The sequence below is a fragment of the Aotus nancymaae genome, unplaced genomic scaffold (assembly GCF_030222135.1).
Source record: "Aotus nancymaae isolate 86718 unplaced genomic scaffold, 86718_ANA_hifiasm-v0.15.2.pri h1tg000039l, whole genome shotgun sequence".
NCBI lineage: Eukaryota > Metazoa > Chordata > Mammalia > Primates > Aotidae > Aotus > Aotus nancymaae.
Genome location: NW_026988453.1, coordinates 6,639,507 through 6,709,386, shown reverse-complemented (window position 1 = coordinate 6,709,386; position 69,880 = coordinate 6,639,507). Strand labels below are relative to the sequence as shown.

Below are 69,880 nucleotides of genomic sequence, written 5' to 3'. Positions count from 1 at the left end.
TCTGAGTCACCTTAGGGACTAACGCAATGGTGGACAATGATGTCATCTCTGAGATCACTTTGGCAGACTGGCTCCAGGGCCTCTGATCGAATTGCCTACTTCCCCCGTCACTCCTTTTGGCTGGCCAGACACAGTCTTGGTCCAGTCTTCCCTGCTGGGTCCCACCTTGAGGCTGGGTCTCTTTGGCATTAGAGCCAGCCCTTTACAAAACAAAACAAAACTGGTTTGTGCCTTTTTCTCTGCCCCCCTCTCCACAATGCACCAGCTCCTCTGGGATCTTTCAGAGGACAGCAGATGCACCCTGGGCCCAGCTTCCCACCCAAAGGGCCTCTGGTGTTGAATGGCCCCAGCCCAGGCTTTCTGACCCCACTCCCCACCCTGTGTGTTGCTCCCAGCCTCTGCGGTTCAGGCCCAGCCACCCCTGGCCTGACTGGCTCGGCCAAGTCTCATCCTTTGTTTGTCTCCTGAGCACCATCATTCTCAGGCCTGCACCCCCCAGATGCAGACACCCAACCCTGCTCACGGTGAGGATGCATTCCTTTCCAGGAGGAAGTGCCTTGGGGAGGTAGGGCTGGCAGCCCCCTGAAGAACGCTCTGTGCGTCACGTGGCAAAGAATATCACGGTCCTGAGCCTTAGAGACTTTTCTTAACTGTAAAATGCAAATGGGACCTGATTGAATGTGTGGATCAAATGAGACCGTGGGCGTACAGTGCTTAATCCCTGTCTGTCACACAGTGGGTGTCCCGTAGGCCCTACTCCCTGTCTTCCTTTCCTCTTTCTGGCTAAGTTGTGTCCTCGCTGTAGCATATGGTTGGGGCAGGGAACGTGATAGACCTGGGAAACGTTCAGCACCTGGGAGGCCTCTTCTTGGCTGAGGCTGCAGTATTGCTGCTGGGTCACCTTGGCCTCACCTGTGTCACCTGCTTTCCACTCCAAGGAGTGAGGTATCTGGATCCACACAACTCCAGTGACTCCTAATCAGCCCTGACACTTGATGAATGAGTCACAGCAAGTGATACACAGAGATGAAAGGAGCCAGTGTTGTGATCTCGGTTATGATAATGAGCATGACGAGCTTCTCCCAGGGAAACTTGGAGATGTATCAGAGAGGCAGGCTGCCTCAGACCCTGCCCTGACAAATAGATGCTACACAAAGGGTCTCTGTTAACTCCCCCGCCTCCCTCCACAAACACACACCTGCTCCTGGACTGTTCTGAGGGGACTGAAGGGAGGGTGGAGGTATCCTGGGAAGGTAAGCTTTCCAGGGAGAATCAGCAGCTCCAGTGCGGAGGGACTGAGATACGTGCTCCAGGAACTGTCCAGTGGTTTCTCACAGGTGCAAAGCAGCCCCGTACCTCGGTCACCAGGACTGCTGGCTGGTCCTAAAAGGGGCTCAAAGCCTGGGAGCTTCGAGCACAGCATACTTCTCTTACAGCAGGACGTTAGCTTCTGTTTGCTGAGCTCTATGTATCAAATAGCGGTAAGCACGATGCGTGTGCATATTATTTTATTATTTTTGAGACAGAGTTTCGCTCTTGTTGCCAAGGCTGTAGTGCAATGGCATGATCTTGGCTCACTGCAACCTCTGCCTCCTGGGTTCAAGCGATTCTCCTGCCTCAGTGTCCCAAGTAGCTGGGATAACAGACATGCACCACCACACCTGGCTAATTTTATATTTTTAATAGAGATGGGTTTTCTCCATGTTGGTCAGGCTGGTCTTGAACTCCCAACCTCAGGTGATCCGCCTGCCTTGGCCTCCCAAAGTGCTGGGATTACAGGCATGAGCCACTGCACTTGGCCAATGTGTGCACATTATTTAATTCAATCCTCATGACAGCCCTGAGTGGGGTAGCATTCCCATTTTGCAGATTAATAAAGTAAAACATGAGGAAAATAACTTACCTAGTGGCAGAACTAAGATTCAAACCCAGGTCCATCTGCATGCATTAATCAGACCAGGCCTTATTTGGGGAGGAAGTGCAGTCTAAAGCATCTTTTCTCTCTATTTTCTCCTCCTGGTCAGGAGAGCAGGTGCAAGGTATATATTAGTGGAAGTCCAGCAGAAGAGATGGCAAATGTAACCAGGCTGGGCTAAGGGGAGCCGGCGAGGGAGTGCGGAGCACCCCAAAGGCAGCAGAACAGAGCCATTTGGGACATAGAGAGCCCCATGGCTGCAAGAGGGGCTGCCCCACAGGAGTGTGGTCTTCATAGGGGACCGCCACGGTCACACCAGGCCCAGCAGGGAGTGTAAGTGAGTGGAGAGCAATCCACAGCCTTTCATCCTCAGTCAGGTCTCCATGGCTGACCCTACCAAAGGCCTGGTTGGCACAGCCTTAGAGTTCAATCCTCCAGGTACAGGGTAAAGAGTAGGGTCGGGGCAGGGTGGAGGGTGGGGGATGGGGTACAGGTAGCCTCCGGAGCTTTCCTTTTGTTATTATTTTGTGTGAGCTTTGAGACAAGGTCTCACTGTGTTGCCCAGGCTAGAGTGCAGTGGCATGATCACAGCTCACTACGGCCTCGACCTCCTGGCCTCAAGTGACCCTCCTACTTCAGCCTCCTCAGTAGCTGGGACTACAGGTCCACATCACCATGCCTGGATGATTTTTTAATTTTTTGGGTAGATATGAGGTTTCACTATATTGCCCAGGTTGGCCTCAAACTCCTGGGCTCAAGCCATCCTCCAGCCTTGGCCTCCCAAAGTGCTGGGATTACAGGTGTGAGCCACCATGCCCAGCCTCTCTGGAGCTTTCTGAAGGACAGGCTAGCAGTGATGCTGTGTCCTCGAGGGGGTGGGCTGGGAGGTCGAATGCGCTATTCTGCCTGAGTCCAGGGCGGCTTCATCCTTCTGGCTTCTCTGACCAGCACCAGCCATGCTGGGTGCAAGAGCCTGAGAGGAGGGCCCCTGTTCTTTCCCTGGGGGACCCAGAGGATTTCCCAGACTTGCATAGGAGCTTACCTGGGAGTCAGGAGGGGGAGGAGTCAGGAAGAAGCAGCCATCTCTGAGAGGAGAGTGGGAGGGAGCCAGTAGCAGAGCTGCCTTCCAGCTTCTCACTTTCAGAAAGGCACTGACCGCCACAGTCTTACTCTTTCTAAAATCTGTACTGCACCCTGACTGTGGGCAGGGCCAGTTCCTGCCAAGTGCAAGCTTGTGCTTATGTAGCTGTCAGTGTGGCCACGCCCTCCATGGGCCACCTGGCTGGAGAGCCGGCTCTCTAAGCGAATGAGGAGGGGCAGTGTAGGTTCACCAGCTGCCTCCTCCGAGGAAGCTTCCAGCCTACGGCTCCCTCCCTGTCCCAAGCCCCATGTCTGTCACCGTTAGCATTATTGCCTACAGTTATTGCCCCCAAAGTCTAACCTCCCCAGGATCCATACCTGGGAGGGAGGGAGCTACAGGAGATCCAGCAGGGGCGGCCTCTGCTCAGAGATGCTCTGTAATCCCGACTGCCCCGTGCTCACCTCCAGAAAGAGAGGCAGTTCAATTACCTGACCAATAATGCAGTCATTTCCTGTCTGTTGGGCAGGTGAAACCAATAACACCAGCTTCCCCAGCCCCAGACCCCCTCCCCAGGCCCAGCCCTCTTAGCACAGGAGCTGCTTAGCAAGGGAGGGTGGTTCCCATGACTTTCTGTTTCTTAGCTCCCCGCTCACCTGGCAGCTGATGGGGAGTGGGAGGACAGTGGTCGCCTTCAGGTTCCCTGTCTTGTGTGCACATGGCAGGGGTGCTGTGCAGCCTGGAGGCCTGGACAAATGGAATTCAAGGGCTGGCGGAAGAGTGGGCTGAGGCCTCACCCGTCACACCCACAGGCTGCCAAGCCTGCCAGGCAGCTGAAATTGCAGGGTTCAGCTCCCGGAGAGAACACGACTGCTGCTCTATTCCACCTCGGTCCCTGGGATGGAATCTTGATTGGATTGAATCCTAGGCTATGTCATTTTTCCTCTGCTAGCTGCTGGCCCCAGCATCTCCCATGCCTGATGGCGTGAGGTTGGACGGGAACCTGTATCTATGCCTGGAGAGTCTGGGGCTTGTTTCCGGGGCACTGGGGCACGGGGGCAGGGACCAGGTCTTGGCTGCTAGGTGAGCTACTCCTCAATGCACCCAGGAGCTTTCCAAGTCCATAGCCCTGAAGAAAGATGATCCCACAGACCCCTGATCTTTCACCTTGCCCTCTCTGCTGGCCCCAACCTGTCATTTGTGCCACAGAACTGAGGACCTAGTTGGAGAGACAGATGGGTGAGATAGATGGCTGAGAGAGGGATCCAGTTGCCCCGCCCCCTGGCTAGCTGGTTAGCTGGCTAGCCCCTGAGAGTCTCCTTATGAAATTGCTTTGCATCATATTTCTCCTCTCAGCCCCACTGGCCCCAGCAGCTCTGGCCTCCTCATCCATCATGCTGGCTGCAGGGCAGCAGAGTACGTCTCACAGAGAAGCCTTTCTGCCCCAGGCCTCCGAGGAGAAGGGCTCGGCTGTCAGAGAAGAGGGCCGTTTCCAAAGGGGTCAGAGCGCCGCACCCTCCAGGATTGATGAGCTATGAATTATGGATGTCGCATCCAGCAGTCCTGGTGCTCCACAGCTAGAGAGGGTGTCCCCGCCTTCCTTCCACGTTGGCCTCTTCTCTCAGGCGTCCCTTCAGCATGCGCTCGTTTCATATTCGGTGCATTCCTGTGTTGATGTCACTTGTTGGTTGCTTTGTTTAATGGGCAGGGGTTTTGTGCACACCCTCCCTAACCAACCAGTTCTTTTCTCCTTTACCCCATGCCTTCCTTCCTTCCTTTAGGGTGGCTGGCCTCTCCTTCTGCTGCCTCCGCCCTCTGGTTTCTCCTCTTCTCCTCTGCCAGTATCCCCAGGCCTGTCCCTGGCAGGTGCTCTCCCAAGCAGTGTTCCGTCTGCCCAGCCCCACCTCTACCTTTCTCCCCTGCCACGTGCCCACATGCTCGGGTAACCCCCTCGTGCCCTCCCCTGGATTCAGCTGAGCAGGAGGGCTGCTCCTCTTCCATGGCTAGAGCCTGGCTAGAGGGCCGAGCCGCCAGCCACACTGAGGCGCTCAGTCACCTAGCCTTACGAGGGATGAGGGGTGGCCAGCAGGGTGGCTCACCCCTGTAATCCCAGCACTTTGAGAGGCCAAGGTGGATGGATCATGAGGTCAGGAGGTCGAGACAAGCCTGGCCAACATGGTGGGTGAAACCCCATTTCTACTAAAAATACAAAAAATTACCTGGGCGTGGTGGCGGGCGCCTGTAAACCCAGCTAACTCAGGAGGCTGAGGCAGGAAAATCGCCTGGGAGACGGAGGTTGCAGTAAGCCGAGATCACGCCATTGCACTCCAGCCTGGGCAACAAGAGTGAAAATCTGTATAAAAAGAAAACAAAGAATGAAGGGTGGTTCCAGGAGACTGTGAGTGGTTCCAGGAGTCTATGAAGTCAGCAGTGAGGCCAGACGGTGCACGAAGTGGCCACTGGGACTAATGTCCTCCCGGAGCAAACAGCATTTCACTGTGCTCTGAGTGAGGGTTGCCCCAATTTTTTCCTCCTTTACCCCCACCCCTTCCTTCCTTCCTTTAGGGTGGCTGGCCTCTCCTTCTGCTGCCCCTGCCCTCTGGTTTCTCCTCTTCTCCTCTGCCTGCATCCTCAGGCCTGTCCCTGGCAGGTGCTCTCCCAAGCAGTGTTCCCTCTGCTCAGCCCCACCTCCACCCTTCTCCCCTGCCACATGCTCAGGTGCTCGGGTAACCCCCTCGTGCCCTCCCCTGGATTCAGCTGTCCCCTCTGTTGCAGAGTCCCACCTCTGTGGAATGATTTCAGGCTTTTACCATTAATGGCTCCTTGGACACCTCCCACTCCTTCTCCCGTCCAGCTCTGCTTTCTCTGTTCTCACCCAGAACTCTGATCTTTCTTCTAATCTACATGGCATCAGCCTCCTCACCAATTCCTCAGACTCCGGGCTTGTCCACGTCACAGCCACCTTTCACAGAACTTCCCAAACACCCACCTGAGCCTTCTGACCAGCCACCCCTCCACGAAACCCCAGCAGGAGCTCCTTCATGCTCTGCACCGTCAGGCTGCCTCTCCTGCCCTCTCCACCCCCACCTCTACTCACACCCCACGCGCCAGCTGCCCCCTGCATAGTGCTCCCTCTGTTGAGGGTCCCCAAGTGCCTTCCTTCCCCAGCCTATGCCCCAGGAGCTTCCAGCAGTGCTAGGCGTCCTGGTCTGGCGTCCCTGTCTTCAGGAGCCTTCTCATGACTGGCTGCTCCACGTGGCGCTGCCATTGGCCATACGTGTGCCTCTGTGAAGCGGTAAGCGCTTTTAAAATAAAATTATTTTTTTTAATTTTATTTTTGAGACAGAGTCTTGCTCTGTCACCCAGGCTGGGGTGCAGTGGTATGTTCTCGGCTCACTGCAACCTCCACCTGCCAGGTTCAAGCGATTCTCCTGCCTCAGCCTCCTGAGTAGCTGATATTACAGGTCTCTGCCACCATGCCCAGCTAATTTTTGTATTTTTAGTAGAGATGGGGTTTGGATATGTTGGCCGGACTGGTCTCGAACTCCTGACCACAGGCAATCAACCTGCCTCGGCGTCCCAAAGTGCTGGGATTACAGGCGTGAGCTTCCATGCCCGGCCACTGCTTTGTATTTTAATGTTCTGTTCCTGTATCTGCAACTCCCGCCCCACCTCCCACCCTGCTGTGTGTCTCTCATCTCCAGCACCTGGAGTCCCTGGCACCTAAGAAAGGCCTCTAAATCCTGAATGAGGGAAATACAGTGAATGAAGGAATGACTAGGAGTGAGCGGGTCCAGTGGGCAAAGGCTCAAAGGTAGAGGCTGAAAGCGTGGGTGACTGTAGAGGCAGGTCGGAGGAGCAGCATTTGAGGTAAATTAGAAAACAGTGGCAGATTCAGCGGCAGGGGAGAAAGGCTTTGAATATACAAAACACCCCTTCCCTCGCTGCTCCCGTCAGCACCTTCTCAAAGCGAGGAAAATAAATCTGTTCTCCTTATGACAAAGCCTGATTTGATGATAAACCCTCTCGGTTTCCCGGGAGGTGCCAGAGACTCCGATAGGTGGGGAGAAGGCAGGAGTAAGTAAAGCAGTGGGGGCTGGGGGAAAGAAACAGGAGAGGGGAGAGAGACAGAGGCGGGGGAGGAGAAGGCGAGAAGGCGCCCGTTCTGTGCGCTGATTACTAATGCGGCGGAAAGCTGGGCAGGTTCTGGAGGGAGGCATTTATCCTGCGTGAGAAAGCAGGCAGTGTGTTTCAGAAGCTATCCGCGGGCTCCCACCGCCCAGCTAGAGGGAAGGAGAGGGGGAAGGGGAGGGCCGGGCAGGGCCTGGGGCTTGGCTCTGCCCTGAGCCACAGCGTGAGGAGGGACAGAGGCGCGGAACTCTCGGCTCCCAGGGCCACAGTCACCTGGGGTCTCTCCAGAAGAGCAAGGAGCTCTTCTCTTTCCAGAGGGCTGCTTTATCCTCCGAGGTCGCAGCCTCCTGCCTTGGGGACGTGTTTACAGGGTCACTTGGCTTCTTTCTCCACCTTCCTGGGGGGTGGGGGGAACCCAGCTCCATTCCTGGCACTTGGAGATGAAACCTCAGGGAGGCTTCTGGGAGTCCCTGTCTCCGAGGGAGGGGTGGCGTCTTTGGGGCGGCTGGGTGTGAGCCATGCGGGATGTCGGGGAGCCAGGAGGTATACCCCTGTAACTTTCCTCCCTTACCGTGGGGAGGAGCAGGGTTAGGCAGCTCACCCCTCATCCCTGGGGGAACCCCTCTCTGAGTAGCCTTCCTGCCAAGAAAACAAAAGAGCACGTGGGACCACGGAGCTGCAGACTGTGCACCTTGGAAATCACTGAATCTTCTCTTGGCCAGAGGAGGGAACAGAAGAAAACAGCAAGGCCTGAGGCCACACAGCTGGTTAGTGTCCAAGCGGGAGCAGTCGCCGCTTCTACCCGAATTCCACTCTCCACACTGCAGCCCCAAACAGGGGCCTCTGCTTCTCCTGTAACCCAAATCAAACAAGGCCTTCCTGCCTCTACCGTGCGGCACACTTCCAGCTGGAGCTATCCCGTAAAGGACCCGACATCTGACTCCAAAAGCTGTAAGACACAGTGAAGCACCTAGCTGAGTCTTCTGGAGACAGTGACCTGCGTGACACCCAAGCTTGCTTCAAACGCTCTCTGTCCTCTTTCCTCAAAGCCCACACCTGGATGCTGCTCCCATTCTCCCTCCCTTGCAGGCCCCCAGCCCAGGAGGGGTTCCTGCCCTTTCCCTCCCTGCTCCTAGGATCTTTCTTCTTTCTCCACTTCCGTTCCCCATTTCCACACATTACCCTACACAGACCTGGTAGCCAAGCAACAGATCCTTCCTCTTTAAAAGGTTAAACTTGCTCTGGTCACTGTCACCCTCCAGTCTGTGAATCATGCTGCCTTTCCCTCCTGCCTCGTGTTTTTAGCATGACTAACAGGCAGAGAAGGCGGCGAGGGGTGTGCGTTTCTCAGAGAATGATCCCGTGCACTCACAATAGAATCCTCCGAGGCTTTCCTGTCCAGGGCCCTGCTGCCTCCGACTGCACCCCAGGCCCTCTCTGCTGCTCACAGGGGCCTCCTCTCTCCTCTGTGCTTGTGCTTTTCTATTTTTTTTTTTTTTTTTTTTTTGAGATGGAGTCTCATTCTGTAACCCAGGCTGGAGTGCAGTGGCACGATCTCGGCTCATTGCAAACTCTGCCTCCCAGGTTCAAGGGATTCTCCTGCCTCAGCCTCCCGAGTAGCTGGGACTACAGGCACCTGCCACCACGCCCAGCTAAGGTTGTATTTTTAGTAAAGACGGGGTTTCACCATGTTGGCCAGGCTGGTCTTGGACTCCTGACTTCAGGTGATCCGCCTGCCTTGGCCTCCCAAAGTGCTGGGATTACACGCGTGAGCCACCGCGCCCGGCCGCCTTTGTGCTTTTCTCCTCTGTTCCCACTGTCTGGAAAACGCTCCCCTCACATTTTGCATGGCTGCTGCCTTCTCCTCATGGAGGTCTCAGGTCAACCATCACCACCCCCAGGAGGCCTTCCGTGATTGCCCTGTCTCAAGTCACTGGCCTCCCTACCAGTCACTGCCACGGTCCCTTCCTTTTGTTGTCATCTAGCACCTGTCCCTGTCTGAATTGTATCGTTCGTCTGTTATTATTTGTTTATTCTGTTCCTGCCTGTCTCCCTGAGGCCAGGGACCTTGTCTGTCTTCATTATTATGCTGACCCTGGTGCTCAGCACTTAATAAAGAATCGTTACATAAAATGAATGAAGGACACTAAAGGTGGGTGAGATTGAGGCAGGGCCCGAATCTGTGTAAATCTCTTCGTCGATGGGGCCTTGTACACTCAAGGGTTCCTTCTCCAGCCTGCTCAGAAAACTCAGACTCAGTATTCACAGGAGACCGGGACCTCCTGGGTTAAGGGTTAGGACATCCTCATCAGCCTTTGAGATGCAGGAGCTGTGGCTGCCCGCTCTGTTCTGTGTGTGCTCTTGCTTCTAGGGTGTTGATGCCCCCACCTTGTCTATTTCTGCATCTTTGCAGGCTGTCATAGAAGTTCCTTGGACACCACCACCCATCGCTGGGGAGTGGGGTCGTGGTGATGGCAGCAAACAAACACTTTCCCCTTCCCACTTCTCTTCCGGTGTTCAGGCGGGAGGTAAGCGGGCAGTTCCAGGACTTCATGGAAGGAAAGAGGCAGTAAGTTTGCTGCTGTACCCACTTGCCCCCCAAACTGTAATGCTCTAGAGTGGACAGGAGCAGCGGAGAGGCAGGGGAGTGCCAGGCCTCTAGGAGTTCATATCCCCATTAGAAAAAAAAAAAACTGGAACAAGAAGGCTGAGAGAGAGTCTCGATCAAGAGCTCAAACCTGGCCTAGAACACACTGGGACTTGTGATTCTGTTTACCAATAAGCAGGAAGGAGCCTATTGTACTCAGAGTTAGAGAAGCGGAAAGAAATCCCGTGAACAGGAGCACAGGAGCCAAGAAATTGGGCTCAGAGACAATAGATAGGAAGGGAGGGGTGTGGGAAGGGAGATGGAGACTGGTGAGGCTTGGAGGAGAAATCCAGGCGTGCAGGGGCCCCACTTAGGAACGTCAGGAGAGGGAGGGGTAGAAAAGGAGCCAATTACACGTCAGATTTCTGCAGCAGGTCTGCCTCCCGCTGTGCTGCGGAGCTAGCCTGCAAAGTTTATTGGGTATGTTTTATGAGCAAGGAAGTGTGAGGTGAGGTGGGATTCAGCAGGTGTGTCAGACACGCAGCTTGAAGGCCAGAGGCCAGCAGGTTTTGCAGTCAGGTCAAATTTGAATATCTAGTCTGCCTCTTACTCCTCACTGTGTGACCTTTGACCAAAACTTAACCTCTCTGCCATTTTTTTTGAGACAGAGTCTCACTCTGTCTCCTAGGCTGGCGTGCAGTGGTGTGATCTCAGCTCACTGCAAGCTCTGCCTTCCGGGTTCAAGCGATTCTCCTGCCTCAGCCTCCCAAGTAGCTGGGACTACAGGTGTGCACCACCACACCCAGCTAATTTTTGTGTTTTTAGTAGAGACATCAGCAGATGATCATGCTGATCTCGAACTCCTGACCTCAGGTGATCTGCCCGCCTCGGCCTCCCTAAGTCTGCCTTCTATAAAATTGGGGCAGTGCCTACCTCGTTAGGCTACGATGGGGATGAAACGCAGTGATGCGTGTAATGTGCAGGGCTATGTGATGTCCTACAGATGGTGGCAGGTGCTTTCTGCAGCCCACACCTCTGGCCCTGGCGTAAACCAGAGAAGATACCCATCTGCACTAGGTAAAGCCCTGCCTGCACACAGGTGCGTGCACGAAGGACCCTGAGGACTCTTTGGTCCTTTGAAATCTTGACTTTCTGACAGCTTCCTGTCTTTATTTCCCATCATCTCTGCAGGGATGATGTACTGATCTGCTGACTTTAAGAAGGACCCTGTTTTCAGACTGACTTCTTCAAAGGGGCAGCATCTACACTGGCAAGGCAATCACAACCCAAGCACACAGCTGATGTGGAAGACTTGAGTCCCGAAAGATGACTTTGCCCCGCTTCTCTGCAGGATGCTTTAGCTGGAAACATCTGGGTAACTGCTTATCACCTTCCTATTTTGCAGTATAGTCCCAGCATGGGGGCTGTTTTCATCTTTCTGGGCTAGTATTTTTCAGGATTATTCTGAGCCAAGGACCTCATGCACTGTGGGAGGTATCACTCTTCTCCACCCACCCCCACTCCCACCCCCAACACTCCCCCAAGGGCAGAGGTTCATCCTCCACTGCAGGTCCCCAAGGTTAAAACCTGCCATCTTGCCTGTCTCCCAGGACGTGGCTCCTTCAGGGATTTCTTAGATCTCCAAGAGAGGTGCTGCAGCTCTCACAGGTGCTGGGCTCGGGAGTCTGTCCTGAGAAGCAGGGGCCTCTCTGTGGGAGGAAGCACCTCTCCGGAGACTGCCCAGTGATTTTTTTGTGGGACACTGATTATGGACAATGTGTAATTCAAGGGTTGTTACCTTTGGTTTCAGGATGGGTCAGGAAGGGCATGAAGAGCTTGGGTTATTCTCTCTTCTGCGTGGACCAGAGAAGAGTCAGGAAGGCCTGCAGCTAAGCCAGCTTTTTTTTTTTTTTTTCCGGATGGAGTCTTGTTCTGTTGCCCAGGCTCAAGTGCAGTGGTGCGATCTCGGCTCACTGCAACCTCTGTCTCCCAGGTTTGAGCAATTCTCCTGCCTCAGCCTCCCGAGTAGCTGGGACTACAGGCGCGCGCCACTATGCCCAGCTAATTTTTGTATTTTTAGTAGAGACGGGGTTTCAGCATGTTGGCCAGGCTGGTCTTGATCTCTTGACCTCGTGACTGCCTGCCTTGGCCTCCCAAAGTGCTGGGATTACAGGTGTGAGCCACCCCACCGCTCAGTGAAGCCAGCTTTAAAGCCACCGTATCGTTGATCTGGGCTCAGAAAGCTCAGCTTGTGAGACTGGACTGATCATGTGTCTGTATTTTCTGTGCTTCCTCCCTTTTCTCCTTTACCATTTGATACCTCTTTATCAATGATGATCTGTGCTACAGGAGAGGGCTGGGTCTTTGTCCTTAGACTAGAAACGCAGGCAGATAGGGATAGGCACCACACCCCTTGGGCTTGGATATGCTTTGAGCAACAGATTTGGAGTGAGGGAGCTTCAAGGGGGCCAGGACAGAGTGAGGTGCTGGTGTGATGTGCTGTAGGATACACAGGATATCAGGGTGTGGGGCGGTCACACTCAGGTTTTCCGACTCTCATTCCAGTGCTCACTCTCTTGCATCATCGTCCCTTTACGGGTGCCCCAGCAAGAAACACTTCCACTCCACACTGCATCTGAACTGCGTGTCAGACACGAGAGGAAAGAATTCTGGGGTCGGCGCACTGCTGCACATCTGTAATCCCAGCTACTCGGGAGGCTGAGGCAGGTGGATCGCTTGAACCCAAGAGTTCAAAACCAGCCTAGGCAACACAGTGAAACCCAGTCTTAAGAGAGAGTGGCTGGCCGCGGTGGCTCACGCCTGTACTCCCAGCACTTTGGGAGGCCAAGGTGGGCGGATCACCTGAGGTCAGGAATTCAAGACCAGTCTGGCCAACATGGTGAAACCCCATCTCTACTAAAAATACAAAAATTAGCCAGATGTGGTGGCGCATGCCTGCAGTCCCAGCTACTCAGGAGGCTGAGGCACGAGAATCACTTGAACCTGGGAGGCGGAGGCTGCAGCAAGCTGAGATAGTGCCACTGCACTCCAGCCTCAGCGACAGAGCGAGTCTCCATCTCAAAAAAAAAAAAAGAGAGAGAGAAAATAATTCCTGAACTCAGGGCTGGGACTGGTAATGCCAGGAGAAAGCAAAAAGCAATTTGCTCTGGTGCCTGGGCACAGAAGGAGAACAGAGAAAAGGGAGGCAGAGGAAGTGCAGAGGGAAGGAAGGGACGAGCGGGTGCTCTATGTGGGCTCGCTTGAAAGGAAATACACAAGCACATCCAGGCCCTGGGTTTGGCCATGTCTGGAAGGGCTGGACAGCCTGAAGACAAGAAGGCCTCAGTACGGGGAATTTTATGACGAGGCAGGAAGGAGGTAGTCCTTGGGTTTCTTTGTCACCCGTGGGGAGAAGAGAGATGTAATAGCTGTGGGGAAAGAAGCAGGCATCCTCCCTCTACACGGAGACCTTTGTCCACGCTGCTGCCGTGCGAGATGGCAGCTGCTGGAGAATGTGTTGCCGGCTGGTCCAAGAGATGACCTTGAGAGAGAGGAGAGACAAAATTGAGCTGGTGTCTAGTGTGGGGGAGAGGGGAGGGGCAGGTGAAGTGGGAGGAGAAAGCGGAGAGGGAGCGAGACAAGGAGGGGGCGGGGCGGACTGGGGCCACCTCCCCGTCTGGTTTGTCTGCCTCCCTCCTGGCCAGAAGCAAGGAGGACACAGACACGGGCCTGTGGGGGTGCAGCAGAGATGGGGGGCCGTGTGTCCTTGAGCCCCAAGGTTCTCCTGAGCTGAGATCTTCATTACCTCATGTGCGTCCTAAGGATACAGGCCTTGATCCTGCTGGGGGCAGGCCCTGGACTCAAGCTCCGCAGGTGGCCCCCCTTTTTCTAGCCTGGGCGATGCCCTCCCGAGTCCTTGCTTTTCAAAGCATTTCAGGGGGACATGGTGGGGGTCACCCATCTTCTGCTGCAGGAGTTGGGGATGAGATTTGCCACTTCTCCCACAAGAATCCCCAAGAAGTGATGCCTGTCACTGCAGCCCCACCGCCGTGCCCATCTTTTTTTTCTGTTATAGATTGTTTATGTCAAGTCATTTTTCTCTGGGACAAAGTACTTAGCCTCTCATTTTCTGTCAGTAAAAGGCAGCATAATAATTCCTTCCTCACAGAGTTGCGGGGACTATCAGATCCCATAAGTAAAAGAGCTTGCTGAAGTGCAAACTCACAGCACAAATGTAAGAGATCACTGTTCCCAGGGAAGAGGCAAAAGGGAAAAGGAAGCAGGAAGGGAGTCCAGGCAAGGTCAGGGTGGGGAAACGACCCTGGCTCCTAAAACAGACTTAGCTCCAGCCCTTCCAGCAGCCCCTCCCACCCTCCCTTCTCCATGAGCCTCCTCTGGCCCTGGGTCTTGCTGGGTAGCCTTCAGAAAAACAGGACCCTGGAGCCCAGAATGGGACAGGCAGAGGGGGAGGTGATTGCAAACTCATCCTTTCTCTCACAGAGAGGAGGGGCCCTGGCCTCTTTCCCTCGACCTCCTCCCGATGATACTCACAGGACAGGTTAGGGCAGGACCCTTCTGAAGGCCACAGGGTGCCCCAGAGGAGGGAGGCAATCCCCTTCGCACAGGGCTGGGGAATAGTCACCAGGCTGCCTCACAGAGCAAGTGCCCTTGCCAAGGTCAAATATGGGTGCTGCTGGGCCACGAAGGACCTGGATTACTGAGGTTAGGAAAGTCTGGTGTTGGAGGAGGTGGATTTGAAGCAAACGTAGCTGCCAGCTGGCATGAGGCCCTCAAGCTGGCTGCCATGCCTGGCTGGACCCCACGGCCCCTCCTCTCCCTCCCTTCCTTTGCGTTCTCTCAGGGCTGGCTTGCATCTGCCCTGGGTCATTCTCCCCATCTTTCCCATGCTGCAGGCTAGGAGGGCTCTGGCTGAAAAGGTGCTCTCTGCCTTCCCTGCCAGTTGCCCAACCCTAACCCCTTTAGGTCCCTGAGAAACAGGAGGCCTAGCTGTTCACATCAAGATGGAGAAGCAACAGCTGTGGGATTTCTCTCTCTCTCTCCCCCAACCTCCTCCTCCCTCCCTCCCTGGGGCTGAGGGACAGATGCTCTGTTTAGAATTTCTTCAGGGAGACAGCCAACAAGGGCATTCTTTCTATTCCTTGGGCTTCCCTAGCCAAAAATGGGGGATTAGTCAAGAGACAGCTGCAGAGGCAGCAGCCCTTGGGGAACTCCTACCCGGAGTAGCAGCCATGGCCTCGGGAAAGAAACTGTCTGGAGTCGGCCTCCTTTAATTGGAACTTGAAAGTGATGTCTGCACTGGAGTGTGGCAGAGAGCAGGACTTCAGGCTCTGGCTGGATGCACCTGGGATTGAATCCTAGCTCTGCCACTCTCTCGATGTTTGGGTTGGGGCATTTCAGAAGCTCGTTTCTTCATCTGCAGTATGGAGACGAGCATCCCTACTCTCTAGGGTCATTGCTGGAATTAAATGAGTTGAGGCACAGAAAAGCTTCTGTGATAGGTCTGGCAAACTCCAGGAGTCCAGGGATTGTTAGATCCCCTGTCACACAATAGAGCAGGAGCCAGACTACTTCCTGGACTCAGCAAAGAGTAACCAAGAGGCATGTGGCAATGATGTGGCTTCCAGTTCCCGAAAGCCCCAGTTCTGGAAAACCTTATTTTTTTTAATTGGATTTTTAAAAAAATTGAGTTCCTGAATCCAGGGTCTCTTGCAATTGGGGAACTTGAGGCTTTCAGCTGTTGCATGCCTAGGCCTTGTCATAATCCAATAAATCAGGACATAGAATGGGATACTGGTTATGGAAGGGGATAGGATTGGTGGATGAAACAGAGAAAGGGAGAGAGGGAGAATACACACACACACTCACACACACACTCACATACACAAACACTCACATACACACACACTCACACACACACACTCACATACACACACACTCACACACACACAAAGATTCTGCTGTAATAAACAGATATGGGAAGAGGAGGCAAAGGAGAAGGGCCAGTGACAGCCCTGCTGCTCTGAAAGGCAAGGGGCCCTTGGCTCACTACCTTCCTGTCCTCCCCTGGGTCCAGGTGCACTGGGATCCTAGATTCCCTAGGAGTGAGGACGGGCACCGCAAAGGCATGAAGACACCTCCCACCACCTTCAAGGCTTCCCACTGCCAGGCTGTAGCCTGTTGTGGAGTCCTGGTCCAACCCTGAGTCACCCGTGTGAGCTGGGGTCCATGATTGGTCTCTAGTTCTCCGTCTCGTCATCTGAAGAATGTGAAGAGTAACTTCTGCCTCTGCCGCCTACAGGACTGTCATGAGGATCCAAGGGCACAGTGAGGTGCTAGACAGAGGTGGGGGAGACAGGCACATGGATTCCTTCCCATGTGGCTCTCAAGAAACACCTGTCCCTCCAGACTCGGGGACTGCCTGGGACCTTGAATAATTGCCTTGGCAACTCATCGCCTGGCTAACTCCCACTCCCTTGGGTTTCGGCTTAAACGTCAGTTCTGCAAGATCTTCTGGACCCCTAAGCTGGGTTCTCCTCTTATAAGCATTCACAGCATTCTGTCCCTTCCCATTACAGCACTTTTATAAGCTGAATAGCGTGGTTATCGGTGTGATTATTTAACACCTGCCTTTTGCACTAAACTCTGAGCTCTGTGAGGGAAAGGACTGTGTTTCGTTGTGCGCCATCGTGTCACCATGTGGCAGTGGGTGCTCCGTAAGACCCTGCTGTGTGAGTAAGTGAATTCCCTGCCTCATACCTCTCTCATGCCTTAGCATGAGGCCTGAGGCCAAGTGCCCATCCATCACATCCCCCTTGCCCAAAACCTCCTTATAAGGGGCAGGGGAAGGGTGGCACCTCCTCTCCCTTCTAACTCAAGGAACAAATCATTGGCTACATGACAGTTGCCCTTCTTCCCACCCTCCCAGCATAGCAGCCCCTGCCCTGGATCCAAAGGCAGAGGTGAGTAATTGCTATTTTTATTTATCTTTGCACAAGGCTGCCCTCTGGTGTTGGAACATGCAGGAGCAGATGGGAAGGATGGACGCCCCGGTGGCCAGGAACCAGCGGGCTGAGCCTTGCTCAGAGACTGCCAGTGAGCCAGGGAGTAGGTAAGTGCTACAAGATGTGCATCTTTCAGTTCTCCATCCTCATGGTTCCCTCCAAATCCAACAGGAGGCCCTGGCTTCAGAAGAGCTGGAAGTGAAGGAATGCCCCTTAGAAATCCTACCCACCTCAGCCCCAGTAGGATGGCGTGTGGGTAGGGGAGCTGGTTTAGGTAGCCATTCTTTCTCCTCAGTGGTAGGCAGGCAAACATTTTATAGTCAGCTCTCAAAAAAGGAAATTCCAACTGGTAGCATTAACCAATTTCTGTAGTGTAAATGCCCCTGCCATGGCCAATTTGAAAGCACCAATGTGTTGTCACTGAAGGAGGAGCTGGAAGAGCTGCCCCATAGCACACCATGGTCCAGCGTCTCCCCCATACAGACACCACGGACAGAAATAACTTCAGGGCCAGAGTTAATAGTAGAATATAGTAAGCTGATTGAAAAGTGATGGTTTTTGAATAATTATTACATTTGTTTTCAATATAATGTATTTAATTGTGAGTTTATATAATTTAATTTTTCATAATGGCTATGTTTAACAACTGACTTGCAAAATTCTGGAAAATTTAATAATCTGTTCCTGCAAGTCGTAAGAGCAGGCTCCAGCACATCACTGCTTCTCCTCCTCTTCCCCCATTCTTCCTCCTCTTCCCCTCCTCCTCGTCCTCTCCCACGGCTTTCTTGGCATTCTGTGTGGGTACAAGAGATGGGGCATATGGAAAGGAGCGCCACTGCAGACATTGCTGTTCTCTGAGCCGGGAGCCATAGGTGTCAAGGAAAGAAGATGGAGAAATGCAAATTTGGTTACTGAAAGACATTTCCGTGCTCATTTCATTGAGTGTGTGCGCGCCCACACATGCACATGCGTGGGCGTGATTTTTGCAAGGGATCAAGAGGTTGACTGATGCCTGGGCTAAGATCAGTGTTTAAAGATAAGGAATTGGGCTTCACGGCTGGAGGCCCATGCCTGCATGGTCTTGGAGGGCTCTTACTTGGGATGAGTGGAAGGGGTCCGAGCTAGGTGAAGCAGCCGATGGGGAGCCGAGGCAGGCAGAAATAGGCACTGGGGAAGAGGCTAAGGTTGATGGGGTTGCCATCCAGGCGGATGTCTTCCAGCTGCCTGCGGGTGTATTTGTGTTCCTCGGGGTCACAGAAGACGTCTCTCTGCACAGTCTCTATCAGGTTATTCTGGGAAGAACACACACCAGCTGAGCCCCACCAAGAGGGTCGGCCCCTTAAGCAGCACCGAAGGCTCACATCAGCTGTCCCCACCAGCTCTGCCTGCGCCGGTGCAACTGGAGAAACGGAAGCTCCTAGGGCCAAAGCCACACAACAGGGGTGAGAGGAGCCCCGGGGGTGGGTGGAGAGACAGGGCACAGGTGAAGAGGGAGGCAGCCAAGGGGAGAGGACGGAGGGAAGGACTGAAGGGAAGGAAGGAGACAGAGGGTAGAAAAAAGGGAGAAGGAAAAGCAACTGGGTGAGATAAAATAAAGCGGTGGAGAGAGAGAAAGTGCTTTAAAAAGAAAAAATGGAGAAAGTCGAACTGGGGCCATGAACAATTATACAGACAAGACCTCCCAATCCATGTCTCCAATAAACCCTCAGATAAAGGAGACCCCACAGCTGCCTAAGCCTCATGCCTCTCACTGCCATGACCCTGGTATCTAACTCCCATCGGCCATGTTCTGTGTGTCGCCCTTGCTCTGGGTGAGGCTCCTTACCTGCAGGTGTAGAGAGCGCAGGCTCAGGGGAAAAGGCCCCGGGATGGAATCCAGCAGGTTGTCTGAGAGGTAGAGGAACCGCAGTTTCTCCAGCGCCTGTGGCGAAAGCAAAGAGTGTAGGAGGTCGATGGGTCCTGTTGGGTCCTGGCAGTGAGAGGGCGATGAGGCCAGAGACAGATGGCCCCATTTGTTCATCGGTACTCAGCCTCAGCCACGTGCCAGGCTCTGTGCTGGGTGCTACAGAGGGTGCCCAGGTCTTTAAGATGCTTACAGACACTAACTCCAGCTGGATGCAGGAGGAAAGCTGCTGCCCTTGACGTGCCGTCCACTGAGTAGGAAAGAGCTAGTCAGCTGGTAATGACACTGGGTGGGGCAGGGCAGGGGCAAGACCAAGGGACATTTCAGCTTTGTCTCAACTCCTCTGCTCTCAGAAGGGACTTGCCCCAATGACAAGTCTCCAAATGCTAAACCCGGAGCAGGTACGGAGCAGACACTCGGGAGACAGCCAGACCAGCAGAAGGAGAACCACAGGCAGAAAGAGGCACACAGTATGAGCATGGGACCGAGCTCTCAGAATCACAGTGTTCATCAGAGAAGGGTTTGGGAAGAGACGAGCCTTCAGCAGGGCTCAGGGAGCAAAGAAAAATGATAGCTACCATTTATGGAGTATCTACTCTGCACATCTAACCCTCCTGTGCTCTTTGTAAATGCTGTCTTATTTAACCCACCAGCAGCTATGTCAAGCAGGTATTATTACCCTCATTCTGCAGATGAGAAAACAAGATCAGAGAGGTTAGGTGACTCTCCCACAAACCCAGGTCTCTGTGGCTCCAAAGTCCAGGCCTTATCCTGGGCAGGCAAAGCAACGCCTCCTAATATGGAGACAGCTGGGATGTCACTGAGGCTGAGTAGCGGGGAACCTCAGTGGTCACGCGATTCTGTCCTTTACTTAGAGACTGCAAAACTGAGGCCCGAGGTCACGTGGCCGGCTTCGGATTCCCAGGCTAGTGCTCTTCCACCTCAACAGTGGTAGTGATGCTGTGTTCTGGAAAATTCCCTCAAGGACCACTGCAGACAGAAGGCTGAGAGTGTGGAAGGCACCGGGGAGGCAGGTGAGAGAGCAAGCCAGCGTGCCTCTGTTACCTCGTCCTTTCAAAAAGGCAAGTCTAATTTGGTTTATTTGATGCTTCTAAATATGAATTAGATGCAAAAAAGATTCTACTACTTGAGAGAGAGAGTGAGAAAGAGAGAGAGCACGTGAGCGAGCACACCTGGGGCTCTTCCTAACTCTATTGAATGGGCCACCCCAGGAGGCATATTTGTGTCATATAACTTAGCCCTTTCCATCAAAACTGGCCAGCCAATGACCAAATAGTCTCTCTTGGACGGGCACAGTGGTTCACACCTGCAATCCGAGCACTTTGGGAGACCGAAGTGGCAGATCACCTGAGGTCAGGAGTTCAAGACCAGCCCAGACAACATGGTGAAACCCCATCTCTACTAAAAATACAAAACCTAGGTGGGTGTGGTAGCATGCACCTGTAATCTTAGCTACTTGAGAGGCTGAGGCAGGGGAATTGCTTGAACCTGGGAGGCAGGGGTTGCAGTGACCTGAGATTGTGCCACTGTGTTCCAGCCTGGGGTCAGAGCAAGCTCTGTCTCAAAACAAAACAAAAAAAGTCTCTTTTGAGCATTTGATCATAGGAAGACAATGATCAATCAGTCACTTAGTGGCGGGTTTTGGAAATAAAAGGATATGTTGAGTTAGGGCCAGAATCGGCACTATTCCAAGCCAAATCTATGTGTAAGTTTTCAGGGAGCGGAACCCGTGAGTGTGAGAAGACAGGTGAGTGGAGCAGATGCACAGAAAGAAGTCAAGACAAGAGGTCGTGTGCCCCAAAGAGGCGAGAGAGTTGTCCACCTTGGCTTCTGAACCCCCATTCCTAGTACAGGTTGAGCATCCCAAATTCAAGTATCTGAAATACTACAAAATCCAGAACTTTTTGAACATCAACAAGGTGTTGCAGTGAAATGCTTATTGGAGCATTTTGGATTCTGGATTTCAGGTTAGGGATGCTCAGCCAGTAACAGGCTTGACAGTAGTGTTTCCACATATGGAGGTTCTTGGGATGGCCTTCTCTTGGGTCAGAATCAGTTTCTTGTAACTGAAAGAATCAATAAATGGCAAATTTAAAAGGATGAAAACAGTGGCTGGTGGTGGTGGTTGGTAGGCGGTGGTGGAGGTTGGTGATAGTGAAGAGTGGTGGGGGTGAGGTTTGGGTAGTGGTGGTGATGGTGGAGGTGGTGGTAGAGGTGGGTGGTGGTGGTGATGGTGGAGGTGGTGGTAGAGGTGGGTGGTGGTGGTGATGGTGGTGGTGGGTGGTGGTGGTGATGGTGGAGGTGTAGGTAGAGGTGGGTGGTGGTGGTGATGGTGGAGGTGGTGGTAGAGGTGGGTGGTGGTGGTGATGGTGGAGGTGGTGGTAGAGGTGGGTGGTGGTGGTGATGGTGGAGGTGGAGGTAGAGGTGGGTGGTGGTGGTGATGGTGGAGGTGGAGGTAGAGGTGGGTGGTGATGGTGGTGACGGTGATGGTGGACCTACCACCTCAACTCACCCTGAAGGCTGCAGGCTGTATTCCCGAGCTCTGCAGCCGATTTAGGCGGACATCCAGGATCTCAATGCCAGTGGGAAGCACGGGCAGAGCTTCCAGCAGGTTCTCTGGAAGGATGAGCTCCCGGAGGGCATGCAGCAGGCCGAAGGCATTGTTATCGATGTAGGAGATGAGGTTGCTGGAGAGATCAATCCTCTTTAACTTTGCTGAGAGAGGTTGAGGGAGAACAAAGAGAGAAACCAGAAGACTGTCTTTCCTTGCCCAGGTTCGAGCTGTATCCACATCTTGCTCTCTCCCTCTCAGGAGAAAGGGACTCTAACCAGCTCTCCACCTGCACTAGGCCCAAACCAGAGGAAATAACGTAATCCAGGACTCCTTGGAAAGCCCTCGGATGCCTCCGTGCCCTTCCCTGGAGTTCCGTCCTGTGTGATGGCCACCCGCCTTGGATCTTTTGGAGGAAACCTCTTGAGAGAAGAACCAACAGGCCCAGGAATCCCTGGATCCACTTCGCCTCCACTTGCGGGTCTGTGCAAAAGGGCACCGAGGCCTAGAAAGGCTGTGGGTAATTAGTGTAGAATCTGGATCAGAGCCCAGGTCTCCTGTCTCAAGCAGGGCATAGGCATAAAGAAGCAAAAAGCACACAAACAGCCATGTCAACAGCATCAGTGCCATGGAGGACACGTTTACGACAGTCCTGTCCAGAGGCCAGCTGATCACACAGCTGTCACTGCTGGGACATCCCGAAGATGTTGGCAGATCATACCTTCCCTTCCCAGCTTCCCAGACCTTTTTGGAAAACAAATAAAAACAGGTCACTTCCACCATCTAAACACTTCAGGGAAGGGACTTATAGAGACTTGGGACTATTTACTTTTGACAGCTGGAGGGACAGAGAGCCGACAGGAAAGAGCTAACACAGGCAGGGGCTAACACAGTGTTGGTGACTGTTCTAGTGGTGACTCTTCTCCCTCTGCCTGTCCCCAACGCCTCTTTTCCCAGAGCATTACATACTCAGCCCTTTGAAGTCTTCGGTCCTGATATGGCTGATACGGTTGTAGCGGGCATACAGGTAGGCAGTCCTCCGGGGAAGAGGAGGAAGGTCCTCTAGGTCAATGTCGTCACAATACACAGAGGAACCGAGGCACACGCAGACTAGGCAGGTGGGCAGGCCTGGCCCAGGTGGAAGATAGAACAAAGGGAGATTCCTTCAGCCTCTGCGGCCAGCGGTCCTCACCCCAGGGAGTGGCTGAACCATGGCTATCTGTGCCTTTTTGATAGCCTACGAGCTGCTGCCCAGAACTGATGGGCACCATGTACTCAGTGCTGTTGCGTGCTCCCAGCCTGTCACTCTGCCATCGATCCCAGAGAAGCAGGTCCACCCTCAGTTACTACACAGTCTAAGCCCATTTGCATTTTTAGCAGACCCTGGTTCTGTGTACATTTTTCTGGGCCTATGTGGCTGTTTTTAGGACATCCATTCATCTCTTTTCCATAGGATTCCTCTCTGGTCCCAAAAAGTAAAGCTGGAATTAAGTGGGATGGCCAGTGGTTGCTAACTCTGCCATCTGCCTTGGGGAAGAGAAATTAGATATGTTCTACGGGGCTCCAAGAAGCACAAGAGAACCAAGGTGGAGAGTACAATGCCCGCCCAGCATCCACTTCCCCTCCTTATGGCATCAGCGTGCCAGTGTTTCTTTGGGAAGCGGCCCTCTCCTGCTCTCCGTCCATGACCGCACCTCTGTACCCAGTGGTCATGAGGTTAGGCCAGATCACTCAACACAGACTGGCCTGAAAAGGCTGGGGAGACTTTATTGGATCATACAACTGAATAGCACAGGTGGTTTCTGTCACTTGCTATCTTAAGGCACAGAGATTACTGAGAGACCAGTGTAGCTCAACTCAAGCAAGAAGTCTGGTAGGAGTTAGGAGTGACATAGCTCCAAGACTGAGGGGTTGTCTGCCAGCAGTGACCAGGAGGAGTGGGTGTAGCAGAGGGGCTCCAGCATCTTTCTTATCCCAAGGCTTTGAATAGTGGGTTCAGCTGAGGTCCTTTACGGTCCCTTTAAGCCTGAGACTGTAGTTCTGAGAGGTTATGGATTCCTAACTGAATGGTTTTCCTGCCGATGCCCCAGTAGCCCAGGTCCAACCAAGGCAAACATCCCAGGAAGAGAACAGGGAAGCTGGGAAGCTGCGGGCAAGCAGGTCCAGAATGAACTTCACCCCTCCTCTGCCCGCTTCTGATTTCCAGCAGAGCGCCAAGGCCTCACTGCCAAGGATGCCAGCCCCAGCCTCCAGGAGGGCATCCGGGAAAGAAAGAGAGCTGCTGAGGAGGGACTTTGAAGCTGAAAAGCAGTGTGACTGCTTCATTTGCTCCCGTGCCAAGTGACAGCCACAAAGTTATTTAGTCTTCTCTACAGGCTTTTAATTGTCTCTAATCTAATTACCACTCAACCTGCTTCCCCCCGTCATGCTGTTAATTAAGGCAGGGTGGCTTTGCTAGGGCATAGGGGAGTTCTGGCATTTCTTTGCTTCCTACTCAACTTGTACGTTCAGGTAAAAGTATTAGGGACAGCTAGTGCCTGTTTGATTTCTGTTTTTCTTTTTGTTCTGTGGCTATTTCCCCTCCTCTCTCTGCTAGTAAAAGTAGCTGTGACCCTCCACGCCCCAACCCCACCATGTTCCTCTTTGGTGCTCCCTGGTGCTGGGTCATAGCTGCTTGGCCTAGGACCTAGGGATATTGGGACCGTGTGACTGCACACTTACCATGGTTGGGCTGGGAACTCGGTATCAGCCCCGCTGCAGTAGGTCTGGACATCGTGGGGTTTGATGAGGGTGTCTCTGGAGCCACAGTGCTCTTGGCGGGACTGATTCTGGTTGCGGGAGCCAGGCTAGTCACCTTAACCTGGAGAGGGAACACAGAGTACACCGTAGCCCAGCTTTTGTCTGAAAGGGACTTAGCTTTGGACTCTGGGAACCTCAGTGATGGATTTCAAACCTGCAAAGACTCACTGTGGAGAAGGAGGGAGGGATGGCAGAAAGACTGTACAAAATGGGGGACCTGAGAGAGCATCAGGTCCAGCCTGTCCATCCTATAGACAAAGAAACTGAAGCCCGGAGAGGAGAGGGATGAGGATCAAGGAGCCAGCAGGTGGTCAAGGCAGAGATGGAAGCTGCTGTCCAGGTTTCCCAGGCTGGCGCTCTTCCCCTGCTCCACGCTGACCAAGCTCGTGCAGCAATCGAGTGGGGGCTGGGCTTGCACCCAAGCTGCTGCAGTGAGGCCAAGTGGGCCTGGGGAAGAACTTCAGACTGGAGGACAGTGTCAGAAAAGAGATGGGGAATGTGGCTCTTTTATTTCCTAGGGAATATGACGAGGACATTGGGAACTCCACCCCCTCTCCCACCACTCAGTGAGACACGGCTTCGGGTCCTACTTGACGGCAGTGGGAGGGATGTATGACTTCTGAAGAAGGAGGAGTCCCAGGTTTGTGTCCTGTTTCTTAGTATCATCTAAGTGACAAGTCCCTATGGAGGGACAAGAATTTCCACCTCATGGAGTAAGAGGTGGAGGCTTGAGACAGCCACACTATGGGGCAGGTGGGAGGGCCTGGGCCTCTCTGACTCCCAGTGTCATGCAGGGAATGCAGTCGGTCTGCTGTGTCCCTCACCTCGGGGGGCTGGTCCCCATAGTCTGTGAGCTCCTCGAAGTTGCTCAGGTCAATGACCTCACCATAGTTGTGTGGGCTCAGGACGTCGTTCCCCAGAGGCAGAACTTCAGAGGCATCGCCTTCCTCAGGCATCTGCTCCTCTCTCCTCTTCCTCTCCTTCGTTGGGAAAGAAGCTGTCCCTGTGTCCTGCAGCACCAAGGCCAGCAGACTCAGGAAAGCCAGGAGCCTCATGGGGAGTGGGATGGGGATGAGAATCCCTTCAGCGGCCGGTCCTGGCAAGTGGCTAGGAGGAAGGGCAGCGGTCTGAGGGGCAGGCCCTCTGAAGGGTTGTGGGAATGGCTCACAGATTGACCCCACTTCCTACCTGCACACGTGCAGACTCAGCGCCCTCATCACATGCACAAACTCCCTACCAGCTGCGTAGACTATGTCTACTGTCTTGGTGATATCTCCTAGCGGCTCCCTCCCACCACCGCCCCACTTGAGTGTTTTTACACGCTCACTCAAACACTGATATTCACTCACAGAAGCAGGTGCAAACATGTCTCAACACAGACACATTCACAAGAGTCCCCTTGTCTACAAACAAGGCATACGCTGGTGCATGCACACAGATGTCCTCCCTTACACAACCCCATGCTCAGAATATGACTGCTAATCACCAAGCTCTATTAAGAGAATGTCAACTCAAAGAATCTTATAGGGTTTTTGGTTTTGCTTTGTTTTAGATGGCGTTTCGCTCTTGTTGCCCAGGCTGGAGTGGAGTGGCTCACTGCAACCTTCGCTTCCCAGGTTCAAGCTATTTCCTGCCTCAGCCTCCTGAGTAGCTGGGATTACAGGCACCCACCATGCCTGGCTAATTTTTGCATTTTTAGTAGAGATGGGATTTCACCATGTTGGCCAGGCTGGTCTCGAACTCCTGACCTCAGGTGATCCACCTGCTTCGGCTTCCCAAAGTGCTAGGATTACACGCGTGAGCCCCTGAGCCTAGCCTAATCTTGTGATTTTTTAAAAAAGATCATCCATTCATGCATTTGCTCAACAAGCATTTATGGGTGTCTATTAAGTTCCAGGCACAGGACTTGTCTCTGTGGGTACAGAATGAATAAGGCACAGCCCTTCCTAGGAACACCTACTCTATTTAGGAGACATGGACTTACAATGCAACATACAATGTAAAAAGGAATGTTAGTTTATGAAATATACTTGTAAATGCAGCTTTTTAGAAACAGATTATTGGCCAGGCATGGTGGCTGAAGCCTGTAATCCCAGCACTTTGGGAGGCCGAGGCGGGTGGATCACGAGGTCAAAAGATCGAGACTATCCTGGCCAACATGGTGAAACCCCGTCTCTACTAAAAATACAAAAAAAATTAGCTGGGCGTGGTAGCATGAGCCTGTAGTCCCAGCTGTTGGGAGGCTGAGGCAGGAGAATTGCTCGAACCTGGGAGGCGGAGGTTGCAGTGAGCCAAGATCATGTCACTGCACTCCAGCCTGGCGCCTGGCAGCAGAGCAAGACGCTGTCTCAAAAAAAAAAAAAAAGAAAAGAAAAAGATTATTACAAATACAAGAGCTCTTTGTGTGCAGTCGTGTGAGTGTGTACACATCTGGAAAGCTCCTTAGATACCTGTGTACATTTGTATGTGTGTGTGCACAGGTGATATGCGTGTGAGTACAAATGTTCATGTAGTTAGTATATGCGCAGATGGGTCAGGAAATTCATGTGGGGTGGGTGTTGTATCCAGGCATAAGTGTGTACAACAGTCATACCCAGTGTAGGCTTAACACGGCCCTCCCCAAAGCTAGCTGCATGAGTTTCTAGTAGATTCTCCCCCTTTCTTAAAAAAATTTTTTTTTAGTCTTTTAATTTTAATTTTATTTTTTAATTTTTAAGACAGGATGTCACTCTGTTGCCCAGGCTGGAGTATTATGGCATGATCACAGCTCACTGCAGCCTTAACCTCCTAGGCTCAGGCAGACCTCCTGTCTCAGCCTCCAGAGTAGCTGGGACTACAGGCATGTGCCACCATGCCCAGTTAATCTCCCACCCTTTCTTCCTTCCTTTTTTTTTTTTTTTTTGAGATAGAATTTTTGCTCTTATTGCCTAGGCTGGAGTACAATGGCGCAGCCTTGGCTCACTGCAACCTCCACCTCTCGGGTTCAAGCAATTTTCCTGCCCCAGCCTCCCAAGTAGCTGAGATTATAGGCATGTGCCACCACGCTGGGGCCTAATTTTGTATTTTTTTGTAGAGACGATGTTTCTCCATGTTGGTCAGGCTGGTCCCAAACTCCCGACCTCAGGTGATCTGCCTGCCTCAGCCTCCCAAAGTGCTGGGATTACAGGCGTGAGCCACCGTGCCTGGCCAACCTCCCCCGCTTCCCCCACCTTTTTTAATTTCAGCTGGGCAAAGGGGCAAGCCCCCAGCAGTAGCGAGAGGTGTTTCTTCACCTTACCTCCCATACCTCACTTCAAACGAATTACATAATCTTTAAAAAAACAATATCTAAGACAGTTCAGTGCCCACCCAGAAGTCTTGTCCAACTTCTTTGGTCAGAGGCCTAAATAAACACTCTTCCTTCTCCCTGCCTAATCCCCTGCCCTCGCCAAACCCTTTGTTCTCATTTGCATACCAGTGTGCCGAAGGCCTCAAACCTTGAACCTTACCCCTTCAATGCTTCTGGATCCTGGATGGAGAGCCCTGCAGCTTCCAGGAACGTGGGGACTCTGGTGGAGGCTGTCTGAAATGGGGCTTGGGTTAGACAGTGGTGCCTGGGGACAGGTGGCAGCAAGGAGTTGGCCAGGCCTGTGACCAATCAGACTTCTCATTCCTTCTGATGTCCAGCTGTTTCCCCTCCTCTTTCCTCAGGAGGTCCCCTACCCCATTCCTTTGCTTGACAAAAGGGAATTCTCCCCCGACCTTCCGCTTCACCCCCACCTCCAGCTTCTGCTCTGTCTCTCCTCTTACTCGGTCAGCTCCTTCTTTCTTTTCCTGGACTATCCTCCTGATAGGGCCACATTTTTGAGGAAGAGGCAGTGCCATCCCCCCCAAGGAAGGGGCCCCATCCCTCAGATTCTAAGCCCTCAGAGAAAGCTGGGGTAGGAGGATGTGAAGAGACACAGTTTGTCATTACAGCTTCTTTCTCCAGCCAGAGAGTAACGAGGCATCGGCTTCATAGCCAGAATACAAAGGTAAAAAGAGGTGGAACTGAGGCCCTTCACCCCTCCCCCCAGTCCCACCCAGAGCCCCAGCGTAGAGACTGTAACTGAACAAAATCACCAGAGGCAGGAGCTGAAGGCCTAGATGGCTAAAGAGAAGGGGTATGGGGGATGATGTAGGATTTGAAAGCCAACTTCAAGTTCACAGATAATGATCATGAGGATATGGGAAATTCTCTAAATCTGTTAGGAGGAAAGCAAATGGAAATTGGGAGATGGGCCTAGAAAGGATCATCAACACCAAAAGACATTGTGTCGGGTCTTTGGGGGCCTGGGAAGCATCCTCTCCCGCACCCTCAGAGATGTACAGTCATTCGTCAGTAACCACGGGGGATTGGTTCTGCATGCCCCGTGGATACCAAATCCACATATGCGGAGGTCTTTTATATAAAATGGTGAATTTGCAAATAACCTACACACATCCTCCTGTGTACTTTGAATCACCAAATGCAATTCTTACACCTCATTCCGTTCACGTGGATTCCACATAGTACCGGCACACAGCGAATTCAAGTTTTGCTTTTTGGAACTTTGTGGAAAAATTTTTTTTCTGAATATTTTCAATCTGCGGTTGGTTGAATCCATGGATGTGGAACCCACAGATCCAGAGGGCCAACTGCACTTATCTGGAAACACTCCCCTTTCCTTGCTGCCTCGAGCAGGCTGCTGAGCAAGTCCTTGCTGAAGGCAGAGGGTGAGCGGCTAAGGTGCCTTCCCCCAGCTTCTGCCAGCCTGTGCCCCGGCGCCCACCTCGGTTTCTCAGTGATGCTCCTTGTTCCCTACTCCTTCCCACTGACTAGATACTGAATTCCAGCTGTGAGGCCCCCTAAAGATCTAGTCCAAATCCCTATGATAGAGATGAGGAAAGTGAGGCCCAGAGATGAGGTGGCTTGCCCTCGGCCACACAAAGCCAGGGCCAATGCCTAGACTTTTTGACTCTCAGGTCAGTGAGTTTTCTTTAGTTCATATGACCCTCCCCATTCCTACCTTCTCCCCCAGGAGTCCTGAGTGCATGTGGTTCCGGACCCTCAGAGCAGATGGCTTGGCAGAACTCATCTCTGCCCTGGCACACCAGGTGAAGAGGCCGATCTAATAGCCTGGCCCACGAGGCCAGCACTTGGCTTGCTGTGTTCCTGGGCGCCAGCTGGTGTGAGAGGGGGCTTCCTCCAGCCCAAGAGCCTGGTCATCAGAGAAGAGCCTGTTGTACCCCTGCAGCCCCCAACCTGGGGAGAGATGCCGTCAGAGGCTCTGCTGGGTGGAGGAAAAGATAGCCCTGGATCCTGGAGGGCGCCCGGGAGGCAGATGGCACATTTGGCAGGCTGTGTGCCTCCATCTTCTCTCCACAGCCTGGGCTTTGCAGCCAGAGGCCCTCCGCCCCCACAGCCAGCCTAGGTGCATCTCCCCCTCCCACCCCACACATTTATTCCCGGGAGAAATGGAAATGCAAGTGTTCATTGACTCTCCCTGCCGCCTGCTCCCACTCTCCCTCCCTGCTTTCCCAGTGACACACACGGTCCTGCCATCCCTGCTTGGTTGCTGCACCCCACCATTGTTCCTCCCAATGCATACACATCTGCTCCCCCTACTCCTGCCGGGAGCCACATCCAGACACAGGCTGTCATCCTAGACCCTTTCCCAAACTTCTACTCTGCTTTCCCAAGCTCTCAGGTCACACACTTTTGTTCTCAAGAATATAAGGGGCTGTTCACAGATGCGTACAGGTGGCCTGGGGGATAAACGGCTAACCCAGACTATTGTTCCAGGAAGCCCAGCTCCCCGAGAGCCTGGCAAAGGAAGCAGGAGGCGTGGGAGGTGTCTTAATCCTAAGCTCTCATTAGGAAAAGCACAAGGCGTGTTGATGAATCAGAGGTGGCAGGTGGTATGGACAGAAGTCTGGCCAGCCAACCCTGTGGTTGCCCTTTTCATGGACAGGGAGAGAGAGGTGGGGAAGTTCAGGCACCCTCCTGCGTTTTGGAGGACAGGGGTATATCCCCTGCTGAGGGCTTGCAGCCACATAACTCCATGCCCGGAACACGACCCTCTCCTCTGTTTCAGACACACAAGCCCCACAGGCTAGACTCCACACCTTCCTACCTTTTTACTCATGCTGTTTCCCGTCTTGGTTGTGTCTTTTTTTCTTTTTCTTTTTTTTTTTTTTTTGAGATGGAGTCTCACCCTGTCACCCAGGCTGGAGTGCAATGATGCGATCTCGGCTCACTGCAACCTCCTCCACCTCACCGGTTCAAATGATTCTAATGCCTCAGCCTCCCAAGTAGCTGGGATTGCAGGCACCTGCCACCACATGAGCTAATTTTTGTATTTTTAGTAGAGACGGGGTTTTATTATGTTGGCCAGGCTGGTCTCGAACTCCTGACCTTGTGATCCACCCACCTTGGTCTCCCAAAGTGCTGGGATTACAGGTGTGAGCCACCGTACCCGGCCTGCATCTTTTTTTCTTTCTTCCACCTGGCCAAATCTGATTTATCCCTTAGCCAGCTCACATGGGAGGAACGTTTCTGGTTTTCTGTAGATAGAGGCAAAAGCACTCTCCTCTATGTTGTTCATACACAGCATTTTTACAAACACTTAAGACATAGAGGTATCCATTCATGGATTTCTTTCCCCTTACTCAAAGGTATGCTGTGTTTATTACCCATCCTTGAATTCTTAGCTGGGGACCTGGCATGTGGCCGGTGTCCACTGAACATCCGTGAAGTGAACCAAAGTAGCTGTCTAGTAGGCAGGTGGGAGCAGTGAGTGCCTCACCTGGCAGCTCTCATTCTAAAGAAGATGGGTAGCCCGGGAGGGTCATGACCCCACTTCTGCAACCAACCTTCCCTTTGAAGAGAGATTCTGGGGCACCCTGTTCTAACCCTTCTGTGGACTTCCGCATGGCCTTCAGACCATTCCAGATGACTGGCTCTATGCTCTCTGCCCTCGAGGCAGCTCTTTCACTGTTTTGTGTGCACACTGCATCTCCCCAGCTAGTCTGTAAGCTTTACTTGGGCAGGAAAGGCAACTGTTTTGTATCTTTCTGTGTCTGCCTCTATAAAGAGCTCCTGGGAGCTCAACAATTTAGTATGTGCAGGTTGAAAGAACCCGATGCTTCGGGTTTCAAATGCAGCTGTCAGATTTCTGGTTTGACTTAAAGAATACATATATATATTTGTCTGTGTGTGGGCAGTCTTGTGGAATTTAGGATTAATTTTTCATGAGGGTTGTGAGTTTGGGAGAAATTCTTCAAGGAAAGGCTTTGGGACTGGGCACAGTGGCTCACACTTGTAGTCCCAGCACTTTGGGAGGCCAAGGTGGGAGGATTGCTTGAGGCCAAGAGTTCTAGACCAGCCTGGGCAACGTAATGAGACCCTGCCGCTATTAAAAGAAAGAAGAGGAAGAAGAAGAAGAAAAAGAAGAAGAAGAAGAGGAGGAGGAGCAAGAGGAAGAGAGAAGAGGCTTTAGAATAGCTTTCCTAGGAATTTCTTAAGAATATAATCTTCTCTCCATCTTGTTAGAGCAAGTAAGAGGCTCTGGGGCTGGGAATGGTGGCTCAATGGTAGGGGGTGAGTAGCAAGATGACTTTATTTTATTTTATTTTATTTTTTTAGATGAAGTCCCCTTCTGTCACCCAGGCTGGAGTGCAGTGTCGCGATCTCAGTTTACTGCAACCTCTGCCCCCCAGGTTCAAGCAATTCTCCTGCCTCAGCTTTCCGAGTAGCTGCGATTACAGGCATGTGCCACAACATCCAGCCAATTTTTTGTATTTTTAGTAGAGAAGGGGCTTCACCATGTTGGCCAGGCTGGTCTTGAATTCCTGACCTCAGGCGATCCTCCCACCTCGGCCTCCCAAACTGCTGGGATTACAGACAAGAGCCACTGTGCCCGGCAGGCAAGATGACTTCAAATTCTTGCCCTGTTCACATTGCCAAGTTCAAGCAGGGTGTTTTTCATATTACTTTATTTCCTCTACTGTGAAGCGTGTTGAAATGTGGAAGTTATTTCACAAAGTTACCACGGTCTTCAAGAGAGAACAGATACACATGCAGAGTACACATACACACCTGTATATGTCGATGGCAACAACATGGAGGAAATGAACTTGTGCATGGAGAAGGGGGCTTTTTTAAACACAAAAACCAGCACATGGTGTGTGTGTTTGGGGGAGGGGGGCCTGTAAAGCCAATTTACCTTGAATCCCCTCTGGCTTACAGCTGCAGAGAGCGACGGAGAGAGCAGACATATTCTAGATTGGGCAATGGGATGATGGAGATTGCCTTGCTGCTAAATGAGTCTGGGTTTGCAGGATCAAGGGAATGACCTCTTCCCCGAGGGCCTCATCAACCTTGAGGTTGCAAGCTGTGAATAAGATGCAGAAGGGGGGCTTATCCAGGCCCAAGTTGCTTTCAGCCATAATAATATGTCAACTTTAAGCAGGAGCCTTGGAGAAACCAGCTGCAGCTAGGATGAACGCGGCGATTGTAGCGGAGTACAGGAGAAGGAGGCTATGATGAAATGGGCCCTATTTTCCATAATTAGCCAAAGAGAAAAGTGAGAAGGAACGTAATGGGAATTTCTTGAAGTTAGGGACCCAGCTAACTTCAAGACCCAATTTCTTAAAACCTCTGGAACTTTTTGCAATCTAACTTGGGGGTGGGTACTGTGTCTTACTCATTTCTAGAACATCCATCCCCTACGCCTCCCACCAACATACACATGCAAAGGGCTGAGAAGGGGCATCATCCCTTGGAGGAAGTTAGAGGGAAAGGTGAAGTCGAGGCAGCCTTGTCCCGGCCGGGTTCCACTTGGAGACCTGCCAAGCTGCTCACCTAGGCCAGGCATGGAGGGTGGAGAAGCCTCTGGGGGAGGGACAGTCCATATAGAAAATAAATTACTGCAAGGAAAGGGGCAAATATTTAGGACTTGTCCTGTATTCGAGAATGATTTAAAGTATGGAGTCGCAGATTCGGAACATGAGCGTCGGAGGGACCTCAGAAGAGCATCTGTTCTTCTTTTTCTTTTTTGAGATAGAGTCTCCCTCTGTCGCCCAATCTGGAGTGCAGTGGCATGATCTCGGCTCACTGCAACCTCCACCTCCCGGGCTCAAGCGATTCTCCTGCCTCAGCGTCCCAGTAGCTGGATTACAAGCCTGCGCCACTACGCTTGGCTAACTTTTTTGTATCTTAGTAGAGACGGGGTTTCACCATATTGGTCAGGGTGGTTTCGAACTCCTCAGCTCAGGCAATAATCTGCCCGCCTCGGCCTCCCAAAATGCTGGGATTACAGGCGTGAGCCACCGCGCCCAGCCAGGAGCATCTTATCCACCTCCTCGGTTTGCAGATGCGGGAACTGAGAAGGCACCACCCCGAAAGGGCATACAACAAACGGGAGCCGCCTATGTCCTCACCTGGGCTCACTCACGATGGGAATGAGCCCCAGCCTGGGGACCATTGTGCCCTTTAGACCCTAGAGACGAGCGACACCATGCACACGGCCCATGGCTCTTCCATATTGGGATCCCACGGGGCTCCTCCACCGAGGAAAATCACCCCAGGGAGAGGGCCGGGCGGAAGACTCGGGCCAGCTGTTACCCCTACCAGCCACTAGGTGGCACCGACGCGTCTGTCTCCGAGGCGGAGGCGCGTTTTCAAACATGGAGGGCTTCGTGGAGATGTCCAGATGCTCCGCCCCTTCCTCTCTGTTTCTCAGGAGCCTCCTCCCGGGGGGTGGAAGTGGCCAGGCCGCGCTCACCGATGGAGAACAGATGGCGGGGGCGGGGCTGCTGCTTCCTCCCTCCCCGCCCCCACACAAACACTGTGAACGCTGCTCCCAAACCCGAGGTTGGGCAAGGGGGCCGCAGGACCCGTCGACGCCACGGGGGCCCATCCCAGGCTTGAACCACCCCCCTCCCATGACTGCTTCCTGGTTCCTTGGGCCATGCTTCTCCTTGGCTGTTCCTCCTGAGGCCCAGCCAGGAGGGCGTGTGCTCTGTTCACCCTGGAGCGGGAGGGGCCCCCGCACATCCCTGTGGCCAGCTGGCCAGATGCAGGCCCCTGCGGGAGCCCTGACCCTGCAGCCCCTCCGTCATTCCCTCACTCCTCCTTCCCGGAGACCTGGGCCAGCAGGGCCAGGGCGATGTCTGGTGCCGGGGAACCGCGCGGCGGAGCAGCAGCTTTGCCAGAAGGGATCCGAGGCCGAGGAGAACTGGGTTTCTCGGCCTCTTTGAGCCAGAGCTGCCCAAGATGGAGGAGTCCCCAGGGGGACTTTCTGAACCTTACCTCCGGGCCGCTTGCTGGGCCAGGACCAAGATCAGATGTCAGGCAGTCTGTGGCCCAGGTGTCCCCAGGAGTGGCGGGTGGGGGAGGAGAGAGAGGGGACACCAAGTCTTTAGACACATCTGTGTTTCTGGAGCAAAGGGAAACCACAGAAGGCCAGGAGTTTGGGTGTGCACTGGGTGTCTTTCAACTGGGTGGTACCAAACCGAGCCCTTGGAAGTCTCGCTCCTGAGGCTGCAGCAGAATGGATGGCTTTTCCCTGCCTCGAGGGTGGGATAAGGGAGGCAAAGCTGGGAGCAAGAAAGGGAGAGAGAGAAAACGAATGGTGGGCACAGGCGCCTGGGCCCCAGCCTTCAAGTGCGGTCAGAGCAGATCCGTGGCGGAGCAGGGCCTAGATGACCACGGACTGCAGGAGGCGGAAGCACATCATGAGGTCCAGCGGGATGGGCGGCTTCAGGTAGTTCCCATCCAGCCTCAGGTAGCGCAGGTGTGGCACGTTCTCCAGGTCCGAGGAGAAGTCATGGAACGCGACGAGGTCGTTGGGGCAAATCTGGGTTCCGTTGATTTCTACGGAGAAGGAAGAGAAGTCAGCAGGGAATGGAGGTGGAGGGATCAGGACAGACCGAGGCTGGCAGCCAAGATAAGGAAGGGGAAGAGAGAGGACACCGGACAGCCAGGACTGCAGACTTCTCCCTGAAACTGGCTGGCTTTAGGAATGTGTGATCATAGATGAGCTGCCTTGACTCCCAGGCTCAGTTTACTCATTTGTAAAATGAACCAAGTTGAAATTGATCAACGACTGTTCTTGCAAGTTCACTCTAGAGAACTGGAAGTACATTTTGAGCTGGGCCTTCAAGAATCGATAGGATTACAACAGGTGGAGATCTAGGGGATGGTGTTCTGATAGAGGAATCTGTTCGAATGAAGTTGTGGAGGCCAAAATTCTGCATATGGCCCAATCTGGGACTAGTAATAGTGCAATGTGGTGTACTAAGGAGAGTAAGCTGGAAAGTAGTTAGGCTTTCAAACAACATTTCACTAAAAGGCTTTTGATCTCTGGTCTGAGGAATGGCAGTGAACAGGACTGTCTTTATGAGAGCAATGTTATTAAGAGGTTACTTGAACCATGGTCTCCTGGAGTGTTAAATCTGGAAGGGTCCTTGGGATCCCTATGTTCACGTTTATGCTGTACAAAGATGAATCTGGCTACAGTGTGGAGAAGCAATGGAGTGAGATGAGATCTGAAGCCAGCACGTGGATGTGAAAATTACTCTGCAGGTTTTCCTTTGAATCGGATGTGAGGCATGAGGATGGGCAAAAGATGGTAACTGAAATAGGGATGACGAGAAGAGGAAAGACGGTCTGGGGAGAGCTCCAGAGCCCCAAGGACACGATAAGCCTACTGATTCTGAAGGGTCGGTCCATGGCCTGAGATTCCATTTCCTCCATCACCTCTTGTTAGATGCCTGTGGCACCAGGCATACCAGCATTTAAATGAACTGTTTTATTATCCCTAAGCCTTGCCTCACTTATCATTTATGGAAGAGGAGGAGGAAGAGTAGGCATCATCTTCATTGCGGTTGTCTTCCTCTTCCTTTTCCTCCTCTTTCTCCTTTGTCACTGGAGTCGCAGAAGGGCCCTGACACAGGGGTTTTCTCTTATGAGCTTTGTGACTTCAGGCCATTACCTAGCCACCCTGATGCTGAGTTCTTCAATCTGTGAAATGGTAAGAGGGGTGCCTGCCCTGTAATCAGGGAAGAGAATGTTGGCAAGAGCATTTTGCAAACTGTTTGAGGACAGTACCAGTGGCAGCGTTACTGTCATCGTGAAGAACATAATTGTCACACTGACCTAGGTCCCACTGAGCCCGTTCTGTCTCTGAAAGGCACAGGAGACAGGCTGGATGGGGGTGGGCTCATGTGGGTGAGGTGTGAGTCTGACTTCAACCTCAGAAGGCTGGGATATCCCCCAGCAACCTGTTCTTCCATAATCTGGTAGAGACCTATTAGCTATTTATTAATCAAGGTATCTTTTCTGTCTACATTTTGGCCTTATAGCTTCCTGGAGGGGTAATGTGTTTTATTTTCATGTGCTGTCTCCAGAGTAAAATTAGACACTCTTCCCCCTTTCCCAAACTTTTTTTCTAAGATTAAAAAAAATTCTCCCCTACTTCTTGAAATTACCCCAGATGAGTGAATGGATCTATTTCCCATCCATTTGTTTCAAGACTGTAGAGACCAACAATCTATGGCTTGGAAACTAAAGGATCCCCAAATATCATTCTAGGGGTCCTGCTCTTTTCCCTCAATCCCTTTCTTCCCTTCTGCTGCTGCAACCCTTGTGTGAATGTAGGCTGATTTTGTTCAAGAACGAGAAAATGTTATTTCACTTCTAAATCTTTCTGCTGACGCTCTGCTCAGAGCTGAAATTTTTGATTGAAGCAAAACTGCAACTTCCAATCTCCTCTCCTGGGCTGTAGCTGATACTACAAGTCCAGAACCCTGTAAATGACACTTAGGCAAACTCTCCCTTAAATGTAGCTCAACATTGCAACCTTCCAGATAGATTCAGAAAGCACTGGCATACAGACCTTTTCTTCCTGGCTGCCACATTTTTACCAGTTGCATACTCTGAATTGAAACCGAGATTCAGGCTTGGGAAGAAGCGTCCTCCCACAGGGACAGGGTTTCTGCAGAGGGCAGGCCCAGGACATTTCAAGATACGTATTTAAATGTCTCTGTTCTGTTTTTAGCACAAAGTCTAGGAGTATATTCCATGGCTACCCTACCTATAGATCCAGTTGCCAAGGAACTGGGGCTGAGGAAGAATGAAGGAAGAAAACCTATGACCCTCCAAGTATGGTATCCTGGGTACTTTCTCCATATTACGTCTCTGTTACATCTTCCTATCACCTTTGCGATAGAAGATTATTATTACCATTCTCACTTTACAGATGAGGAAACTTCCCAGAGAGGTCAAATATCTTTTCAAGGTCACCTAGATAGCAAGTGGCAAGGCCATAAATTGAAATCCAGTGCCTAAGTGGATGCTTTTGATACCACCCCACCCCGAGGCTTCCTAGAGAGGGTGGAGGCGCTCCACGAGCCAGCCTCCTTGCCTGCGGCCCCGCCCCGGCCCAGCCCACTCACTCTCGATGCTGTTGTTGTTGAGGTACAGGTGTTCCAGCCTGTTGTTGATGGCGGGCATGCTGCTGATCCTGTTGTGTGACAGGTGGAGCACAAGCAGGTTGGAGATGTTAAAGGAGTTCTTGGGGAGGCCCCTGTCCGTCAGCTTATTATAGTTGAGTCGAATGAAGGCAAGGTTGGGAAAGCTCTTGAAATAACCGTTAGGGATGGTCTCAATCTTGTTGCTGTCCAGGTAGAGCTGGTGAATGGCGGTGGGGACCCTGGGCGGCATCTTTCTCAGGATGTTGTGGGCCAGGTTGAGCTGCATGAGGTTCTTGAGGCCCTGGAAGGTGTCGGGCTTGAAGACGCCGTCGCTCAGCCTGTTGTGCTGGAGATCCAGGAGGAGCAGGTTCTCCAGCTTGCTGAAGACGCCAGGCGGGATTCTGGAGATGTGGTTCTGGCTCAGCCGCAGCTGCTCCAGGTTCCGGGGCAGGGCTGAGGGGACCTCTTCCAGCTGGTTCTTCTCCATGTAGAGGAACACTAGGCCGGGCAGTTTCTCCAGCACCCTCTGGTCTATCTTGCGGATCCGGTTGTTGTCCAGGTTAATCCATCGCAGGCCTGTGGCATTCTGGAAGGACTCCACCGGGAGCTCAGTGATGAAGTTGTTCTGGAGATACAGGTAATGGATGCGGGGCGGGATGATAGGGACCTTGCGCAGGTTGCGGCTATCACAGTAGAGGGCAGATGGGAAATCGGGAGGGCAGTAGCATTCGCGGGGACAGTCAGGGAAGATGGATGGAGGGCCTGGAGGGAGGGGAGGAGGCAGGTCTGTTGGCTCTGCTGGTTCATAAGGCTGAGGAAAGCTGGGTGTGGGCCGGGGCCTGGGTCTGGGTCTGCGCCCGGGCCCAGTCCCGGGTCTTGGTCGTCTTGTTGGCTGGCCTTGGGCCACCGAGGCCAAGATGAGAAGTGGGAGGAGCCAGCAGAGGGGTGACCTCATGATCCAGGTGATGCACCTGCAGGGAAAAGACAGAGGAGGTTATTAGCCTTGGGCCCTCAGTCACTAGATGTCATGTTTTCAAAGCCACTGTTGGGCAGAACTAGAGCTCCAGGGAAGATGGGCAGAGCTCAGGGAGCTGTAGAAGCATCTCCTTGTTTGCCTGTCCCCAGCAGGTGAGGGAGTAACAAGGTCTTGGGGCAATGGATTCCCTGCCCATTGGCTTAGCCACTTGCTATGTTGAGCCTACTCTAAACAGGGGGCGCCATGCTAACAGAAAGCATATGGGGCCAGGCACGGTGGTGCACACCTGTAATCCCAGCACTTTGGGAGGCCAGAGTGGGTGGATTACCTGGGGTCAGTAGTTAGAGACCAGCCTGATCAACATGGTGAAACCCTGTCTCTACTAAATACAAAAAAGTTAGCTGGGTGTGGTGGTGTGCGCCTGTAATTCCAGCTACTTGGGAGGCTGAGACAGGAAAATAGTTTGAACCAGGGAGGCGGAGGTTGCAGTGAGCCGAGATTGCACTCCAGCCTGGGCAACAAGAGCGAAACTCTGTCTTAAAAAAAAGAAAGCACACTGGACTCTGAGTCAGGAGTCCTGGGGCTTGTCAGAGAAGATCCTTAACTACTCTGGCCCTCAGTCCTCCCATTCATAGCTTGAGAAAATCATCAGTGTCTTCGAGAGAGATGTTAGGATATATAAAGCATATGTAGAGTCCTGGGTGCTAAATCCAGAAAGGTCCTTAAAGATCCCATAACACAGTGGTTTTCAAACACTGCCTTCATTTCTGTGGAGCACCCCTGTAGGGAGGAGACTGAGGAGGTGGCCCTGGGGTGCCCTCAACCCATCCCCATGCCAACCTGAGCAGCTCTCTTTAAAAAAACCTATTATACGTATTGACTTTTAGCCAAAGCATTCATTTGGGGGAGGGTGTTTCTTCAATAAAAATGGTTTGAAATCCACCAATCAACTCCAGACCCCACTGTTTACAAAAACTGAGGACTGGAGGGAAGAAGTGACTCTCCAGGGCCAGTGTGCTGTTTAACAGCAGACCCAGGACAAAAACCAAGGTCCCCTCCCTTCCAGAGGAGAGCTAGTGTGGATCTTGGGAAGGGAAGGAAGTGCTGCCGACACCTTTGCATCCACCCTGGCTCACAGATGCTCTGGCCTCCCCACCCCTCTCCCCACTCCCCCCGCTTGGCTCAGAGAACACTGGTCTTTGCCATTGGGAGATATGCCAAGAATTTCTCCCCAGATGTGGAGGCTCCCAGGAAATAAACAGTGGAGGGATTGAAAGATGTGGAGAAAACACTTTCCTTTCTTTTGGTCTGGCATTGCTGCTCCTGTATCCTTTGGAGTTGGTAGTATTGAGGTGGGATATCAAGAAGAACCTCCTGCTAGCCTCGGGAACACTGAAATATGGAGCTGAAAGATGTTTGGTGTTGCCCTCCTTCCCATCGGCCCAGTGACCCTCCCGATAGGGCCATGTGGTTTGAGTTGAATTGAAACTGGGGAAATAACAGACCCATGGCTGCAGACAGAAAGCCACAGCCCCCACAGGCATCCTCCCCTGGACTAGGCTGGGAGGGGATGCCCTGTACCTTCCCCTCTCCAAGGCTGTTATTCCTATGACACCTCCAGCCATGATCCCTGTTCCCACATTGCTTCAACTGGCCCTCCTCACCTCTTCCTCAGAATTGGGGTGTCCTTTCCACTGCCTCGAGGTCTGGCCACACTGGGGATGCAGGCTTCTCTGAGATAGGCTGGGCTGGAGTATGTCCCCAGCTTGCGTCTGGGCCCTGTGATCCCTGGGTTGATTCAGACACCCTGCCTCTCCTGCCTTCCCTTTGAACCCATGTCAGCTTAGACTCTTTTCTTCCTTGACCCAGCGCCTGGCTCCTCGCTGGCTTTGATCAAAGGAAGGCAACAGAAGCCACTCACCAGCTGCTGAATTCTAGGTCAGATGCTCAGGAAAAGCTGAATGTGACAAGAAATGGGAAAGAGAAGGGCTTAGCCATGGGTGTATAGAGGGTGTCTCACCGCAGCTTATGCATACAGACACACACACACACATACACACACACACTCTTGACCCCCCCAGTCTGCACACTCTCACACACACCTCTTCAGGTCCCATGCACATAAGCAAACTCACTTATCCTGTGTGTGTGTATATGAACGCTTATGCAGTATACTGAGTATTGGAAGGGAAGAAGGAAGGCAGGAGGGCAGGAGGGCAGAGACCATCTTGCAGCCTATGTTGCTTCTCCACCTTCCTCTAAGGTGGTCTCTTTCAAGGCAGGCCTCTCCAAGGGGGTCTGGAAGGCCATTTCCCCTGGCCTCCTATCACAAAGGATCTTGGAGTGAGGTTTTTGGCTTGATCTCCTGTTAAGGATATAACATTCTCAGAGATACATTGCAAGGATTAAAAAGAGAAGGCATTAATTGCAAAACTTTAAGCTTGAGTCTTGTTGGCTGAACCCTACATCACTTGTAATTGGTGAACTATGAATTAACATTCTGTCCTGTAATTTTCTGGAAAACAGAACAGTCATCTTGCATATAAATTAAGGGGGTGGTTAAAGCATCAGTATTCTAAAACAAACATTTCTAAAAGCCTCAAGTTTTGTGACCCTGATTAAAAAAAAAATTCTTTGTTTTCTAATCACCCAGAAGCCTAGAAATGAGCAAGGAATCTTTCATACCATGAGACCCCCTGTCTCAAGGAGGCTCCCAGCACTGGTGGGGGGCACGCGGTGGGAGGTTTCTACATCCCTTCATTGCCTTTGTCACCGAAAGCATGTGCCAGGGACTAGGCACCAATTTGCCCAGGGCTTCCAGCAAAAGCAGTGAGGCACCGTGGCTGTGGCCTGTGCTGGGAGTGGGTTTCCTTGGCTCAGTACCAGGGCAGCCCTGGTCTTCATTGTCAGGGGTGAGAGGAGCAGGCAGGCCACTCACAGCTCCACCCAGCAGGCTGGCCGCCCCACCTTCTCATCCACAGTAAACACAGGCCTTCCTCAACCCCACGTGCAGCACCAGACCCTTAGGGAACTTATCTTTTCCCTAGCCCTCTGACCCTTTCACATTCCAAACCTCTGGGCCTAGCCAAGTTCCTCCCAGAGCCAACAGGAGGAGGTTCCCCAGGATATGCTCCCGGGAGCAAGTCATGTGGGGAAACTGAACCTGCTCTCCTCCCCTTCTCTCAACCCCAGGGCTGAATCAGAACCATTCAGAGTGCAGGGATGCTTCTCAAGGAAATAGCGTTCATTGCTAAGGCTTTTCTCATAGGGTGACGCCCCTTCCTGCTGGAGCTTTGCCAGGAGGCAGGATGAGAAGTCATGACAGATGACAGCACGGCCATTCTCTCTGGCAGTGCTCCGTAATGTCCTAGGTCTCTGAAATCAGAATCTGTGTGACAGACTGAGGGTATCCGGACTCCATGGGTGGTCATAGTCCCTCCTACAAAGCCTCAGAGCCACACTCTATGCTTCTGCCTTCTAGAAACTTCTGTCCAATCATACAATTCCTTAGGATGGGTCCATGTCTGTGTTTTTAAATTTTTCTTAGGCTTTTGCAAGTGCACCTCTCCTCCCACAGCTTTCTACTGGGCTCTGCTCATTGCTCGACAGTGAAGGCTTATTGACCACCTACAACAGCCAATTGCATGCAGCTCTGTTCTCCACCATCGGTTCTGGAAAAGCTGCTGCTTCATGGAAAAGAAAAGCAGTTGCTTTGCCCAACCCAACATTCACTCTCCACATTTAAGAATGTTTCCTAAGAGAATCTTAATTTTTTTTTCTTTTTTCACTCAAACAAAAATGAGATGGGGGTCTTACTATACTGTCCAGGCTGTTCTTAAACTCCTAAGCTCAAGTGATCTTCTCACCTCGGCCTTTCAAATTGCTGGGATTACAGGAGCAAGCCACCGCACCCGGCCCCTTAGAGAGTTTTAAATTCAGTTTTCAATTCCAACTATTGTGGATCTGGGCTTGGCTCCTGGCTCTGACTCTCCACCCCAGGCTCCTCATCTGTGTGAGGATCAAACCAGATCATGCATTTGAAGGCATGTTATAAAGTGCACAATCTCTGCAAGTGGCAGAGGCTTACTTACTCATTTATTTGTTTATAAAAGCACAGATTCAAGACTCCTTGATTTTTTTTTAAGACAGGATCTCTCTTTGTTCCCCAGGCTGGAGTTCAGTAGTACGATCACAGCTCACTGCAGCCTCAGCCACCCTGGGCTCAGGTGATCCTCCCATCTCAGCATCCCGAGTAGCTGGAACGGCAGGCGTGCACTACCATGCCCGGCTAATTTTTGTCTTTTCTGTAGAGATGGGGTTTTATCACGTTGCCCAAGCTGGTTTTACCCCTGAGCTCAAGCGATCGGCCTGCCTTAGCCTCCCAAAATGCTGGGATTACAGGCGTGAGCCACAGCGCCCTACAGAGTCCTTGATTTTGAAAGTGAGATAGTCCCCTTCCCTATCTATCTAATTAATTTAATGTAAAGGTCCAGGACTGGTGGAATATTTATGCTCAGGGCAGGGATGGGTGGAGGTCCTGATGGGCTTGTCAAGTCATTAGGAGCAGCTGTTATTTAAAGCCAATTGGTTTTGTGTGGAGAGGTTGAGGTTGGGCTGGGAATGAGGTTGGGTTTGTCTTCCAGGGCTAGACGGGGTTAGCAGCAGGGTTCTCCACACTCGGTGCAGGCATTCTTCTCACGTGTCAGATCTTCTAATTGGTCAGCCCTAAGCCTCCATGCCTTGACCCAGAGCCACCCTGCTGTGCAGAATGGGTGCCTGTGAGCATTGGAACAGACCCAGAGCTATGCCTGTGAACATTGGAACACCCCTCTCTCTTTCTTCCCTTCTTTCTGTTCTCAACCTAGAGATCCAAAAGCTATCCTGCTGTCTTTATCTCTTCCTGTGGTCCAGAAGGGAGTTGGAAGCAGGGGGAATCAAATAGTCTTCACCAGTTTATGAGCAGAGTTAGCAGAGGAGCGAGTCTAAGGCCCCCATTAGGGCTGACATGGTCCTGAGATAACAAAGGGGCAGTGTGGGGCATGATGACTTCAAGCTGCCCCTTTCCTGAAAGGTGAAATGATGCAAGGGTGAGCCTTCCTGGGACAGTGGGAGGAGAGCTTGTGGTGCACTAGATTCTTGCCCCTCCACCCCTACCTGGTGATGCAATCCTGTTCTGGGTCTCAGTTTTCTTATCTGTAAAATGGGAATAACAAAATCTTCCCTGTACCTGTATTCCTTACCTAGTTGTCAGAAACAAGTGTGGTTAGCAACTTTAAAATGCACTACAGATCAAAAAGTGCTAAAAATACAAATAACACTATTATGGAGAGACCATCTGTCTCCCCAGTGTCTACCACAAGGCAAAGTGTAAACAGAATGAAGATTTTCTGGCCTCAGGCCACCAGTCTGGAAGAGCAAATTTTCCATTCTGAGGGATGGAGGAGAAACCAGGGTGAGACGGCACTTCTCTGACAGCCTGCCGCCTACTATATTCTTCTCTGCCCCGCTCCCCCAGCATCTCCAATCCTTGAAGAAAGCCTAGGACAGTGTGTCTGATGCCTTGAGTGGTTATAGATCTGACACCCAAGCCTGCAGTTCTTCAGATGCTTAGCTGGATAGACGTAGGCAAAGCAATTGCTTTTCTCATCTATAAAATGGGCATGCTAACACCTTCTTTTCTGTTTTGACGGTTAAATGAATCATTACATGCAAAGTGAGTGTTCTGTGAATGTTAAGGTTTTGTTGCTATTATTTCAAAGTAATGGGGTCTCTTTCCTTCCAGCCTGGCTAGAGGGCAGACCCAGGGGCTGCTCAAAGGCAGGGATCCTTGGGGGTGCTGGCTCTTCTACACAGAGCAACTGCCTCCCCTTTGTGGCTTGTGAGATCACACTTGGGTCTCAGAAACAACAAACTGAGGAGACCCTGGAAGACCCCAGCCACCTGGGAAAGCTTGTTCTGTCTTTCTAATTCACCAGCTTCTCACCCATGCTTTTTGCAACAGGTGAGGGGACACTGGCTGAAGGCGCAAGCCTGCCTTCCTCAGCAGGCTGTGGAGTTCCACTGTGATTCATGACTTCTCCAAGTCTTGTGCACTCAGCTTTTTGCCCTTTCCAGCCTTGAACTACTTCACTCACATGCCCAATAAATGGGGTTGCCCGCTAGGGAGATAGAGAGGGAGTAAGGAGTTCAGTCCACCCTCTGTGAGAGTCCAGACAGGCAGCTGCTGGGCAGGAGAAGCAGGGACCTAGAAGGGTTAGGGGAAAGGCCCAGCACATTCTCCTGGGGTCCTGGGGCAGGCAGATTAGCAGGTGAGAGGAAACATCAGCTCTGTGGAGCCATCTTGGGGGAACTGTCTTACTGGAATATTCCTCTGTGGTAAATGTAGCTGCCTGTGCTTGCAAAGGAGGAGAGAGGGAGGCAGCTCAGATGAGATCTTCCCTGTTTACTCCCACTCCCCAAAAAGGATGGCCTATTTGGAACACTCTGGAGCTCCTTTTCCAGGACATAGTCCTTCTGCCCAGCTAACACTGCCAGTCTTGGGCTCATGAATTACAGCAAAGCTCTCTCTCAGGCCCCTGATTCATGTTCTCAAGTCCTGGTGGACCATCAGAATCTCCTGAAGATTCCTGGGTCTTGATTCTGTAGATCTGTAGTGAGAGCCAACATCTGTATTTTTGGTAAGCCCTCCACACTCCTCCCTCTCCTGCCCTCAGGTGACTGTGAAGATCAACTGTGTGTGTGACCCCTGATCTCCCTACACGCTGCCTGCCTTGGGACAGACCCTCTCTATGAATGGAATGGAATGAGCAGGGGAGCAGGAGAGGGACCGCCCTTCAGTTGCCCCCTCCCCAACTGCTGAAGAAACTGCTGTCTTTCTTTTTCCTCCTCTGCCACAGGACCTTGTGCCAACCTGAATGGTTGGAATTATTTCAGAAAGGCTTTAAAGAAAAATATTTTTCTGGCTGTCTGCAAGAAAAAAAAAAAATGAACTGCCCCCAGAGCTGGGAATTAGGACCTTCAAGGATTGGAAACTGGGTTGCTTACTTTTCTTTCTTTCGAAAAGCCAAGTGGTTTGGACCAGTGAGACAGAAATTCAAAGCTGCTGAAAAGACACTGTGCAGGTTGGAAAGCCACTTTTCTCTCCCCCCTACCCAGTCAAGCCCTGAATAATGGAGAAACCCTTCCAGCTTCTGCTCTTGCTTGTCACCTCCCTATTCGGCCTGAACTTGGGACAAAAGATTTTCTTCTGGCTTTGCCATCTCAGCTGGAAGACGTGCTTTATCTTTGCTCTGATGGTTGGGGAGGCATGTGAGAGGGCAAGAGACGAGATGCAGGGAACGTGTGTGCGTGTGTGCTGATATTGGTGAGGATATCTGGCTCTGCACGTCAGATGCAGAGGGTAGAGGTGAAGGGACAGGATGTTTTCATTTGGTGTGCCCGTGCGGGGTGGTGGCAGTGAAAGTGCAGCCTGTGTGTGATATGTGTGACTTCGACAATATGTGACAATACAGAAAAGGTGCAAAGAAATGGGTTCTGGAGTCCGGTTTCTATGGAAACACCTGATATGTAGAATTATTGTTTGCAGCGTGGCTGTCTGTGCTACAACAAACATCTGTAGCAGGAAAGCTTAACTTTTGCAGCAAGCAAATATAGGGGTGATGAAAAGGAGAAAAGGCTATAGGAAAGAAATTAGGAAAACTAAATTTGAACTCATTTGAGAGGAGAAAAAGGTGGGAGGAAGGAAGGAGTGAGAATAGAGACTAGATCGATAAAAGTTGGACAGATCGGAGGAAACTTACTGGATGAAAGATTCTTCCCAGTCTGTCGCCCATCTCCCCACTGGGCTTACCTGCACACACCTTCCTCTCCTCTCAGCTGTGAGTTTAGTCCTCGTCTTCCACCCCCTCCCTTTGGCGGAGCTGTGGCAGCAGAGAGCCAGCTAGAAGTTCTGATCTCCCAGTGGTGCGTGCGTGCTTGTGTTTGCCTGAATTTTCTTCCACCAGATCCTATTGGGGTGGGGAGGTTAGCTTAGGGGGAGGGAGGGGCAGATCATAGGGAGGGAGGGGAAGAGAGGAGGGAGGAGTGAGGGAGGGAGGAGAGGAGAGAGGGAGGGAGCTTGGGAAAGGAGGAATGACAATAAAGTCTTTATTTGGCAGCCAAGACTCCCAAAGACTTCATCCACACACCATGCCCACTAACAGACTCATTTTTAATAACATTTCCTTCTGCTGCTGCTGCTTCTGGAGAGGGGTTGTTTGACCCATGTTTGGAAAACAAGCCAAATTAACAGAGGGAAAGGACATGAAAGCAACCTCTGTGTAAGCCAAGAGTGGACGGTGGGGTCCAGCACTAGCCTGTGTAATTCCTAACGATTGCCTTCCCTTCTGGGGCTGTTGCTCCTGTGGTGTTAAATTCCTAAGCCAGTCAGGGGTTTGGGACGCTTCCTCTGAGCAGTGACAGTCTTTTGCTAAGTTATCTTCTCCAGGAAGTTGCTAAGGAAGTGGAGTCTCAGACTGGCATGGGAGATTACTTCAGTTTGGCTGCTAGAGAGCTGTTCTGAGAACCAGAGAGGGAGAAGTCTGGCCTGAGTTACACAGCAAAGTTAAGGCAGAATTAAGATTTAATGTAAGACCTAAAGGCACTATTCCTAGCTCACGCGGACAATGTAGTGGCTTCTTTCAGCTTCTCCATAGCACACTTAGGGGAAATTTGGGGGCTGTATGTCATCACACAGAGTGATGGGAAATCCAAATCTCTCCTGTGCACATCGGCATCCCAGAAGACCCATTCAAGTAACACTGTTACCTCTAATAACAATCCTCTACCAGTGCTCCTCAGTTAAGAAAGCACAACACACTTGCAGATAAGTAGATGTCCCTCAGAACTTCCTGCCATGGCCGGATGCGGTGTCTCACACCTGTAATCCCAGTACTTTGGGAGGCAGAGGCAGGTGGATCACCGGAAGTCAGGAGTTCGAGACCAGTCTGGCCAACATGGTGAAACCCGTCTACTAAAAATACCAAAAAATTAGCTGGGCATGGTGGCGGGTGCCTGCAATCCCAGCTACTAGGGAGGCTGAGGCAGGAGAATCGCTTGAACCCGGGAGGTGGAGGTTGCAGTGAGCTGAGATAGCACCACTGTACTCTAGCCTGGGTAATAGAGTGAGACTCCGTCTCAAAAAGAAAAAAAAGAAAAAAAAGAAAGGAAAGAAAGAAAAGGAGAAGGAAAAATAAAAGCCACACCTTTCTCCAACCCCCTTCCACTCCAAATCTCCAAATCTCCAAATCTCATGGCTTCACACCCTGTTGGTGAGGTCTTGCTGGAAGACAGCACGGCTCCTCTCCAGGTTCACATTAACCGTGGCTGTGCCAGGCTGCTCAGGAACTTCATTTCCTCCAGAGTCACGTTAACCGTGGCTGTGCCAGGCTGCTCAGGAGCTTCCTTTCCTCCGGGTTCACGTTAACCGTGGCTGTGCCAGGCTGCTCAGGAACTTCATTTCCTCTGGGTTCACGTTAACCGTGGCTGTGCCAGGCTGCTCAGGAACTTCCTTTCCTCCGGGTTCACGTTAACCGTGGCTGTGCCAGGCTGCTCAGGAACTTCCTTTCCTCCGGGTTCACGTTAACCGTGGCTGTGCCAGGCTGCTCAGGAACTTCATTTCCTCCGGGTTCACGTTAACCGTGGCTGTGCCAGGCTGCTCAGGAACTTCCTTTCCTCCGGGTTCACGTTAACCGTGGCTGTGCCAGGCTGCTCAGGAACTTCATTTCCCATCCAGATGGGATATGGCCTATTCTGCAGGCCGGGAACATCAGACCCCAGATTTGCTTGTTTCCCTTGGTATGGTGGGTGGTAGATGATAGAGTGCAATGACTGGGCACGGAGACTCATGTCAGTAATCCCAGCACTATGGGAGGCCAAGGCAGAAGATCAGTTGAGCCCAGGAGTTCAAGACCAGCCTGTGCCACATAGTGGGACCCCATCTGTACAAATAATTTAAAAATTAGCTGGGCGTGGTGGTATGCACCTGTGATTCCCCGTACTTAGGAGACTGAGGTGCGAGCACTTGAGGCCAGGAGACCAAGGCTTCGATAAGCTGTGATTACGCCATTATAGTCCAGCCTGGGTCACAGAGCGAGACCCTGTCTCAAAAAATAATAAGGTGAGCAAAGTACAGTGAGGTGCAGGGAGGATGGGTAGAGTGCCAGGGGGACGGACAGATCGTAAGGAGTGTGGCGTGTGGGCAGGGGTGGGGTGTCACCTGTATCCATTTGTATGAGATCCAAATCCCGAGTCTACACTCTTGGGAATGGATGGCCAACTTCCAAGCCCTGCCCAAGCCAGTTACCTCCCTTCTGCCCTCTCCTATCTCCCTCATCCCACGCTATGCAGAGAGAACTGGAAGGAAGCATAGACATGGCCAGCAGCATATTCAGGAGGGTCTAAAGTAGAGTTTGCTAAACAGTGGCCTGTGGATCTAATATGACTTGAGTACCTAATATTTTTTTTGACAGCACATTAATATATTTGAAGTTTTGTGGAAATGTCAAAAACATACACATATTTACACAGGATAGTATTACTATCCCCATTACCTAATACCTAGCTTCAACAACTACCGACTCATGGCCACTGTGTTTCTTCTGTGTTCTCCACTCCCGCAAACCCTATTGGTATATTTTGAAGCATTGGTTTAAAAAAAAAATGGATTTGAACGCCTTTAGATTGGTCAAGCACTTCCCAGTTCCACACAGCCGCCATCCTGGGAGACAGAGGGCCAGGTTCTTGGGACTGGCTTTGCCCTGCTCCATGCTGTGTGACCTTGAAGATGTCCCTCTCCCTCTCTGACCTCAGTTTACCATTTGTAAAACATGAGATTGTACCAAATGACCTCTCAGTGCTCTTCCAACAATACTGTGAAGGGAGAGTATAAGGTTTCGGGCCAGGAAACCTGGATGAAGATGTCAACTCTGCTGTTCTCTGGCTACCTGGTGAGCAGGTCTCAGAACCTGAGCCTTGGTTTTCTCATCTGTACTAATAACCCCGCCCCATCTCCCTCCCAGAGTATATCCAAGACAACACGAGAATCACTGGAAGCAATGGCAGGGGGTATTTTGTGATTCACTGGCTTCATGCACCCTGGGGCTATGTGGATCCTCCAGGAAGAGCCTCCTTTACTCTAGAGTCTCGGGGACACCAGTGGTGTGGCTTCAACCCAGGGGAGGTATTTATCTCTTGCTGGTGTGACTAGAGGACAGTCCCAGGCACAGGATGGGCATGCTGGGGCTTGTAGTGAGAAGTCCAATGCCCGTTGCTGCTGCTGCTGCTGCCTGGTGCTAGGAGAGGGCTAGGGGCAGCATGGTTAGGAGGCAGAATGCAGGGAAGGCCAGGCAGTAGACGGAGGGGTCTCCAGGGTGGTGGGTTTCAGCTGCATTTGCAGAGTCAGGACCTGCTCACATTTCCCATCCAGACTGAAATCCGTCTGGGGCTCACCATTTCTTTGACCTTCACAGTTACTGCTGCCTTGGTTACAAGCAGTGAGTGCTTAAAGCAAGAGAAGAAAGGACAGGATTGTGTAATACTCTTTCCATAGAAGCACAGGAGGGTGGTACTCAAGCTCCCCTGTGGCCAGTCCTGAGACTGCCGGGAAGGAGCAGTGTGGGTCTGAAGAGTTTGGCTCAGACTGCCCAGCGGTCACCAGCACCCACAGAGGCTGGCCCTGGACAGACCCTCACCCTGGTTGAGGCTCCCAGTCCAGGGTGGCTGGGGTCTGGGCAAATGTGTAACGGGGAGAAGTTGTGGGAGTCCTGCGGCAGCCATCCCACCCTCCAGCCTGGGGGGCCTGGGTTGCCTGGGGTGAGTGGGCCCCTGGCGGGCAGAGACAGCATCCTGTTCATCATGGTATAACCCACAGCTGCCACCAACGGCTTGGCACACCCTGGGTGCTCAGTGGGGGTCTGTTTCATTGAATTTAAGAGGGTTGAACAAGAAGATTCTCTGTCGCTCTGTTTTTTTAAAAAAGGTTATTATTTTTTGAATAGGTAATACATTCTCTTGATTGAAAATCTAAGAGGTATAAGAGGCTGCACAGGGAAAAATTCTTTTCCTTTACCTGTCTCCTCAACACTCAGTTTCCCTCAGAAGACTGTGTGCCCATTTCTTATGTCCTCACGGATCTATTTAATGCACATACAAGTAACAAATAAGCAGCTATGCACTTTTATTTTCACTTGGTGGTACAGGTATATTCTGAAGATGATCATATTGGCACTTACGGTACATTCTCTCTTCTCTCTTTCTCTGCCCCCAGCTCCCACTATTTATGTATTTGAGCAGACTCTTTTGGCGGACATTTGGGCTCCTCATTTTTAAGGTAGGCAGCGCCGGACTTGGAGTCTCACAAACGTGGTTGCAGGCCTGGCTCTGCCTCCTCTGCATGCTAACCAGGTGGCCTTGGCCTATCCACACGCCCTCCCTGAGCCTCAGTTCTCGCCTTTTACATGTCAGGTATTTGCTGCAGTCCATCAGCTCAGCAGGGACAGAAATACACCTTTATCCCATCATTTCACTTCCCGAATTTCCAGATCCAAGTGCTCATTTCACTGGCACAGTGGAACTCTCCATCTCAGTCCTTCTTGGTGCCCGTGGGGGGCTGCCCAGCAGCTTGAGGCAGGTTTATGCAGTGCCAGCCCCAACTGGGATGGAGGGTGTCTGTGAGGAGGGCATGCACATGGCTCCTGGTTAATACCGCTGTGGGGCACACCCTCCATCCCACAAGGCCCCTCTGGGTGAGCAGCCCTCCAACACTTCCTGGGCTGCATGTAGGGGACAGGAAATTTCTGCAGGGCTATTTCCTCTCTGGAAACATGCTGGCTGCCTGGCACTCTGCCAGGGGCAGGCTCACTGATTCCCTCTCTCAGGCCCCTCCCCCAGCTCAACCCCTTTTACTTGCACATTAAAGCCAGGGGCCCTTTTCTTTTCTGGCTGTGTTCCCCTTTCTTCTGGCCAAGACACTGTCTCTATGCCCAGAAGCCCCTACGAACCTAGGCTTGTAGAAAATGAAGCCAAAGTCAATTGCAGGTGGCTTCCGCTTCCTGCCACCCCACAGATCTGATCTGCTTGTTTCGACGAGAGGAAGGGACAGGGCAAAGGCGGTGGAGGAAGAAATAAAACTTAACCTGTCAGCCACACAGTGAGCACAGCCGGACCGGAGAACCCCTAAATCTCTCTCTGTGAATTGTCCGTGATCCTGTTGGGGGGTTGTCAGCTTGTGGACCATCTGAGCAGTCCTGCAGAGAGAGGGCTGTCGACACCCGGCCGGAATGAGGGTGCTGATACACAAATGCTATAGACGAGGTGTTTAGGCCTAAGCGCAAAGGTTACCCCGGCAGCTGGTGTTAGCAGACAGCACTGGCCTGAGGCTGCTCGGTAAGCCCTGCTCTGGGCTTCCCCAGGTCTTCCAGAAGCCAGGCTCGAGTGAGTGGTGATGACATTTGCCTTCCAAGGTGAGATCCTCCTAGGTTCTGGGATCTCCCAATCACATTATCCTGAAACCCCAGCCTAACTTAATTTTATGTTGTAAAAGTCACAAGTCACAGCAAGTCACAAGCACCTGGATCGGATATCCAGGTTCCAGGTATCATCCTGAGCAAGCTTCCAAATGCCATCCTGCTCCATGTAATAGATGATTGGGTAGGGACACTGCCTCATACAGGCATGCTGCATCCTGTGACGATGGCCCATCTGTGGATATGTGTGGTCAGTGATGCCATATGTCACAAGGTCTAGGAGGGGCAGGAGCAAGGCAGCCCTGCCAGAGACCCCCACATATGAAGGTCTCCACATCCTATGTGCACCAAGCAGTGTCTCTAAACTGAGTAACAGTAAGGAGAATAAAGCCTCTTGAGAATTATTATAGGCACAGGGACTGCTATAATACCCATTTAACAGGTGAGAGACTAAGGCACAGACAGTTTACATTCTAAAGGTCACAAATCTAGTAAAGGCCGAGATAAGATTTGAACCCAGGTCATCTTCCTACGATGTTCTTGTTTGTGCATATGTATACTGTTGTGAAGAATAAAATGCAAATCATTTAAAATCATCTGTAAATTCATGTCGTTTTGATCATTATGTATTCATACAAGTCCAACTATCATCACATACTTTTTTTTAAGTTGAAAAGAAATCTTAACACTTAAAACTGTTAAGAACCACTGATCTAGGTTTTACTTACTCCTTCTTAAAAGACGGAGTTCCTTTCAACTGCTCTCTTCACCCCGCTCCCCACGCCCCGGACTCTCCAAGTGCAGTTGGTTCTATTTCCTCGATGGCTTGAAAGCGGACCCCTCTCTCCTGTCATGGCACTGTTTTCCCCTAGACCCTGGCCCACTGCTACGGTGCCCTGATGGGTCTCCCTGCACTCCACTCTTCACCTGGCTCTTCCTAAGGCATAGATCTGACTAGGTCACTTTGCATGGCTTCCTGTCCCCATGACCATTGTTCTTGGCCCACAGTACATGTTAGATTCACCTGAGTGTTCCTGAAAGTGCCTGCAGCCTCAGCCCTAGAGATGCTGGTTCAAATTTATGTTCGTTTTCAAGGCTGTCGTCCTGAGTGATTCTGATCTGTGCCTTTGGCTGATCATTAGACCTGTAGAATGCAGCCCAAGCTCCATGGTCTGTCTCCTGCTTACCTTCTCAGACCTGTTTCTCAAAGTCTAGACTCCAAGCATGTGACTGTCTCACAGCAGCCAGAGTACTCCAAGCTATGTCACCTCTGCATGCCTTTGCCCACTGCTCCTTCCGTTTAGAAAGCGGTGGCTCATGCCTGTAATCCTAGCACTTTGAGAGGCCGAGGAGGGCAGATCACGAGGTCAGGAGTTCAATACCAGCCTGGCCAACATAGGGAAATGCTGTCTGAACTAAACATTAGCCAGGTGTGGTGGCATGCGCCTGTAGTCCCAGCTACTCGGGAGGCGGGAGAATCACTTGAACCCGGGAGGCGGAGGTTGCAGTGAGCTGAGACCACACCATTGCACTCCAGCCTAAGTGACAGAATAAGACTCTGTCTCAAAAAAAAAAAAAAGAGAAAGAAAGAAAGAAAGAAAGCCCTTCTTCCCCCAGGTGTTCCATCTTCGAGGATGCTCTCCTGACAGCAATCTCCTCTTTGTTTTTGTTTGTTTGTTTGTTTTTGAGATGGAGTCTCGCTCTATCTCCCAGGCTGGAGTGCAGTGGCATGATCTCAGCTCACCACAACCACCACCTCCCAGGTTCAAGTGATTCTCCTGCCTCAGCCTCCCAAGTAGCTGGGACTATAGACACCTGCCACCACGCCCAGCAAATTTTTTGTATTTTTAGTAGAGACAGGGTTTCACCATCTTAGCCAGGATGATCTCAATCTCCTGACCTCGTGATCCGCCCGCCTCGGCCTCCCAAAGTGCTGGGATTACAGGTGTGCACCGGCTTAGCACTCTCCTTTTTGACCTCTGGTCTCTTGGTTTGCTGCGGCAGCCCCATCGTGGATGACGCTCCCAGGAACCGTGGCCCTTCCTTGCCTGTCTCTGCCCTCCTGTCTGCCTCATCCACAAGCTCCCGTGGGCCTGTGCCAAACCGGATTCCTGCTTGGAGTCCCAAGACCGAGGTGGTTCTGGCACACAGTAGGCGCTCAGGATCCTGCACTCTGGCCCCAGCGGAATTGGGCAGTGAGGCGAGAAGCACTAGAATAGTTTCTCCTCTTAGTGTGTTTGTCTGAGTCATTGCAAAATCCTCCTGTTTTGATTTTTTTCCTGAAGCCTTCTCATCTTCTAATCTGTTTTCCATGACCCAACAAGGGTGTTATTTCCCCAAACACAAACTTGATCATGTAATTCCCTTGCTTAAAATTTTGCAATGTCTCTCAGGTATTTATAGAATAAAATTCAAATGCCTTGGCACGACATTTGAGACCCTGCAGCCTGACCTGACTTTCCTGCCATTCTCATTTCCTCTCGGTTCCTGTGGAACCAGAGAACCAGACTCATGGGATCCTGGTACCCTGGGTTTTTTGTTTTGTTCTGTTTCTGAGACAGAGTCTCGTTCTGTCGCCAAGGCTGGAGAGCCATGGCATGATCTCAGCCCACTGCAACCTCCGCCTCCCAGGTTCAAGTGATTCTCCTACCTCAGCCTCCCAAGTAGTTGGGACTACAGGTGTGCATTACCATGACTGGCTGTTTTTTGTATTTTTTGTAGAGACGAGGTTATGCCACGTTGGCCAGGCTGGTCTCAAACTCCTGAACTCAGATGATCCACCTGCCTCGACCTCCCAAAGTGCTGGAATTATAGGTGTGAGCCACTGCATCCAGCTGGTTGCCTGGGTTTTTATGCCTCTATGCCTTTGCTCAATCTGAGTTCAGATGTCCTTCTTTTTCTTATTCTCAATTTGAGAGAACTCCTATTCATCCCGCAAGGCCCAACTCAAACGTTACCTCCTATGTGAGACTCTCCTCAGTTCCCACAGGCAGAGTAAGTTTGCTGTTGACTGTGCTCCCTCAGGCCACAGCTCTGCACAGCACAGTTACTGCTTGCTTCCATGTCTACTTCCTGTGTGATTGAAGGGACTCCAGGGCAGAAACCCAGCTCCTGGAAAATAATTAAATAATAATGGTCAGAATAGCTAGCCCTTACAGAGTGCTTACTATGTGCCATGCATGTGCTTTACCGGGCATAACTCATTTAATCCTCATAACCACCTCAGGAGTAGGGGCTGTTAATACCACCCCCACTTTACAGATGAGGATGCTAATGCAGAGTGTTCTCACACAGTCAGTAAGCGTCAAGGTGTTACAGTAAGTGTCGAAGCTGGGATTTGAACCCAGGCAGCCTGACTCCGGGATTCACACTGTCTACCCTATCCTGATAAATGCTCTCAGAATGAATGGTAATCTGCAGGCTCTGAGCTGTGAGTGTGTGTGTATGTGCATGTTAACAAGACATGATAGGACTGTCCCTGCCCACGCTAGCCCTGGGGTCACACTGGGTTGGAAAGGTGTTCTCCTGAGGCCCGGTCTGTGGCTTGCACTAAAATAACAGAATCGTCATCTCTTCTAGCAGGCGTTACCCACCCTCGCCCACTCCCCTCTTTCTCCCACAAGCCTCGGCCTCCTTTCTTTGTATTTCTCCTTTATTTTGTTCTGTTTGGCAAGTCTGGAAAAATGACTGGTTGGCCTGCAGCTTGGGGAGTGGTGCCTGCTCTCCCTCTTGGCCTCTTCAGGCTCCTCATTCTAACCCCCACGCACAGCCCTGGCCTTGTTCAGAGCCAAATCACAGGGCTCAGGGGCTGAGCCACGTGTCTGCCCACCCCGGCTGCCTTCTGAGTCTCTGAGCCTCCCGACTCCTGCCCCACCATAGGCAAAGGACCCAGCCAGAGGCAAAGACCAAGATCAAAACCTGCTCAGTCCGTGTACTCCCTCCCCAGCCTCCCAGGCTTGGAACTGTGACTGCGGGATGTCACCAGTAATGTTCCCTGTCTGTCCACTGCCTGAGCCCTCCTAGGCTGAGGCAGAGGGAGAGCGACCACAGCCATCTTCTGTCATGCCTGCTCCATGCCTGGGCATGGTTCTCCGGAGAGTGCAGCCACCAGCCTGCCCTGGAATTCTCTTAGCGCCATTCCCCCAGCAGCTGACCCACCTGAGCAGACCCCTCTGTTGCTATGCTCGCTCTGCCTTCCATTCGCATGCCCTCACTTTTGGATTTTCCCTGAACCCCTCCAGCAATGCCGACACAAACAGGATGCTCTGAGGGCACCAGGACCCGTAATGACTCTCTGACTCCAAAGGTACATAGTAAAGGATAAAGACTTGTTATGGCTGTGGCTGGTGAAACAGCACAGTGGAGGATCCAGGGCATTGTCATGAGGCGTCCACGCCAAGAGACACTGTGTTTCCTTCTAGTGTTTATGTTGGGCTTGGCATCATCAACAGCAGATTTAGCCAAGAGAGCTCCGGGCAGAGGCTGTGAGCTCGGGAAGCAAGTTATTGGGTATAAACGCTGCCCCTTCCATCCAGTCACCTCTCTGCAGCGAGCTAATGCAGCCACCCCAGCCATGCCTGGGGAGACTGTCCCAGGCGCCCTTTCTTGGGAGGAACTCTGGGGTGGGACTCAGGTCCAGGCAGCAGCAAGACCAGACCCTCCATGCCACAGCGCCCTCCCCACAGGGTCCCTGGGAGCTGCCCCTTGCGAATCTCAGGACCTCAGGGCCAGCTGTCCCATTCCAGGAGGCTGTTCCAGGGACAGAGCAGGGTTCTGGGGCTGGAAACAGTTATGCGAGCGATGGAGCATCCCATCTTGGCCCGGCGCAGGTGTGGAGAACTTTCTAGCCCAATTGAGCCAAGCCACAGAATGAAGGCAAAAAGGCAAAACATGTTTTGGAAGGTGGCTGGCAGCCCCAACTGTCTGCTCCAGGGGCCAGGGCCCATGGAAGGCTGTGGAGTGACCAAAGTGGTGTGGGCCCTGGGGAAAGGCAGCCCAGGACAGTCACAGCTCTGCTTTCTTAGAGACCCAGAGCGAAGGCTCTCCTCCCCACTATGCCTCATTCTCACAGTCGTTGCCAGTCTGGCACTTCAAGTCAAAATGGCCTTGTTGGGAAGTTCCTCCTTCCATCTACCTTGCCTCTCTCATGCTGGAATTCAGGCTCTTTCTTATACCTAGATCCTTATTGGAAGATAGAGGAGCCTCCTCCATCTTGAGTGGAACTTGGATTTGAGGAGAGCTTTGGGCTCATTAGAGACAGGTGCCGGGTGAAGGGCAGGTGCTGTCCTCAGCACTCGTATGCCATTAGATTACTCATCTGCTGGGCTCCTTCTGAATGCAGTAGCTCTCTGGGCGGGCAGCCACCCTCCCTCCTGTTTGTTCTGGAGAGAGGGAAAAAAAGGGGAGGTGGGGAGATGTGGGGACGTGTGGGCAGAAAGAGGAAGGAAAAGACCCAGAGAGATAAGGGGTGCCAGCAACCTCTAAATCCACGTTTCTGATGGGCTCCCGTTGCTGTCTCTACTCAGGGGGAGGATGGGTGAAGGGGAATTTGGTTCCTGAGGTTGTTACACTCTGATTGCTGTGGACCCAAGACACCTTCCCTCCGTCCTCCTTTCTTCCTCCTCCTCCTCCTTCCTCCCTCTCTCCCTCTTCAGCTCTTTCTCCTCGTTTCCTCTCCCTGACTTCCCTTTCTCCGTCCTCCCTTTGAGCCTCCCCTCTTCTCTCATTCCTCCATCTGCTGTCCCTTTCCTCCCCTCCCGCCGCTCACTCTGCTTCCTCCTTGCTCTCTGCTGCTTCTCGCCTCTGTCTTTGGGCTACTCTAGCGGCTGAGCTCAGGGAGGGGATATGAAATTCATTAGCTGCCACATTGCAGCGGGATTGAATCATTCTGGCCGCTTCTCTGGCATCACTCTTCTCTCCATTAGGCCCTTGCAGAGCTACAGGCGCCACCTGGAGCCCTTCGGTCCTGAGCCCTGGTCTTAACTTGACTCTACCCCAGCTCCTGTTGCCCAGAGCCAGGCCCCATCCCTCATCCCGAGCCCACGGTGACCCATGGTGGGTGGGCGTGGAGGTGGCTCAAAGCCCGCTCACTCCAGCTTCTCTTCTAGGAGTTTCCCTTCCAGCCTCTAAGCCCCAAATTCAGCCCTGATTTGACCAAGGAAAGCACCCCTTTGTCTTCCTTTCTCCCTTGACCCCTGAGCCCATCTTTGGGTGCCCTGCAGCCCTCCTGTGGGGGCCTCTGTGCCAGCCCTGCCAGGTCCCTGCACCGCCCATCTCTTTCCTTCCTGGTCACTCAGGCCTCTTCCCTGACAGCTTCTGCTCTCACAGAGATTCCCCAAGCTGCCCTCAGAGGAGTGATCTAAATTACTCTGGCTCCCCCTTTAAACTAAAAGCTCGATGAGGGCTTACAGTATATCCCAGCACCTTCACAGCCCTGGCATTCACTTGACAAACATTTATTGAGCACCTACTATGTGAGTGGTACTATAGTAAGCTCCGAGGGTATAGCTGGGAATGAAACAGACATCATCCCTGTCCTCCTGAGACATTGGGTCTAGTGGAAAATGCAGGAATAAACAAACACATAAATCAACCTAAGCACATCACAACTGGTGGTGCTATGAAGCAGGAAAGGACTCGTAGTAGGTCCTTAATACATATGAAATGGATGCATGAGTGACGAATTAACTCCACTTTTTTTTTTTTTTTTTTTTTTGAGATGGAGTCTCACTCTGCCACCTAGGCTGGAGTGCAGTGGCGTGATCTCTGCTCATTGCAACCTCCTCCCAGGTTCAGCAATTCTCCTGCCTTAGCCTCCCAAGTAGCTGGGACTACAGGTGTGCACTACCGTACCCGTTGTATTTTAGTAGAGGTGGGGCTTCACTGTGTTGGTCAGGCTGGTCTTGAACTCCTGGAATCTTGTGGTCTACCTGCCTCGGCCTCCCAAAGTGCTGGGATCACAAGCCTGAACCACCGTGCCTGGCCAGCACGTTTTTCTGTATTTCCTTTCCTACTTTGCTTCCAAGCCTAAAGGCTGGTCTGGTCTGTGCCACCTCAAAGTATGTCTAATTATATCCTGTCCTGAATTATTCTCTCAGCTGTTCCTCTTGTGTTATTAGTTTTGTCTCACAATTAATAATACTAATATATGTCCACGCATTATGCTATTATGCTTGGCTATTATGCGCCAGGCAATATGTTACGAACCTTAATGTATGGCCTCATTTTAATTTTTATTTCTACTTTAAAGAAAACTGAGAGTCAGATTAAATAACCTGTCAAAACCCACACTGCTAGCACCAGAAAAAGATCCATGTCTTATATTTTTTTATTGCCCCATGGGGCAGGGGCCCCCAAGATCCCACAAGAGAAGCTGGAGAACCAGGCTGGTGGGGAGTGGGGGACCTGCAGACGCAGCCCCTGCTAGTCCAGCAAGAGTGAGGTTGGCACCCTCCCTGCTCCATCAAAGGTCCTGCCCTGGTGCCCTCATGCACATTCTGGTACCTGAAAAAGGACTCTGATCCCTGGGACATGCCCCCAGCCTCCTAGTACCCCCACCATCTTCACTTTTATGTTCCCTTCCCTTCCCTCCCTTCTATCAAGGTCTGCCCATAAAAGCAGCAGGAGCAAGGCATTCAGGCCCCTTCTCCTCTTGTAAGACAAGGCTTTCTTTTCTAAGAGGCTTCTCTGAGTTTATCCCATCCATGTCCAAGTCGAGCTCCTCAGTTCCCCCAGACCCATTTCCATTTAGCCCTGGATCTATCCTGATAAACAGCTCCACGCCATGTGCTACCTACTGACCCATCTTAATAATTACACACTCTCATTAACACTGCATTTATAAAAAGGGGCTTTCCCACCACCCGTAATTAGACTCTGGGCACCACAGGTGGCTGGGATGGTGAACACCACCAGCCTTTACACTCCCCATCAAGGGTCCAGGGCAGGGCTTCTTGCCACTGTATGATTCATTCTTCACCAGAAGCAAGAGTTCTTACTTTCTGGTTTTGGGGTTTTTTCTGAGTTGGAGTCTCACTCTGTCAGCCAGGTTGGAGTGCAATGGCATGATCTCGGCTCACTGCAACCTCCGCCTCCCAGGTTCAAGTGATTCTCCTGCCTCAGCCTCCCAAGTAGCTAGGACTATCGGTGCAGGCCACCATGCCCGGGTAACTTTTGTATTTTTAGTGAAGATGGGGTTTCACCATGTTGGCCAGGCTGGTCTTGAATGCCTGAGCTCAAGCAATCCACCCGCTTCAGCCTCCCAAAGTGCTAGGATTACAGGCGTGAACCACCACGCCCGGCCAAGTTCTTACTCTTTAAATCAATTTTTGTTTTTGTTTTTTTTTTTGAGATGGAGTTTCACTCTTGTTGCCCAGGCTGGAGTGCGATGGCATGATCTGGGCTCACCACAACCTCCACCTGCTGGGTTCAAGTGATTCTCCTGCCTCAGCCTCCCGAGTAGCTGGGACTAAGGCGTGTGCCACCACACCCAGCTAATTTTTGTATTTTTTAGTAGAGACAGGGTTTCACCATGTTGACCAGGATGGTCTCAATCTCTTGACCTCGTGATCTGCCCACCTCAGCCTCCCAAAGTGCTGGGATTATAGGCGAAAGCCACCGCACCCGGCCCAATTTTTTAAAACTTATAATTTGCATAGAGTAACAGGTACCCATTTGAAGTATACAGTTTGACAAACTTTGACAGACACACACACACACACACACCCATGCAACCACTACCCAATCAGATGTGTTGAAAAATGTTTTAAATTGACAAAAAGTATATATAATTATGGTATACAACATAATGTGTGTGTATATATAACAAACATTATGTTCTAAGCCCTAAATATATCTGATTACACACACACACATTGTAGAATGGCTAAATTGAGCTAATTAACATATAAATCATCTCATGTACTTCTCATTTTTGTGGTTAGAATACAAAATCTATTCTCTTAGCAACTTTCAGTATATGATATATTGCTATTAACTACAGTCACCATCGTGTACAATAGATCTCTTGAACTCTTCCTCTCTAACTGAAATGTTGTATCCTTCGATCAACATCTCCCCAACACTTTCACCCCCATCCAGCCCCTGGTCACTGCCATTCTGCTCTCTGCCTCTATGAGTTCAACGTTTTTAGATTCCACGTATAAGTGAAATCACATGGTATTTGTTTTTATATGCCTGTCTTATTTCACTTAACATAGTGGCTGATCACTAGCAGCTTGGGCTCGTAGCTCCCAGTGAAAGCGCAGAGAATGAGAGGATGCCACACCTTTAGATGAATATTTGTTGCTCACGGACCAAGAGATCCCCAGCGGAGGAGCCCCATGGGTCGCCAGGGCAACTCTTGTGGCCGGTGCGGCGGTTTTGCTGGCGCCTTAGCGTGGTAGTTCTTGGTGCAGATTCCGGAGATTCCCGGGCAGAAAAGCACCATCAATCTTAACACCGCTGTTTTGGCCGGTGCAGTGGATTGCTCAGATCTCAGCGCTGGGAATCAACAAGTTGGACGTCCGCTCAGAGACCTAGTTAGAAAGTCAGTAATTACAAAGACCATAGAGGGATAAATATATAATGAAGGGAAGAAACCAGCCTAAAAAGGCAGAGAATACTCAAAATCAGAATGCCTCTCCCTCTACAGGGGATCACAATTCCTCATCAGTAACGGAACAAGGCTTAATGGAGAACGAGTGTGTTCCAATAACAGAAGCAGGTTTCAAAAGGTGGGTGATAAGAAACTTCTGTGAATTTAAAGAACTTGTTCTAACCCAATGCAAAGAAACGAAGAACCTTGAAAAAAGGTTTGACGAAATGTTAACGAGAATGGACAATTTAGAGAGGAATATAAATGAATTGATGGAGCTGAAAAACACAACACGAGAACTCCGCGAAGTATGCACAAGTTTAAACAAACAGTCGAATTAATCAAGCAGAAGAAAGGATATCAGAAGTCGAGGACCAGCTCAGTGAAATGAAACGAGAAGACAAGAATGCAGAAAAAAGGATGAAAAGGAATGAGCAAAGTCTTCAGGAAATATGGGACTATGTGAAAAGACCTAATTTACGTTTGATAGGTGTACCTGAATGTGACGAAGAGAATGAATCCAAGTTGGAAAATACTCTTCAGGATATCATTCAGGAAAACTTTCCCAACCTGGCAAGGCAGGGTAATATTCAACTCCAGGTAATATAGAGAACACCACAAAGATATTCTTCAAGAAGACCAACCCCAAGGCACATAATCGCCAGATTTATTAGGGTTGAAATGAAGGAGAAAATACTAAGGGCAGCCAGAGAGAAAGGTCAGGTTACCCACAAAGGGAAGCCTATCAGACTTACAGCAGATCTCTCAGCAGAAACCCTACAAGCCAGAAAAGAGTGGGGACCAATATTTAACATCCTTAAAGAAAAGAACTTCCAGCCCAGAATTTCATATCGAGCCAAACTAAGCTTTATAAGCGAAGGAAAAATTAAATCTTTTGCAAACAAACAAGTACTTAGAGACTTCACCACCACCAGGCCTGCTTTACAAGAGCTTCTGAAAGAAGCACTACACATATAAAGGAACAACCAATATCAGCCTTTCCAAAAATATATCAAAAAGCAAAGAGCATTAACACAATGAAAAATTTACACTAACTAATGGGCAAAACAGCCAGCTAGCATCAAATGCCAGTATTAAACTTATATATATTCTAATTTGATAAAAAGCCAAAACCCATCAGTATGCTGCATCCAGACCCATCTCACATGCAATGATACACAAAGACTCAAAACAAAGAGAAGGAGGAAGATTTACCAACCAAACAGAGAGTAAAAATAAACAAATAAACAAAAAGCAGGAGATGCAATTCTCGCCTCTGATGAAATAGACTTTAAAGCAACGAAGATCAAAAGAGGCAACGAAGATCAAAAGAGGCAAAGAAGGACATTACATAATGGCAAAAGGATCAATGTAACAAGAAGAGCTAACGATTCTATAGATCAATGAGACAGAAAATTAACAAGGACATCCAGGACTTGAACTCAGACCCAGAACAAGTAAACTTAATAAACATTTATAGAACTCTCCACTTTAAATACACAAAACATACATTACCACCTCACACCTATTCCAAAAGCGATTACATAATTGGAAATAAATCACTCCTCAGTAATCACATAGCATTTATAGGTTTAAATGAAATATTGGTTGGCTGCTTGTTTGTTATTTTCTTCCCTTATTCCTTCCTGTCTACATCATTAAGTATAATTATTGGTATAAAAGAGGTTTTTAATACCCATTACTAAACTGCATTCTAGCCCGGGCAGAAAGCAATACTCCCATTCTCTCTCTCTCTTTCTCTTCCTTTTCTTCCTCTTCTTCATTCTTTCTTTCTTTCTAAAAAAAAAAAAAAAATAGTGTCATCCAGATTCATCCATGTTCATGCAAATGACAAGGTTTCCTTCTTCTTTTGGGCTGAATAATATTCCACTGTGTATGCACAGCACATTTGCTTTATCTGTTTGTCAATCGATAGACACTTAGGTTGATTCCACCTTGGCTACTGTGAATATTGCTGCAATGTACATGGGAGTGCAGATATCTCTTCGATATACAGTAGTCCCTTCTTATCCAAAGTTCTGTTTTCTGTTGGTTTCAGTTATCCACCATCAACAATGGCCTGAAAATATTAAATGGAAAATTACAGAAATAGACAATTCATAAGTTTTTGTTTTTTTTTAAGATGGAGTCTCGCTCTGTCACCCAGGCTGGAGTGCAGTGGTGTGATCTTGGCTCACTGCAACCTCCACCTCCCAGGTTCAAGCGATTCTCCTGCCTCAGCCTCTTGAGTAGCTGGGATTACAGGCATCTGCTACCACGCCCGGCTAATTTTTTGTATTTTTAGTAGAGACAGGTTTTCACCATATTGGTCAGGATGGTCTCGAACTCCCAACCTCAGGTGATCTGCCCACCTCGGCCTCCCAAAGTCCTGGTACTACAGGGGTGAACCAGCATGGCTGGCTGACAATTCATAAGTTTTAAAGTGTGCTGTTCTGAGCAATGTAATGAAATCCTACACTCTCCGGCTTCATCCTGCCGGAGATGTGAATCCTCCCTTTGTCCAGAATATCCACACTAGGTAGCCCTCTCCGTAATGAGATCAGCTGCCTCAGTACAGCAGCGCTAGTGTCCAAGCCACCCTCATTTTACTTAACGATGGCCCCAGAGCACAAGAGTACTGATGGCAATTCAAGTATGCCAAAGAGACGCCACAGAGTGCTTCCTCTAAGTGAAAAGGTGAAAGTTTTCAACTTAGAAAGAAAAGAAAGTATTGTAGGCTGAAGTTGCTAAGATCTATGATAAGAGGGAAGCTTCTATGTATGAAATTGTGACGAAGGAAAAAGAAATTCATGCTAGTTTTGTTGTCAAACCTCAAATTGCAGAAGTTACAGCCACTTTGCATGATAAGTACTTAATTAAGATGGAAAAGGCATGAAATCTGTGGGTATAAGAGGAACGGAAATGTGTTTAGACTGACAGCAGTTGGGTTTGGGACTGTCTGCTGTTTCAGAAGCACACTGCGGATCTTGGAAAATATTCTCCATGGATAAGTGGGGACCACCGTACCCATCTCCTTTCCTATGGATATGTATCAGTAGTGGATTGCTGGGTCATGTGGTAGTTCCATTTTAAAGTTTTTGAGGAATCTCCATGCTGCTTTCTGTAATGGTTGTACTAATTGACATTCCTAAGGGTTCCTTTTTTCCACATCCTCACCAACTTTGGTTATCTCTTGTCTTTGTGTGTGTGTGTCTTTGTGTGTGTGTGTGTTTGATAACAGCCATTCTAATAGGTGTGAGGTGATATCTCATTGTGGTCTTACTTTGCATTTCCCTGATGATTAGTGATGCTGAGCATTTTTTAAATACGTGAATCAAATGTAAAATATTTTTATCAACATGAATAATTTTACATCGTGTCACTTCCTCCACTCCAAAACCATTCAGTGAGATTCCCCAATTTCTATTAATGGTGGACAAGTTTATTTGGACCAAACCTACCACTGAAAACAAGTGAAACTGACATATATTTAAAAAAATTTTTTTTCCTTTAAAAACAAGAACTAACGCCAGTTAGTAAGAGAGAAACAACCAACCAGACAAAATTAAAGGGAAAAGAAAGGTTTGCCCGAGGATATCTATTGATCCTAGTAAATCTGAACTATTGTTTCAATGCCTGCAAGGGAAAGAAGATAGAAATCAAAGCTCAGGCCAGGCGGGTGTGGTGGCTCACGCCTGTAATCCCAGCACTTTGGAAGGCTGAGGTAGGCAGATCACTAGAGATCTGGAGTTCAAAACCAGCCTGGCCAATATGGTGAAACCCATCTCTACTAAAAATAAAATTAGTCAGATGTGGTGGCAGACACCTGTAATCCAAGCTTCGAGAGTTTGAGGTGGGAGGATTGCTTGAACCCAGGAGGTGGAGGCTGCAGTGAGCCAAGATCACACCATTGCACTCCAGCCGGGGCAACAAGCAAGACTCTGTCTCAAAAATAAAGAAAAAAAAAAATGAAATAGAAGCTCAGGGTTTGAAGAAAGTGGAGAGATACCCATCCCCTCCATAAGCAAGGACCACAAAGGACAAAGCCCTTGGAGTAAAGGTGAACCCAAATTACACCAGGCTGGCAACAGGAAGGCAGAATTCATGTCACTGTGGTCCAAGGATCCTCAGTTCCTTGCACGTGATTTCAGGTGGTTTTAGATCAGCACTGGCCACAATTGGTAAAGCAAAAAACAAAGCAAAAAAAAAAAAAAAAAAGCTTCTCCTGAAGGAAGTCACCCTCATTCCCTTGATTTAAAATTATCCCATCAAATTATTTTTCAAGTATAAGCAGGAAACAAATAAAAATAAGCAAACATACCAGAAACACCGTGCATAAGAACCCAAAGATGCAACGGACAAGAGAAACTAAACTGTAACAACGTTACGCTTTACAATGATCAGACACAGTATAAAACAACTATGATTACTATGCTTAGAGAAATCAAAGTCATCCTTGAAAATTTTATAGTAAATAAGAAACTATAACATTTGATTTAGAGTTAGGAAAAAACCAAACCAAACTTCTAGAAATAATAAATTCTATTAATAAAAATAAATGCTCAAAAGACTCAGCTGGAGGGAATTCAAAACTAGAAGACAGAAGAAATTATCTGAAATTTAGCACAGAGGAACAATAGGATGGAAATGATAAAAGAGACATAAAGAGTCATAGAGGACAGAGTGAGAAGAACCAACATATGTTTAATTAGGGTCCCAGAAACACAAGAGAGAGAAATTGTCAGAGGCAATATGTAAACAGATAACAACTGAGAATGTTCCAGAACTGATGAAAGAAACAAATCTCACATTTAAGAAGACAAATTCGGCCGGACGAGGTGGCTCAGGCCTGTAATCCCAGCACTTTGGGAGGCCGAGGTGGGCAGATCGCCTGAGCTCAGGAGTTTGGGACCACCCTGGGCAACACAGTGAAATCCCATCTCTACTAAAATACAAAAAATGAGCTGGGCGTGGTGGCGTGCACCTGTAATCCCAGCTACTCCAGGGAGCTGAGGCAGGAGAATTGCTTGAACTCGGGAGGCAGAGATTGTAGTGAGCTGAGATAGAGCCACTGCACTCCAGCCTGGTCGACAGAGCGAGACTCTGTCTCAAAAAAAGAAAAAAAGACAAATTAATCTCCAACAGGATAAACAGACACATTATACTGAAACTTGGGTAAATCCAAACGCAAAGAACAATATTAAAGACAGATTATCTTATTTTTTTTTTTACTTTTAAAATTTTTTTAGAGACGAGATTTCACCACGTTGGCCAGGCTGGTCTCGAGCTCCTGACCTCAGGTGATCTGCCCACCATGGCCTCCCAAAGTGCTGGGATTACAGACATGAGCCACCACGCCCGGCCAAGATAGATGATCTTAAATAAATTTTTAATATGTTGAAGGAAAGTAACTGCCTACCTAAAATTCTTTTCTCGGTGAAAATACATTTCAACAATGAGAGTGAAAAACAGATGCTTTCAGATGATAAAAATAAAGTAGAAAACAACAAAAAAAGATGTGTTTGCTACCAGCTGATTCTCACTAAGGGAAATTCTATTCTTCGCACAGCAGGGAAACGATCTGGGATGGAAAGTCTGAGACGCAAGAAGGAATGAAGAGCAATCGAGTGACAAATGCGTGTGTGATCCAAATGACCATTGACTGTATAGAACTTAACGGTCTGAAAGTCTGAGACGCAAGAAGGAATGAAGAGCAATCGAGTGGCAAATGCGTGTGTGATCCAAACGACCATTGACTGTGTGGAACATAACAGTCTGAAATTAAAAGATGTAATGGATTTCTCAAACTTGGAATGTCCAAACTGAGATCTCTGATATTTTCCTCCAGAGCTAATCCCGATATATCCTTCCCCATCTAAATAAATGGCAACTTCATTTTATCAATTGCCCAAATCTTGGCGTCATCTTTGGTCTCTTTCTCTCATCTCTCACATCAGTAGGTCCTGTTAGACCTACCCAGTGGTGTGCTGAAACTGACCTATTTTGACTCCCAAGAGCCAATAGTTAAAGTTTTGGTAACCTCGTAAGCTGATTGACATCCTGTTGGTAGCTTGAAGTCAGCCATGATAGGAATATTTACATCACAGAAATCAGCCACCACTCCCCAAGAGCCAGCTGTTAAACCTTTGCCAGCACACCACTGGGTTTAGCTACAAACTAGGTATTCTGATCATTTCTCACTACCTTCACAGCCACGACCCTAACTAATCCCAGCTACCATTGCTGCAATAGTCTCTCAAAGGATTTCCCTGCTTCCTCTCTTGCGTCTCTACATTTAAGTCTCAACTCAGCAGCAAGAACAATCCTGTTCCTCCAATGGTTCCAATCTTGGAGGAAAACCCAAGGCTCTGGGCCCTTTCACTTCCCCCTCCCCACTCCTCTTACCTCTCTGACTGCTAATGCTATTACTCACCCTTCACTCAGCCAAGCCCTCTCACTCCCTTCCTGTTTCCCAACCAATCCCGCACTCTTCTTTGGGCCTCGGGATCTTTGTATTAGGTTGGTTGCAAAAGTAATTGTGAGTTTTTTGCCCTTAAAAGTAAAGGCAAAAACCCTCAATTACTTTTGCGCCAATCTAGTACCCACTATTCCCTCTTTCTGGGTGTTCTTCCTAAAATAGCTACTGGACCCCCTCCCTCCTCTCCTTCAGGGCTTTATCACATTTCACCTTCTCAGCAAGGTTGTCTCTGATCACCTTATCTGAAATTGCAATACTCACACAAAACCTCTCACCCCCTTTGGGCTTTAGTTTTCTCCCTAGCAGTGATTGTTAACACACTATATAGGCTGGATTCCAGTGGCTCACGCCTGTAATCCCAGAACTTTGGGAGGCCAAGCTGGGTGGATCACCTGAGGTAGGGAGTTCAAGACAAGCCTGACCAACATGGAAAAACCCCGTCTCTACTAAAAATACAAAAAAACTAGCCGGGCATGGTGGTGAATGCCTATAATCCCAGTTAATTGGGAGGCTGAGGCAGGAGAATTGCTTGAACCCAGAAGGCAGAGGTTCCAGTGTGCCAAGATCATGCCATTGCACTCCAGCCTGGGCAACAAGAGAGAAACTCCATCTCAAAAAAAAAAAAAAAAAACCAACAACAACAACAAAAAAAAACAAAAAGAAACCACACTATAAATTTTATAGATTAATCTTGGTGTTATGTCCTCTAATTAGAATAACAGCTCCATGAGGCTGGGGCTTTGTCTGCTTCTGTTGAGTTATATCTCATATTACCAAAACCAAGTCTGACACATAGGCACTTAATAAATAATCTTCCTGTGTTTACCCACCCCATGGGCATTTGAATTTTTAAATTCAGTTGGGTTGGGAAAGGTTTTATCTGGGCTTTATTGGCATCGGGGAGACGACCTAAGGCCCAGATCTGCAAACTGGCAACCTGGAGCCCAGACCAGCCCAAAAATGTGTTTTGTTTAGCCCACTAGACATCTTAAAAGAAATTAAATTAGTTGTCATCATTCAAGAATGGGAGATTTTATATTTCAAAAATCCAGATTTCCAGCATCTCTGGAAAAACCCAAAGTTCTCACAATCCAGAGGCTTTGTTCCCACCTGGTAACAATCAGCAGCCCGGAGCAGCGCCTGCCCTCTGCCCCGCCCTGTGCCCCACCAGCTCCCCTCTGGCAGGCGGCCGGGCCAGCCTGCTCTCCTTGGCTTAGGTCTGTGTCTGTCTAAATGATGAGGTCGGTAGCAACACCTCTGAATTGAAGTCAGGACCTCTGAGTTTGGTTCCTCATCTGTAAATAGAGATAATAACAATACCTACCCAGAGGGTGGTTAGGAGAACTGATGAGGCATCTGTGAAGGGACTGTGTGAGCTGCAAAGCCCAGAACACCCTGAAGGGATCAAGCTCCACGTCCCGCCCGTTCACATAAACACATCAGGGGCTGCTGATGGCTCCTCTGTACAGGCCAGCCCTGCCTGAGGACCCCACCCAAATATTCCATGCAACCTCTTTCTGCCTCTCAGATGACATCTGGATCCCATGAGGACAGTGAGCTGCTCACCCCTGTCTGTCCAAAGACCCCCATCCAAGGAGCCCTACCCAGCCCCCTTCCTGGCACATCTGCTCTGCCAGGCTGTCTTAGTGGCAGAGTCATGGGGTCTGCACATTCTCTCTGACAAGGCTCCACTGTCCTGGGCCAGGAGCCACGCCAACAAAGCCCCGCAGGTCGACGCCAGGAGCTAATCTACAGGATCCTGTGCAGGCGGGCCCTGAGAAGCAGATGAGGGCTGTGGCCCCACTGCTCGTGGTGCCCACCCACACCGCCACTGGAGCCACATGAC

The 69,880-nt window shown here is 50.7% G+C and overlaps 2 protein-coding genes across 5 annotated transcripts; both read right to left on the bottom strand.

The window, feature by feature from the left end:
• Positions 1-12,973: 12,973 nt before the first annotated feature.
• OPTC (opticin) lies at positions 12,974-27,560 on the bottom strand. Its single transcript, XM_012459207.3, has 8 exons — positions 27,496-27,560; positions 24,832-25,103; positions 23,930-24,068; positions 22,178-22,336; positions 21,170-21,372; positions 18,559-18,654; positions 17,830-18,025; positions 12,974-13,252 (listed from the first exon to the last, which is right to left on the bottom strand). Exons 2-7 carry the CDS (start codon positions 25,060-25,062, stop codon positions 17,855-17,857), a joined length of 999 nt encoding a protein of 332 aa, XP_012314630.1. The 5' UTR covers positions 25,063-25,103; positions 27,496-27,560; the 3' UTR covers positions 12,974-13,252; positions 17,830-17,854.
• A 4,425-nt stretch (positions 27,561-31,985) lies between these two features.
• On the bottom strand, positions 31,986-46,453 carry PRELP (proline and arginine rich end leucine rich repeat protein). 4 transcript variants are annotated; one of them, XM_012459420.2, is made up of 4 exons: positions 46,309-46,453; positions 40,381-40,416; positions 37,466-38,454; positions 31,986-34,883 (listed from the first exon to the last, which is right to left on the bottom strand). In XM_012459420.2, the coding sequence occupies exons 3-4, from the start codon at positions 38,436-38,438 to the stop codon at positions 34,708-34,710; spliced, it is 1,149 nt and encodes a 382-aa protein (XP_012314843.1). In that variant the 5' UTR covers positions 38,439-38,454; positions 40,381-40,416; positions 46,309-46,453; the 3' UTR covers positions 31,986-34,707. The 4 variants fall into 4 exon arrangements, with proteins under 4 accessions (XP_012314843.1, XP_012314842.1, XP_012314844.1 ...); XM_012459419.2 differs by lacking the exon at positions 40,381-40,416; XM_012459421.2 differs by lacking the exon at positions 40,381-40,416 and having other exon boundaries at positions 46,319-46,453.
• Positions 46,454-69,880: the final 23,427 nt, after the last annotated feature.

Excerpts from the sequence above, each read along its gene's own strand:
- OPTC (XM_012459207.3), bottom strand. The coding sequence starts at position 25,062 with ATGAGGCTCCTGGCTTTCCTGAGTCTGCTGGCCTTGGTGCTGCAGGAC. Across the intron at positions 21,373-22,177 it reads CGAAGACTTCAAAGGGCTGA|CAAAGTTAAAGAGGATTGAT; the intron begins GTATGTAATGCT and ends AACCTCTCTCAG. Across the intron at positions 18,655-21,169 it reads TACAGCCTGCAGCCTTCAGG|GCGCTGGAGAAACTGCGGTT; the intron begins GTGAGTTGAGGT and ends CTTTCGCCACAG.
- PRELP (XM_012459420.2), bottom strand. The coding sequence starts at position 38,438 with ATGAGGTCACCCCTCTGCTGGCTCCTCCCACTTCTCATCTTGGCCTCG. Across the intron at positions 34,884-37,465 it reads CAACAACAACAGCATCGAGA|AAATCAACGGAACCCAGATT; the intron begins GTGAGTGGGCTG and ends CCTTCTCCGTAG.